This window comes from Onychostruthus taczanowskii, unplaced genomic scaffold, assembly GCF_017590055.1.
Source record: "Onychostruthus taczanowskii isolate IOZ18803 unplaced genomic scaffold, ASM1759005v1 scaffold35, whole genome shotgun sequence".
In the NCBI taxonomy this organism is placed as follows: Eukaryota; Metazoa; Chordata; class Aves; order Passeriformes; family Passeridae; genus Onychostruthus; species Onychostruthus taczanowskii.
The window spans coordinates 7,090,229-7,162,317 of record NW_024500905.1 but is presented as its reverse complement, the minus strand read 5'-3'; positions in this window follow the sequence as shown (position 1 = coordinate 7,162,317).

Here is a 72,089-nt window from a genome sequence, read left to right as displayed (position 1 = left end):
GTAGCTAGGCTGAGAATTCAAAACCAAGTGTGAAGATTACCAGTCTACCAGCTCCATATTTTAATGGTTAAATGTACACATAATGTTCCAGGATAATGAAGACCATAAGCTTCCAATACCAAAAAAAAACCCAAAAAAACCAAAACCAACCAAAAAAAACCCAAAAAAAACCAAACCAAAACAAAAAAAAACCCCAAAAAACCAAAAAAAACCCAAAAAAACAAAAACACCCAAGAAAACCAACCAAACAAACAAAACCAAAAAACAAACCCCAAAAAACCCCACCTAAACCAAGATATATTCTAGATTTTGTTCTTCAAAAATCTGATAGATTTACATAGAAAAAGACAATAAATCACATAAAATCACACCTCTTTAGTTCTCTTTTCTCTTGTCTGTACCCTTAAGTCTGGCTGGGATTTACAGTTGTATTGTATTCTTAGATACAATTTCAGGTTTTTTGCATCAGCTGTGTTAAGGTTGTCACAGCAACCCAAGGCAAGAATTGACTTGCTTTTGCAGATTCTAGCTTCTAACCAAGAGTTACTGCCAATAAGGAGAGGCTAAACTTTCTGGAACTTTACACCAGCCACATGCCTGTTAATTCTTCCTTTGTTTTTTATTGACCTTCCCACTATAAGTGCTCCAAATCAGCAATTTCACTGTAGCTAATGTAATGGCTTACTCAGTTGGCTGCAAATAATATTTACTCAGCTGGCTGAAATGCACAGCTCAAAGACCAAACTAGTTTGTGAAATGTTATCCAAAGATACTTTCCTGTTCCCTAGATGTTTTATACAAAAGCAGAGACTAATGATTCCCAAAGGCCCCAATCCCAGTCTCTTATTCTTCTCTCCTAGCTCAATTAATGACTTTTTCTTCCAGTTTATTTTTAGGGCCTGTAAAATTCAGAAATGCATGTGTTTATTCAAATTCCACACCGACCATACAGAAGAATAAATATTATAGCTCTGTGTATTTCTTTTCCAATAAAATAAAGCAACTAAAAATATTTATCTTGTAGTTTTCCATTCAGTAATCACACAGTAAAAATTTGGGCTTAGCTTTCCTGCTCTTAGCTAACTTTCCTTTAACCTGCATGTCTGGGTTTCCCTCATATAGCTCTGTTCTCTATGTGTGCAAGAAGCTGATACTGATCTTGTTTCAGCTAAATTTGTTTCCTCCTCTAAGGCAGCAACAGAAAGATCTCAGGGTGAATGGCAAAGGTTCTCCTCGCAGTGTAAAGATGCTTAGTTGTAAATGAGAACCTTATCCTCTGTTCTGGTACAGATGACTTTATTTCACAAGGATAATCCATATAAAGGAATTCAAAATGGTACAGCTGGCAAATTCTTCAAATGAAATCTAATTTCCTCACAGGAAGAGGTCATGGTCTTTGTAGCCCTCATAGCTTAAAAGCAGAAGCTGACTTCACCACGTTTCTTTTCAAAAAAAGCCCCACTGGAATTACTTTTTAAACTCGCTTTGCTTTTTGATGGTTTGATTTTGGGGTTTTTTTTGAGGGGTTGTACACTGGAAGTGATTGAGTCACTAAGACATATGCAAGAGAAAAATGTTCTATCTATACTTATGCATATACATGTACCTTGCTTTCCCTTAAAGATGGCACATTGACATTTATTTTCATTTTAGGTTGGCTTATTGCCTGTATTCATCTCTTCCATCTGTGATATGATCCAAAGATTTCAGCATGTCCTGCACCATTCCACTGTCTAGAGCAAGTCATGTGCTGATCTGAAAGATCTTAAAGCCCTTCATCTTATAGATACTGCAGCAGAAAAGAGCTATTAGATGACAGATGGTGAGGTTTTACTTAAAAACTATATTTTTTTAATTCTAGAATTTCTTTCCACAGTTTAATTGTGCAGAACAAGAAATTTATTTTTCTTCCAAAAGTATTATTATTTTTATGTTAAAAAAAAAGATTGCCCATAAGGTCTGTCTTCTGTACAAATGTGTTCTGCAGCTGTTTTCCCACATTAAGACCGATTTGACAGTTTTCTGTCTCTTGATCAATGACACTCATGCTACAATAAGGTCACAGTGATATCTGGAGAGACACTGAGCAAGGATCCTAATGAGATATCAGAATTTGCAGTAAATAAGAAGGAATTATTCTGTTTTCTTTGCTTTAGAACAACAGAATATTTTAAAAATAAAATGTTCATGCACAGATTGGATGGGAATGAATACAAATTTGCAGTCTTTAGTCCTCTGAATCTAAGTGAACAATGGAATTCTAATTGTTGAATATTTTCATTTGAACAATGTAATTTACAAATTTTTAAAGAGAAAATGGATTATTGTACAGGCACCCAAAATCTTGATTATGAGAATTCATCAATTGGAGATAATGAAAGCCCCACACCAGCAATGAGGTTTTGTGTTCATCTCACCCTTGATGTAAAAAAGAGAGAAACATAAAGTAAGTACTGTGCACTAATAGAAACTATGTGTGTTTCAGTCATAACAGTATTTGAAACTTTGTTGACAGCAGTTTAGCCCAAGTTGAACTATGTATTTTTGCTGTTGGACTGTTGACAGTACACAAGCTTGCTGGCTTAAAGCTGGTATTTCCACACAGCACTCTGACTGCATCATATTCTCTGACTGAGGTTTAGAGGTCACCTCCTCCCAAAACCAGCTATGTGTCTTTGAGTACCTGAATAGCCCATTCCTTGAAACCAGTCCAGTCTGGATGAGGGTTTCTTGAACATAAGTGTGTGGAATGTCAAAAAACATTCTTGAGAAGTACAGCTATGGTGCTCTTAATATATTCCCACTTTCACTGAAGGTGCTTCTACTGTAATAACATCTACATTTTCATGGCTGCCTCCTTATAAGGCTTTATATTACTTTGCTCTTTTCCGGTATCAACATATTGTTTAAAGAAAAAATCCTTAACAAAATATTAATGAGTTTTTATCCTTGTGTTAATGAGTTTGATGATTCTTCTTGTGTTGCTATCCTTGAGGTTGTTCTGATCTTTCTTATTTGTTAGTCCATTCTTATTCTGCACTGGCATACAGCTGTGTTTTACTGCCAGATTTCATTAGCACTTTTCCAAACTTCATGTTGCAGTCAGCAATGAAAAAATTAAGCAGTTTTAAGAACAAAATAAATACTTACTGAGCCAGACTAGAGATCTAGCCCAGTGTTGTCTTGGGCAATGGCAGTAGGAGACACAATTTAAGGAATGCATGTGCACTTTAAGGCTGCCTGTGGTCCATGACAGGACTAAAACTAATTACTCAAGGTCCTCTCCCTATTCTTGTCTAATAAAACAAGTCTTTCAGCTTTCACCTTAACTCTACCTCATCTGAAAGTAGAACAGTACTGACCACCTTTTCCACATAATTTATGTCATATTGGATCCCACACTTTCCAATATACCTTTTTTGTCTTTTGATATATGTGCACAGATATCATTCCTCTAGTCTATGGATCATCCCTACAAAGCCCATGGAATTCCTTTAGTTGATGACTTTGCACTCCATATGTAATACCACTCTTTCAGGTCAGAAAAGATGGCATGAGGTGTTGGATTGTGGCATACTATAGGCAGTTCTAATTCTATCAGAGTGGAATCTGATGTGGTTGCCTGGTTTCATCAAGGTTTCAGTAATTTTTTTCATTAAATACATCTTGTGAGTTTACACCCAGATTTTTGGGTGCTTAAGATGGAAATGAAGCTTGCTTTCTTGCATCACTCTTTCTTCTAGTGTGTTCTTTCCTATCGTGGAATACTTTAATCAATTTCAATTTATAGAAAATTTACTGAGGATCTGATGTGTTTTTAAAAATCACAGCTAGGCCTTAGAGAGATGACAAAACAACCTAGCCCCTCTGGAGAAGACATCCTCTGTCACTCGGGAAATCTGTGATTGTATAAGAGTCACAATGGTCACTAAAATTAATGAAGTTCAGTTCTGCTTGCTTCATGTTCTGCTCTAATTTACTTCTCTTTAACTAAAAAAACCTTAGAAAATTGTAGGACACCATCACATGTAATAGAAATTATTTTCTACTTTATCCACAATATTTTGTTATAAAAATGGAATAGAAATTTTATATAGGGTTGAGTTCTTCAGCTTCTGCAAGACCAGGCCAAATACCCACATGTCATGAATGGGGCTGGTCAGCAGACAGAGCAGTAGAAGACATTCCTGCTTGTATAGCTAGACTTCAGTAACACAGTAATTTACTCTCATCATTTTTTTCCCAGCAACTTCACTATCATGAACAATCCTCCTACTCTAGAATATATTAAAAAAAATCAGTAAACTCCATCCATTTATGGTACATTTGATCTAGACTGTTACACAAATTTCTAGTTCCAAAGCATTTTTGATTTACCAAGAATTGCTCTGCTAACTTCTATCAAAGCTAAACATTGCTTTGGCTTTCTCAGCTTGGCTGCAATTCAAACTGTTGGACAGGTGGACTCAATTCAAACTGGTTTGTAGCAAGTAGTTGTCTAATTCCCTCAGTTAAGTGCCATTATGCAGCAGATAACATTCTTTTTAATTTTTAAAATTGTAGAGAGTTTGTTGAAAATTGATTGCTAATATTCAATTTCCATCAGCCCCTAACATGTGATCAGCAAGTATCTTCACATCTTCACACAGCTCTGAAAAAAACAAGAGGGACGTTAATTCTCCCCTGCTGTGGGCATGACTGTCACTGGATTCAAAACCTCCTGAGGAACTTCAACATATACAAGTTCATGGGACCCAAAGGGATGCATCTTAGGGGCCTGAGGGAACTGGCTGATGTAGTTACCCAGCTAGTTTCCATCATATTTGAAAAGCTGTGACTCTGAAGCAAATTCTCCAGTGCCTAGGAGTAAGTGAAACACCACAGCTATTTTAAAAAAGGGTAAAGATGGCTGAGTGGAACTTTTTGCAACGGCCTATGGAGTGATGGAACAAGGGGGAATGGCCTTAATCATAAAATTGTAACATGTTTTGGGTGGGAAGGGAACTAAAAGATCCTCTAGTTCCAAACCCACTTCCTTGGGCAGGGACACCCTGCCTAGACCAGGCTGCTCAAAGCCTTATCCAACCTGGCTTTGAACACTTCCAGGGATGGGGCATCTGCATCATCCCTGAGCAACCTGTTCCTGTGCCTCACCACCCTCACAGTAAAAAAATTTCTTCTGTACATCTAACCTAAATTTCTCTCTTTCAATTTGTACCCATTACTCCTTTTCCTATCACTACAGTTCCTGATGAAGGGTCTCTCTCTGGCTTCCCTGTAGATCTCCTTCAGATTCTGGAAGGTTGCTATGGAGTCTCCACACGACTTTCTCTTCTCCAGCCTAAACAGCCCCAGCTTTCTCAGCTTTTCTTCATAGGAGAGGTGCTCCGTTTTCATATTCTCTACATATATGTTATTGGTATTTGCCTGATAATTTTATATATATATATACATATATACACATATATATATATAGAGAGAGAGAGAGATTCATGTGGGTAGAAATTCATATATATTAATATGCAGTCCACTGGCTCAGTGTTCCAGAAGGGAGATTACTTATTAATTGACACATTTCCTTGTGGGGGAAAATTCTTGCAGCTGGATGAATCTTTCTGAGGTTTGGTTTATACCATAACTTGTATTTTTCAGAATACAACTTCTTCAATATACCCACAGGAAAAAAAAAAAAAAAAACGTATCTCTTTTTATTCTACTCTATCACTACAAATTTCAGAATTTGATGTGTCCAGATGTGTCGTAGTCAGATAAACTGATCTGTAATTGTTTCTTTAAATCTTTATTACTTATTCTACTCCTCCATGATGTGATTTCACTTAGCTCAGATTGTCCATCAGTTTCATAACATTTTTATTAACAATCTTTTGGAAAATAAGAGTTCAAAGTAACATTTGATTCACTTACCTGATCTGCTTGGAAAGAGACAACATTTAGCAGTTCATATTACTGTTAGTTATTGTCTTTCTACAGTACAGTGGCATTTTGTGGTAGTTGCTAGACCTGTCTTTACGAAAGCAACTTTCTTTTTTTTCTTGTGGAGGCTTTTTTCCTTAATTAGTCTTCATTAATTTTAAAAAAGAGCTTAATGCAGTGTATGTGAGGCCTCAGCTGTGGTTATAGGAGACAGTTAGAAAAGGATTGGTAATTGCCTGCTTTTTTCATTTCACTGCTGCTGAAAGTGAAAAGCTATAACTTCTAATATCTGATCATAGGAAATTCTTGATGCATACCTTTGATTTTGCTGCATGAATCTTCATTAATCTAGTATCTGTTGACATACTGTGAGTCTGGCACAGAAAAATTTGAACATACTTCTTTATCAGGCATCTTCAGCAGTGCTCAAAATCCGTCTTGAGACAGACTAGATCTTTCCTACCTTTGTTAGCTTCCATTTGTATTCAGATTGCTAGAGGAAACTACACAGGCAAGGCATTTGAAAGACATGAAGTGTGGGGCTAGGGGTATATAAGTGTAGATTTAGAGTAAATTGAAATAGGCTCTAAGAAGTAACTCATGAACTAACAACATTAGAATGAATGCTGTAGTTCCAGCAGGAACACTCAATGTTTATCATCTTGATTATGTCTATGTGAGGTTTGACAAATACGTCTCTTCATCACTACATAGTTTCTTCTTATGTCATGGGAGGTTATCTATCTCCATTGCACCTAAATACTGGAATGCATAACTAGGAACACCCAATACCACTTCATAAATTAATTAACTGTCAGCTGAAATGTGAAATGTGCAATAAAAATGATTGAATTGCAAATTTTGGTGCATTCTCTCTCTACTTTCCACACCACAATCTTTGTTAGGGACTTCTAATTCTCTTTAATTTTCCTCTGGAAGGGGGAGGGAAGTGGGAGGTTGCGCTTCAGCTTCTGTTTTGCCATGGGGCTCATCATACTAAAATCAAGTGGGTGATTTCAGTAGAAAACTCTTTGATTATGCAACATGAAATAATGTAACAGTACAATTGCTTCAAGTTCATGGAATTATTTTAATTAACCCATGGTAATGCTAGCCTTCAATGTGTTCAAAAAACCACAATGATTTTATGCAAATTAGAAAAATCACATTGAAAAGGTTCTTACATATAATCTGATTTCTCTTCCTAGGGATTCTAGAGTCCATTGTTGCCTGAAATGCTGTGACTACAGGACTAGCAGAATGAGGTTCAGGTTATTCATAAGGATCAGCCAAAGAGTGCAAAAGAGATGGCATTGTGATTAAAATCAAGTCAAAAAGTGTGAAAAAGGTTATATGGAAACCAGTAGCAATTTTTAGAGGTTTACAGATAATTTCTCTGATATTTGCTAACTATAGTGAGGTTGGAGATATAGCCACTCTATGTAAAGCTGAAATTTCAAGATGAAACCATAATATCCATTTTTTTTTTTTCTGGGAAAATAATAAAGAAGACAAGGACATGCCAGTAGATTAAGTAAAGCAACTGTGATACATATCCTGTGGCAAGAGAGAGCCAATTCAGCATGAAGACTCTTGCATTTCTTACATTTCTCTCAAGGAGATCTGTTCCTTTCTGGAAAGAGTGTGGTGCTACTGCTGGAGCATGCAGTGCCATGGCATTGGAGTTTTTTTAGAGACCCTTGGTATAGCTGCAGAAAAATTATGCGTATAGGTAATGCTGCTTCTGTGCCAGTAGTTCTATATTGCACAGCTAAACATCCTGACATGTAATATAAGAGAGCACAAAAAGGTACAGAGTGGAACTACCAGCCATTTCTAATTTGTGTTATTATCATAAAGACAGAATATTTGACAGGAAATAAGCCAACTGAAACTACTCAGTACCCATGAGCATCACTATTTATTAAGCTAACACTTTTCTCATTCACTGCTATGTGTAAAAAACCCGCATACATTAATGTCAAAAAAACATTCCATCTGTTATCAGGGATTTTTTTCCAAGTATTTGAATGCCTGTGGCATTGCAAAAATGTATTATGTTTTATAAATACTATTACTGTTTCATGCGGAGGACTGTGGAAAGGCTACTGTTTTGCTAGAGGCTAACAAATATTGCTTTCTGTGTTATAATTCACAGTAATTTGAAGTAATGATGACATTTAGCTTTGGAATGTACTTTGCTTTAGGTGACCAGAATTTTTATGATATATTTGGCAGATGCTACTATAAGAAAAGCAAAAGCAATGATCACCATGTGATTTATTTTTGCTACAGGTGAACCCTGCAATTTAGCTCTTGCAAGCATGCAAATTAATGTTGTCTTATGCTATTTACCTCGGTTTGATAGCACTAATGTGATTGCTTATGCACCTTCTGTTTCATGGGCTTGAAGTGCTCATTTGAGGCTCATCAGCAATAAGCTATCTTTGGTGACAGCTACTGTAAATGTACTCTGGGGAAACTGATTTAAGAAACTAAAGCTTTTCAAGGTAAAGGTTTTGTGGTGTGTCATTCCAATCCTCCATGAATTCATCAGAATCCTATTTAAAGACCACTCTGTGCAAAGTTTGTGGGCTGCTACCTCTCAATTCTCATATTGCTGCAAACAAATACGGCCTTGGGAAGAGTGAAACAAAACATTTGCCAGAGATTCAACATCTAGCAAAAAAAGCCCCAAGCCTGTGCTAGAGAAGGTCATTTAGAGAGCAACAGAAATATCCATAATTTTGCATTATGAAATCTGTTACATTTAAAATTGTATTTAAAAATTCAATTTTGCACATTGTTAGGGTTTTCTTACTGAAAGATAATGAGCTTCTCTCAAGCTTCAGACACTCACCCTTCTAATCAAATGAATTTTTTTTTTCATTAGGATAGTTCTATCTCTCTTTGTCCCTTTTCTTATAGTTGTAATTTTAGGTCCAAAGTTATGGATGGCCAGGATATCTGTTGGCTTAGCCCTGGTCTCTAGGAGGGATGGTGTTCCATTTCCTCTTCTACATGTTGCTGATGGAATGAGTGGTGCTGAACAGCTTTGTATTTGATCCAATGTTTGTCAATATTCAGAAGATCCTGTTCATCACAAAATTCTAAAATTTGGAGTATTTCCTAACTTTTCAGGAAAAATAAAGTGTATATTGAAGTATTTTTGGGGTTTTTTGGGTGTTTTTTTTCTTTAATTAATTTAATATTTAACTACAATCTTTGAAAGGAAATATCAAATTTTTGAGCTTGCTGTGTGGAATTCCAAGGTCAGTTAGGACAGCCTGCTGGTGTTGTCTGGAGCTGGGAGTCCTGACGCCATGAGCAACAACAAATGAGTGAGGGGTTTGCAACCCTGGCTTAACACCAAAGATATTCAGCCTTACACTGCTTCATCAAAATGGCGGGGGGAAGCTAGCTTGGTCTGGGTTTTGTGAGTCTCCCAGACACCTTGCTAAACAGCTCTTCTAATATCAGGCTTCCAAATCCTGTGGCAGTTGGGGTTTTGGCACAAACGCAGCAGAAACTTGTAATTTCCCACAGGAGGGCATGGCACATTGTGGGACTGCTCTGGAAGCAGGGAAAGCCATGCCAGCCAGCATCTGTGAGGCAATGCTCTGGAAGAAGCTGTGACAGATTTCCAGCCAAACTTTTCATATAGTTCAGTGAGAGCTTTTGGGAATCATTGTTTTGAACAAACTAGCCTCTTCCACGCATCACAGAAACAGTGAGGAAATTCTCCACCAGATAGATCAGAGACCTCTCTGGGGTCCCACAGGTTTGGACTTGTCATCACTTTTGCTTGAGGTTCACCCAGGCTACATGGCTGTGGGAAAAACATTCAGTAGTGCAATATCATCAGTCAGTGGTGAAAAGAAGTGTTTTTATAGGAAAAAGATCAACTTCACTGAAGTGAGACTGGAGAAGATACAAGTGACTGAGCGCTTTGGAAGGCTGGGACTCTGGCATTTTGAAAATTCTGCTTTCTGCCTCATTTGTATTGGACCCAGATGGTGTGGCTGATGTTTTCCAGTTTCTAGCCAATTCAGGGACTTAGCAGAAATCTGCCGGTTGTTTAAACTGTAAGGAGAGCAAATGATACATCATGTGGAGGGAGCAGCACGCTGAACTCTTGGCAGGTTACTCCTCTGTCTCTTTTATTCTGGAATTTACCCACATTGTTTTCTAAGAAAATTGTATTTTGAGGTGAAGTCAGTCCTTCCCGTTCCTGGAACTTCAGAAGCCCAAGAATCAAAAGCGCCGCTTAGCTGAGGCGCACGGCCAAGTACATGCTTGACCTCTCCTCTGGATGCACCCAAAACCAGAGCGATGCTTATTTTGGATGTTCCACTGTCTTATGGCAGCAGACAAGCATGTTTGCAAAATATCTGGAAACTGGCTATTTCATTTATCTACATTTCTTAAAGGAGCATATATCATATTTATTTCCTCCCTCATATAGATAAAAAATTCATATGACAGCATTTTCACATCCAAGTTTTTCCTGATGGTAGAGCCTAACTCATTCCTTATTCATCACAAGGTCAAAGGCAGTGCATAAGATAGGTCGCATCAACAAATTAGTAAATCACTAGATTTGGGACACATAAAATCCACAGATACTACTAAACTACAGTGATAGGATGAAATTTATGGTGTTAAATGACCAAAAAATGTCTTTCCTGCACGACTGGAGACATTTCTTACAAACTGTAGATCTTGTTAGCTTGGCTTCAACAGTCAATGACAGCTTTACACCTTTGTGGAAGCTATGGGACAGAAGGCAATATTCCATCTGAAATAATTTGTATATAGTTTATAGAAAAGAAAAATGTGCTTCTTTGACTCCATCTAATCCAATCCATGTTTATTTTTCTAAATGTGTTTGTAGCAGACAAAACCCATATAAAAGACTATGGAATATTGGCTTCAGTTTGGGTAGTAAGGAAACCTGGATGCTTAAATTTAGCCAGTCTAGTAATGTTTCAGACATTTCTTATTTTTGCAGTGAGCAATCCTAATCAAAATCTTGCAGCTTTTATTCAATTGAACAATCATTTTCTATGTGGTTAAATTCAGATTAGCCACTTTGATACATCCCAACATAAAGGTCTCCAAATTAACCCTGACTGTTTCAACTGTGAATGCAGTAAAACCTTATGTAAATGGCATCCAGAGTAATTTTGCAGGTTTTTTTTTTTTTTTTTTTTTTTTTTTTTTTTTTAATAAGAGGCTGTGAAGACCATCCAACCACTTAATTAATAAAATAGTTTCTTAAATTTTAGCACTGAAAACATACAAGATATTAATGGAGCAATTTAAAGTCAGAAATACAGGCAATGTGAAGTGACCCTTTCTACATGTGTTCAAGACTCTTCAATAGCACTTCAGATTTAATTTACCTTCAGTATTAAATTTTGAGTTAAAGTTAATTAAAAACTGCCGAAAATAATACTAAACAAAGTACTTCTACGTGCTCCTTTCCTATGGCTGTATGCATTTGAAGAATCAGTGAAAAATCTAAATTTAAAAAAAACCAAGTCTACTATTGTTCAAGGACCCAAACCAAGAAGATTTCCTTTTGGCATGTGCTTTTTGGTTTTTGGGGTTTTTCAGGAGGAGCTGTACTTGAAGAGACTTAAAAAACCCTTAAGGTTGCTCTGAGTGTCTGAGAGTGTTAAAACACTGACCTGTATTGGCAGTGAATATGATGTTGATTCACTCCCTGAAGGCTGGCACTCTGCTGAGAGCCCAGCAGATGTGACTTGTGAGGAGGAGTCCCTTCTTTCTGACCACAGAAGGGGTGCAGGGAGGTTACAACACACCACTTATGCCATTCCTGTTCATGTCAGCCTAGTGGGAAAACAGATGATAACCATCAAGATGTATGGATTTAAAAATGTATTTCAAACAAATTTAGGCTGAAAATAAGCAGCAACCCTGCCTAAGATTTGTGGAGTCTGAAGTACATGTGGTTCTGAAGCAAAGGGTCACCCTGTAACAGCTGTAACTCCTCAATAATATAAAAGTAAACTGGCTTGTCAGACATAGTCAACACAAACTGAAAAGACGTGAAACCTCAATAGGCAGAATCTTTTGTCCTTTCTGTTGTAAACATCTGATTATAGCCATGCCACTTGAGCACTCACATTTGGGGGCCTGTAAGTGTATAGAAGGCTGTGAGAGAGTGAGCCTGAATAGATAAAATTAACCTGCCTAGAAATTCCAGGAAATGTAATCACCCCTCACTTCCCTGATCTTGTCCACGAGTTTTGTTACATTAATTTCCTCCAGACCAGTTTTGCAGCTAAGCTGTATGACGCTAATAAAGAATGAAGCCATTACAGGCACTGCGTGCTCGGCCTCTCTCAGCAGCAGCTTCTCTGCTCTGAGGTGACAGATGCGGATGCCCTTGGAAGGCACCCTCTGAAACCCTTTGGTTGCACAGTGGCTGTGGAGTAGAGGTTAATGCAGTCAGAAAGATTGATGGCTTTCACTGAAGAGACTCTTTAAAGCACCTTCCCACGCACATTCCTGGTTATATCACAGTGAATTTAACTTGTGACTCTCTATAAGTAACGAAGAATAATAGAGTCTGATTTACTGCTGTTTCACTCTCACTCTGGACTCAATTGAGTTACACAAGAATAAAATTCAATAGTGAAGAAATCCGTAATATCTGCCTACCCATATAAGTAATTTCCCAAGAAAACAAAAGCATTCCCAATATGATCTTCTCCGTAAACAAAACAAAACAAAACAAAACAAAACAAAACAAAACAAAACAAAACAAAACAAACTAAACAAACAAACTCCCAAAAGCCAAAACAAACAACCCCACCAAAACAAACAGAAAAATGAATTTTCCTTTGACGATTGTTATACATGCAGAGATACATTTTAAACTGTTTCTCCTCTGCTGTATAGATCCTACTGTACACAAGCCATGAAGTAACTCCTGTACATGGATAATGTATCAGAAAGAGAGATTGCAGACCTATTTCCAATACTTATCTGTTTAAAGATTTCCAGTCAGGACAAAGCAAACATAACTGAGCTCCTTCTCCTGGCAGTACCCATCATACTGACTTTAAGCAGATTATGGTAATTAAGATAGAAAATGCAGGAACTTGTCTTCTAATTAAAATGGAAATGGAATTTACAAAACAAATATCTAAAAAACCTCTGCTTTCTCCTATACTAAACAAAAAAAAAAGCAACAATAAAATCTGCACAGTGTTGCCAGATGCTATTTTGTGCTGACATCATGAGCAAGGAGGGTGAGCCCCTTCATGCACTTTATCAGCAATGGACAGGCTGAAGAGCAACAAGCAGCTCTCCACCTGGAAGAGAGCTTAGCCAGGGACTAATAGCTTCTGCCTTTCTTTGAAATTGCAGCATTTCTACTGGAAAGGTATTAAATGCTGCCTCATTCATAGGAACTGAAAGGAGACAAAGCAACTGGCATTAATCTGAAAGAGTATTTTAAGCAACTGAACCAGTATGGAAGAAACAAGAAGACTGGAAGAAAGGGACACTGGAACAGTGGGAAAGCACAGAAAAGAAATCCAGTAATGAGCTGAAACAAAGCTGTGTCCTAGGAGGGATACTGTGTGTCCTGATAAAATATGTGTGACACTGCAGATGCTATACTTTGTCCTTGGATGCTTGAAGATGCCGATATTATAGGGATTTGAACAAGCTGCATCTTTGCTTTGTGTTTCCTTCTACAAGAGGAGCAGAAATCTGGCTCTTACCGACCCACAATCACTGCTGTTTGACAAATGTAGAGAGGACATAGGGTTATGTCTTTGGGGATGCAGGAAGAGCAAGGAAAATTGAAAAGCAAGGTCTGCACATGCTAACAGCTGAGCACACCCCTGCCTCTGGGTGTACTATCAGGCATTATATTGATTTGAACTGCCACCTATCAGGGATCCTGAGCCATGACACCAACATTTTCTTTATATTTGGAATTAAATTGCGGAGCCCATACCTTGGATTCAGAGATTTTTGGATCACACTGTAAGAGCCTGGTGCATCTAATCACAGATTTATTTGCCAGCCTTTGCCTCAGACAAATCTTCTGTACCACTGTGAACTCCCTCCTAAAGTATTATGTAAAATAGATGGCAAAGCAGTGTTGGTTTTGTTTGAGCTACTTAAAATGTGAACTCACTGGAAATTTTTTTGAGAAAATAATTTTTCTTCATGAACTTCAGATGCCTCTGAAGTCACCCTGATGTAGCTGACACTTGTCTCCTGCACTGTGTCCCAACTTTGATAGAAATAAGGGTATTGGGCTGGATTATACTCCTTCTGGTCAGAAAGATTAGAGAGAAGTCTGAATTTGCTCAGTAGAGAGAGTAGAGAGCTTTTTCAGAAGTACCCTAACCTGAAGGCAGATATACAGAAACATGGAGCACACTGATGCATCCAGAAAAGACCTGCATTTTTTGTAAAGAGTCACAATTTGAGCTCCAAATACATCCAAAGAACTGATTTCTTAGGAAACCATGTGGATATATTGAATTATTCCTTCAAAAAGGGCTATACGGAACACAATCTACCCTATTAATCTGTCAACAGCACTGCCACTTCTATCACCGAAGCCCAGAATTAGTGTTAGGAATTAAAAAAAAAAATGTTTTCTTTCTTGAAAGCAAGCACAATGAAGTACTGAGCACATTCATAGATAGTCTCAGCTTGAAACAAATCAAGAAAACCTTGACTGTGTTAAATTGTGGTCCTTTTGGCTGACTACCACGTATTACAATTTGTCTAATCTCACTGTGACACAAATCAAATAATTTAAATTTTACTTTTGTCAGTATGTATTACTTAGCAAGGCAAAGTCAGATCCATACTGACCCTACCAGCTTCTCACCAGACACAGGTGCTCATTCTAAAGCTTGTAATTTTTAGGACAAACCAGCTTGATGATATTAAATATATGATTCCAAGTTTTTAGATCCAATTATTTTATGTATTATTAAATGTTACATGCATAAAATGCTAGCAAAAATCAGGCTTCATTTAGAAATTCTGTGTTCAAAATGAAAGAACAATGGACCAGTGGACTGTTTTGTTTAGGGTTCTCATGTTAACTGGAAAATTATTTGTTTTATTGGGAAAAGGTGAAAAATCGTGCTACTCTTCATTATGCTAATACAAGTAAGTAGTAGATAGTTAACAGTGGACCAATCAAAGTGCTATCATGCTAAATATTTCTTATATTTAATCTTCTATTTGCTGCAGTAATTTTCACTAATTTTCTCTATTTTTCCTGATATTTTTGTAATTTTCACAATTTTTATATTTGCTGTATGATTTAGTCATGTAATTACTCAGCATAGCAGATGACATCTTTAACTTGCTTCTGTTTGCTTAGATTAGCACCTAATGCCCCTTTAAGAACCATTACTTTACTCTAGCTTACTGAAATATCCACAATTTTCTACTCCATGACTCCATGTAGATATTACTTCTGTCCATCTGTTTCAGTGGAAATACTTCTTAATTCTGATTTTGAAAACTGTATTTCATATTTTATGTACTACTGTAGTGTCCTGCATTAAAGAAAATAAATATGGATGAGAGGTGGTCTTTAAATGACTGACAATGAAAGAAAGGGTAAACTTCCTATGTTAAGAAAGTTTAATAATTGAAACAAAATTTTAAAAGAATAGTAAAACTACGTGTTATTGATTATTTTAATAATAATAATAAGTGAAAAAGAAAGAGAGGGAGAAAGGAATAAACCCCAAAAGAATTATATAAGACACAATCCAATTGTTCACCACCTGCTGAACAATGCCCATCCCATGCCTGAGAAGGAATTGTTCCTCCTGGTTTAGTCCCCTGAGTTATATGCTGAGCATGACATGCTTCTGAGCATCCCTCCTAGTTTCTATACTGGGCATGTGAGATATTCAGTCATTCATGAATATCTCTTTGGCTGGTTCTGTGCTGGCCACGTTCTTTCAATGGCATTTTGTGCACCTCCTCACTGGCAGAGTGCAGAAAATCAGAAAGTCCTTAACTTAGGGTAAGCACCGCTAAGCAACAACTACAACATCAGTGTATTATCAACATTATTCCCATATTAAACCCAAAACACAGAAATGTACCAGTTACTAAGAAGAAAATTAGCTATCTCTGCCAAACACCCAGCTCTCTATGCCTCTATTCATAGAACAGGTGTCCCAAACCTCTGATGATTTTCATGGCTCTCCTCTGGAGCTGGCCCACCAGGTCTGTGTCTTTCTTGAAACGTTGTTCCCAGAGTTGGAGTCAGTCACTCCATTGTTAAAGGCCACTACACAGACACTATGGTCTGCTCAAACCTGACCTTCCAGCTGAATTCAGTCCTGGCTGGTTGAGCTTGGCTGGCTGCCATGTGCTCACCAAACTACTCTGTCACTCCCTGTCCTCAGGACAGGTGGACGAAGTGCATGGAGAGGAAAGCTTTTGCAGAGCAGCTATTAGGTGGTGTCTTTTTTTTTTTTTTTTTTTTTTTTTTTTTTTTTTTTTTTAATATACCCCAGAATTATGTCTGAATCTTTTTGTAGCTAGCTGCCATTGTGTGGCAAATTTCATCAACACCAGGTCACTTTGTATATAATCAGTTTTGAGTGTTGCATGAATTATTTCAAACAGAACTCCAGACTTTGCCTGGATGACCTAATCAAACTCACAGTATTATAATCATTACAATAAGAAATCTACAGATTTTTACTCAATATTTTGAACAATCTATTATTAAAGAGACCTCTTTCCACTGTAATAATGCCTAGAATATTTGTCTGTAGTCCAAAAGTGTATTGTGCATGATACAGTGCTGGATATTAACAGCTTTTAGAAATAGAAAATAAGTAATTTTTATGAACTAATATTTGTAATCAGCAAAAGGATATTGGTAATATCTTTAAATATGAATTACTGACAATTAGAAGAATTGCAATTGTGGGAGAAATAGCAGTTAATTGTCTTTGTGGGAAATCTGGGACAAACGGACAATTCACCAAGGCACAGTCTAATTGAGAAACAAAAGAGCTTCCCAGTGATTTTGCCTGCAAGAGTTTGATGATGCTCCCACTATATCAAATTAATGAAATGTTTAAGTGCTGTACGACTACATGTAGCTGTTCCTGTGCAGGTACCTGACACTAACAAGTCCTCAACTGCGCAGTACTGAGAATTTCTGAGTCTGTCCTGTCAACAGCTGGGAGCCCCAACCCTCTCTTCTGCCAGTTTGGAGTGACCACCCACTGCTTCCTCAGCAGATTTTCTTCTTGAAAATGGTGTCCTTTATCATGCCAGCTTTGCCTCTCCTTGTTATCTGCTTAAATCCAGTTTTCTCCAGCAACAGAGTACACATACATAAAGTCGTAAGTACCAACTCATGGAAAGATACTTTATTTAGTTTCAAAATGTATTTATAATGTAAAAAGTAATTTCATTCTTCTCCGTTTCTACAAGATTTTAATTTCCACAGGCATCACCACAGCTATGAAGAACTGGCTGTAACTGTTGAAGATGTACTGGGGACAATTTGGGTACCACAGCAGAAGTTCTGGCCCACTAAACATGCAGGTGTAAGCATCACTGCCACTGCTCCTACTCTGTGCTCAGGTAGACAGAATACTCTTTCCCACCCTCAGGTGAATAGTTTATACCTGGCTATACTGCCTACGGCTACTTGAGTGGCAACTTGAATTGCAATAGGAAGATATGTGGAATGAAGAAGGTATGGGCAAAACCCTCACTCTGTTAATGATTTTGGGCTTTGTCTGTGAATCTTTTGTGAATTAAGGAATTACTTTGCCTTCAGATTTCCTGTACTGCCATCATATTCTGATCTCACATTGCTAAAATTGGTGAAAGGGATGAGCTGTGGCCTGAATGCCTACCCTTCTTCACATGGGGAAGCACGTGTCCTGTATCTTGTCAGCTTCTTCTGCCATGGTGTTAGAGTCACAGAAGTGTTTTTGTACCTGTGCCAATCCCTCAATGGAAAATAAGGACACTCACAGCATCCTATTCCATAGTACATAGAAAGGAAATGAGAAGAGATGACATGTCGCATGTGCAGCTCCTTAAGTACAAAAGATTGTACCTGCAAGGAATGCTGTCAGGATGTGTCTGTTGAAATGCCACTCTTCTTCATTTTACCTCACTGGCTCAGCCCCCGCCCTGCAGGCACAACCACGCAGCCTTAGGTGGGGTTCCCCAGCACCAGAAATGCAAAGTGATTTCTGTCAGCTTTGCTTCTGAAAATAGATGTTGGGAATCCACCTGGACTCAGAGAAGTTGGTTGGATTTTTTTTTCTTTCCTCTTGGATTTCCTTTACTATAAGGCAGAAATAGCAGCAGATGATGTGGAAAGCCAAGATATGAAAAGTCGGTGGCAAGTCCTGCATCCACAGCAACACTAGGAGCACAGAAAGGTCTCTCAAAATCTCTCCCTAGAAGTGCATTCAGTTAGGCAATTGAAAAACAAAAACTTCACTCTGACAAATAATTTCCTGAAATATCTGTGGTCTTGCCACCTTAAAAAATAGAATAGTTGTGTTTGTGTAGAGCAAACAAAAAGGAGTTTTTTGTTTTTTGGTTTTTTTTAATTTTTATTTTGTAAAAACACTAGAATTTGTTCATGACAAAATCTTAATGAAGTTTTTTGCTTTTTGTGATTTTGGAATGCTGGATGTGCAGCCAATCAGTCTTGTGAATTTGCGTTCCTCCCGCTGCAGTGGTAATACACTCTGAATGTGCTCTTAGCAGATCATTTATTTTTAATCATTCACTCAAGGATAATTTCTGCTTTCATTAGAGTCAAACTGTATAATTGAAATAAATAAAGTCCTTGCAGCATTAGGCCCCCAGTGTAGACTTTAAAAAATAGGTTTTTGTTTTGGTCATTCAAAAAAAACCCAAAAAAAGGTGTTTTAAATAACATTCGAAAATTAAGTGTCTTGTGATATTCCTGAAGAATGATCACAGCAAAATCATGTCCCTTAGCCAAGTAATAGTCATGAGTATGTGAAAATACAGTGTGATACAAATGTGTAAAAAGGTGGGGAGTTCCAGCTTCTTTGCCTGGCCTTTAATTTTAGCTAATGCCCCAACGTTTAAAGGCACAAGTGTTCTAACAAATATAAACTATCTTGGAGCTGGGTCTTCACTCAATTATTTTGCAGCATCCCAGCTCTCTTCTCACTCCCTTCCTGTCTCATTTTCACTGACCCATCTGGCTGACTGGACCTGCTTCCACACATCGTAAAGGTGGTTCTGTAGAAAAGCTCCTCCCTTGCTGCTGCCTTTGTGGAGCAGGGTCAGCCAGAGCTGCCCTCTTTTGTACTTGGCCTAGATGAAGAGCATTTACTTGAATGAAACATTTTCAGAGAAATATATTTCTGCTGGAACATGAGGCTTAGTTAAAGCTTTTCATGAAGACACAATAAATTCACCTTTTCTCTTTTTTGAGACTTCTCAGAGCAGCAGTCTATTATCAATTTTTGTTTGAAAGTAGGAGAGAGAGAAAGAAGTAAAGGCTGGGGGAAAGAAGGAAAATAATAAAAACCCTTTATCTTTTCAATCAAAACATGGATATTTCATGAAAGCACTGGAAAGTATCTGGGTTTTGTTTTGATGTGGAAAACACCCATGAAATGAAATGGTGTTCTCCTGGTTCTCGTGTACTGTAAGGAATACAGCTGATGAAGAAAATATCCAGACTCCTCTCAGGACATTTATTTGGTTACTGTTATTCTCAGAACTGTTTTCACTCAGCTCCTCATCTTTGTGCCTCTGCTTGTGCATCTCTCTGCAGGCCGTTGGTACCGTGTGGCATTTTGCCTTTAGAGTAAGCTAAAATTGGTCATTTAATGAAGCTCACCAATCTCTACCGTGCCAACCAGATGAAGTGTCTGAAGGCTTCATGCTTTCCCATTGCTTGTACTTCCCATTATCCAATTTATCACTCAGTACTGGAAGAATTTTCTCACAGCTGGAGCTTGCTGGCTGTTTATCAGCTGTGTGAGCATGGAGAGCCCACTCACTACTGTGCAGCTGCCCTGTGCTGAGAGCCCCATGATCACTGCCTGCAGACCTCAGAGGATTTTGCTCTTCCATTTTGGGCTACATTTTACTCTGTTTTTCTGATTCTAATAGACTAGGTGCTTCATTTTGATATTTAACTTCTGTGTCTTTTGCTTTATGCTAGTATGTTTTCAGGTCTTGATTTTGCATTTCCTCTAGTGAAAAGATAAGCCTAAATTTATATTTTACATGGATTAGCAGTCAGGAAAAGGATCTGCTTGCACAGGTTTATGACATCTCCCTTTCACTATTAATATTCAGCTTTCTCAGGGCCTTCCCAAATGACCTGCTGGGCAGGCAATACCAGATACTGTGCAAAATGTTCCTGCCAAGTGCTCCATGTGCTCCATAGAGCTAGGAAATTATGTCAAAGAGAGGAATGAAAGTTGTGCTGAATGACTTGTTGGAAGTATTTGCCTTTTATTCAAAAAGGTCAGAAAGGAAAAATCTAAAAATGGTGTGTCTATTGTTAAACTGTCTTATCTCCTGGGATTATATAAAAAACTTAGGTTTTCTGTGGTAGGAGGTGATTAAATGAGCACTGAGGTGGTAAATGAATAATGATGCTTTCTTGGTTGCAGTCAGGTGTTGTGCCCATTGAGCAAATACTGACATGAAAAGAAACTCAAAGGTTTGTGCGCAACTGGATTATATTTGTAGCCTGGTTTCCTTGGAAAATGAGAGTAAGAAAGAATATATTCGTGTATCCAGTCATTCATCTGTACCTCAGTCCTCATAATAGGTTTTGAAACAGTTAATGAAATGTCTGCAGTCTTGTTTGAAAGTAGGATTTGGATATTGAAAGTTTTAGTTGAAAATCAGCACCTGGGTAAGGACTGAGAGAGACATCCCAGCCTGCCTAAAACAAAGGAAGGCAGAAATGCTGCCTTTATGCATGGTGGGTCACTGTGGATGAAGTTCTGTGCCAGCCTCAGCATGGCTGATTCCAGTAGCATCAGTGACATGTCTACATGCCAATATAGGAATGAGCTAAGGTGTTTGTGCTCTGCCATTAGGACACAGGAGAGATACTCATTCAGCTCTGGCACAGTGCTATCTTGTGGACATCCTAAATCAAAATAAGGGTCTTGATTTAAATAGTTGATTTAAAATACGCTTACCCATGTGTTTTCTCACAGAGGTGAAGTCTAAATCATGAGCATTGAACTTCTGCGCTAAGGCTTTCTTTGACTAGCTATTCCCCTCAAACAGATACTGCTCACAGAAGCATAGTGTCATATATTTTGTGTGGAGGGTTTAGTCTTTTTTGTCTTGTAGGCATAGAATTTGCCAGAAAAGGGACCTGTTTAAAATTGACCCATTAAGCAACTTTCTAAAATTAATGATTGCATTTAAAATAATTACACTGTAGTTCAGGTCTCTGCAGCATTTCCACAATACTGCAGTGCTGCCATAATTTTGAAATGGTTATCCTCAAAAAATGTAGCTCTGGGACACCACATTACCAAATACTGGCAGCACTTAGTGGTCTGTTAACTCTTTAATAGTTGATAATTTCAGAAAATACATTGTAGTAACACATTTCTTTGACAACTTGCTGATTCTGAAGTTTCTACATGGTGCCTCTAAGGATGTCAAAATATTCACCCTACCATATACACTCCCTGACAGTATACATGCTTCCCTTACCCTCTTTCAACAATAAAGAGTGCAATGCACCTCTCTGGAAAAAAACTCAGACCCAATCAGAAAATATGTTATACAACAGTAAATTAAGTAACTGGAGCAATATCCTGGATTTTATTTACTAGTTGGATGGCACAGACTCCTGGGTACTTGTCTTGGAGCTTCAGAAATGCCTTCTTGTACGTATGACGGCCCAGAATTGACTGCAGTAGATATTCAACATTTTTTTCCAAGGACAATTGTAAGATATACATGTTTGTGTAAAGGAAATATATTTGGACAAAATACTAAATCTTTATTTTTCAAGTCTTTTTGCTCCAATCCTGAGCTGGCACTTGCAATGTCACAAAGGCACTTACTGAGAGCAGTGGTAAGTAGCAGACTGATATACAAAAATGCTGCTTTTGTGGCACCACACTGCTTTTCTTTATTTTCAGGAGTATGGGAAATGGGTCAGAAAAAGCATGTCAAAAAATAAAGAAATATATTTTTCATCTTTATAATCATCTTGAAATAACCCTGAAAGTATTAATACCACCCTCACTGGGTCCTCTAGCAAACTACAGCTGAACCTCGCTTTCAAAAAAACCACAACCCAAAAACCCCTCCCCTCCAAAAAAACCCCAACCCCAACTCAAAAAAAAAAACCAAAACCAAATAAAACCAACTCACAAAAAAACCCCCAAACCCAACAACAGAAAAAAGAACTCAAAAAACAATATCAAAGCCCCCAAACAAACACAAGAAACAAGAGATAGCACTTAGGGATAAAAACATTTTTCCCATTACAAGACACTTGCAGAAAATACCCAAGCAGTAACAATAAAAATTATTTATTAAAGCTCTCATTTAGTGCCAAAGCTATTGAGAAGAAGAAATTGTCATATTTTGAATGTACAATTGCATTTTAGAAAGAGACCATAAATAAAACAACAGTACTGATCCTTCAGTCAGTGCATGAGCACATGCTCATAATGAGTGAGGAATATCGATCAGTGGAGAAGCTGAGTGTGCTCAGTGCTTTTAAGATCTGTGTTCTCCCAGAAATCCTCTGTGTTCTCCCAGAAAACCTCTGTGTGCCTTCAGGAAGCTCACATATTGTTGTTAGCACAGAAAACTCACAGTTACTGACAAGTACTTATGAAAATCAGTCTATTAATCTTTACCTCAAATCATTATCAGATGTGAAGGGATGCCTTATAACGTATACAAAAGTGTGTGAAGTTGTCAGAAAGGTTAGCTTAACATTTGGAGTATGAATGCAGTTAGCACTGACAGCTAGGATGCCCAGCTAGGATGGAAAAAAACATTTGCCTCAGTGCTGAGTGTGCTGGAGAGACAGTCAGGCTGGTTCTCTGAAGATGCCTAGCTATTCCATAGCCCCTAAATTTTGTGGAATGAGACTTGGGGTGCAGTGTTACCAGATGTAACTCTGTGTGCTGTATTTTCTAGTGATAAACTCTGGCTTTTGTGCTACATTCGAAACAAATAAAAGGTTCTTAGTCACACTCTGGCTCAGAAAACTCAGCAACAATCTTGATCCTCTGCAGATAATGATGCAAAAAGCCAAGAGCCCCAGGGCAGAATCTCTCCCTGCTCACAATAAATTCTTCAGAGTTTATTGAGAGTTGGCTGTGAGCATCAGGTTATTACTGAGGCTTTCTAATCAGTAGCTGTATTTTAGAGTGGAGGTGCTTGAATTTGCTGTTTTGGGAAACTATCAAGAGGAAAACAATGGAAATCATGTTGCAGAGGATGATGGTTTTGCTAATTTAAGCTGTTGCTGTGTCATTACCTCCTACACAGCCTATCATGGGCTGCATTCTCTTGGGAAGGGGCACAACATTTCAGCAGTGTTTTGAGGACCCTGAGCACCCTCGTGTCAGAGGATCCTTCAAGGACAGCTGAGGCTTGCTCAGCTTTCTGAGCAAACTGAAATGTCTTCTGGCAGTTCCCAGGGCTGGCAGACAGAGTCCCTGTCCTGGAGAGGCCGTGTTGAAAGCCAGAAGATAGCTCATAGCGAGCTTGTGTGGAAAGCAAGGGCAGTGAAGTAGATGTTTGAGAGCAAAGCATCGGTTTTGTTTTATGGCTAGCGATTGGAGTCTAATGAATTTCATAACACATGGGGAAAACTGTGGTGACTCACATTAGGATTGTGCATTTGTGCCTAAATTACATAAACACAGTAGAATGTCCATACAGCTGTGTAGAAAGAGCTATTTGTAACTGAATGCACAAACAAGGTACCCCTGATGGCAATCTCCATAGATTATTGTTCTCATCTGATGACTAATGTCTTGACTGGATCTACAATACTGCAGCAACACCAAAAGTGAAACATCATATCCAATCCTTTCTTTTTTATATCTCCAAGATACAGCACAAACAATGTTAACATTTTCTTTAGGAAAAGCATCCTTTTTCAGGACCTTGTCCATTCTCCAGCATATCCCCTGGCCAGTGGATGTGGTTCTCATTTCTCCTAGTGCCTGAGTTTGGGATCAGAAAGCACTCAGAGGGCTGACTTTGGTGGGTGCTGGGCAGTTGTGAAATTTCCAGGTCTTGGGAAAAGTTGTCTAATGAGCTTTGAATCCCTTGCACCCTTCCATTTTCTAGTCTGATCTGTGATGCACGCAAAGCATTACATATTAATGTTTATCAACATAATGAACAAAAGACTAGCAAAAGACTATTGTTAGGACCATTAGGGATGGTGCTTGGGGACATTATGTCCTCAGCCTCTGTCTCCTGCACTGCTGAGTATCAGTGTTTACACAGTTTACTAAGGTATCATATTTATGTTGCACCTGGTTAGTCATTTATTCTAATGATTTGTTTGTTCTTTAGAAATGCTGTTTAAAGTGGATTACCCTTTCATTTTGCTAGTAAAAAATTAATATTAAACTCAATGTAAAAATGTCATGAGAATTTCAAGCTCCAAATAGTTCCCTTTTATTTTTCAAGTGACTCATCTTCATCTGGTGAATGTGCCCATATACTAATGTTAAAAGATGCAAAGGTTGACATTTTTACCTTTGCTTCAGTGTAAGCTTTTTTTTTTAAATAGAAATGTAATTTAATCTCTGGCTGTAATCTTCATTTTCTTAAAAAATACTATTTCTACTGGTTTTTTATCCCCAATGAAGTTGGAATTTACTTTCATTGTGATTATAACTAAGGATTGGGTAGAAAGCTGCTTAAAGGGTTATTTTGGTGTTGATGATCAGAATTCAACCACCACAGTATCCTTTGCACATACCAGCTGTTGGAATATAATGCTGCCCTTTCAATTCATTGAAGGTGTCACTATCAAACCATTCTTTTCTTGTGAAAAAAATTGATGGATTTCTGACGTGAATGGTAGGATTTGTAGGAAAGCACACTCAGAAAAAACTTTGAAAAGTAAAAAATGTATTTGTACTGTTCCTGACTTTCCAACTAAAAACATGCCTTTAAAATAGGATTTTTCTTATTTTACAGATTTCACATAATTTGAACTACTGTGACATTTACCACATCACTTCCTCAGCTCTTCTGAAGTCACTGCAGAAAATGTTCATGCTGAAAAGTGTCCTTGAAAGTAATTTAACAGCTGGAAAAATAGAGGAAGAACCATTCCCTTGTGAGCAATAAGCTCTCAGCAAAGAGAATTCAAAGCAATTTTCCAGTTCTTCAGTGGTTCAGCTATGAGCATGTTCTGGGGAAGTAATGGGATAGTTATATTCATATTATCTAAATGCCAGTCATAATGCTTGAGAGTGCCAGGCCCCCCTGTGGCTGCAGGGAGCTGTGCTGGTCACTTCATGCTGCCAGTCAACTCTCCCTGAGAGGCACAATGCCCACCATCTTCTGGGCTTTCTCCTTAGGGACAGAGCAGCTGTGGGTCACATTTCCCTATGGAAAACTATCTGTTCCCATACCAGCACCAGCTATTTACTACATAAAGTGAAGAGTCTGAAATAATTTTCCCTTTTTATCTGGGTTTCATTTTATTTTTCTTGAAATAGTCCCTTAATTTTTTTTGTTGAAAAACTTTCCTTCTTCAATCTTTTTTGTGGGCTATTTGCAATGTGATTGCTGATGTAGGGATTTCCAACTGGCAAAATGCTTTTTTTGTTGTTGTTGTTTCATTCGTGAACTAGAAGAACTTGCATTTCCTGTTAATAAAGGCTTTGTATTTTTATAAATAATAGGTTTTTCTTTTTGATGTTTGAAAATGAAATTACTTCCATGTAGGTATAACCCTGTGTTTGTATTCTTTATACAAAAAAGAAGGTGTTGAGTTTGGTGGTGCAACACAGAGACAGAAGGAGTTGACAAAATTAGGAGCATGGCAGAATTATAATTTAAAAACATTGTTAGGTAGGGTATTTTGCTGACAAAAGATAAGAGTCACCGAGGAAGTATATTGACTAACCCATCAGTTACTGAAGTCCTTCCGAATTGCCTTGTGTTGATGGGGAAAGCTCTGTACACCCCACACTGCCCTGGTTAATTACTGTCTGTGGCTGAAAGTGCCCACACTACTCCAGAGGGGCTGCATTGCTGGAATGAAGTGCTAAGGCTTTGGGAATCATTCTAGCCATACTTTTCTACATGGAAGTATTTGATTTATGTAATTTATTCTGACATGCAGTGATACAATGTGAATTGTATGTCTGAATGAAGGCACAGGTCTAAAAGAAAGACTCCATGTTCTGCAGCAGACTTTACAATATTTTCTGAATTGACTGAGTTTCAGGCAGGACAGTAAGACCTATGACCAAGGCAAGTGAAGGACCAAAGAGAATGATGTAACAGAAGATCCTTCACTTGGATACTACCCTGAGCTGAAGCTGGGTTTCCTTACCATGTTCTCAAAGGAGGCCCCTTCAGCTGCTCTGTGCAAAACTCTCTTGGTGCAAAAAGCAGTAGGGGTGCTGGGGAGAGTGAGAAATAGCAGGATTGGAGAATGAGAGGATCTACTTCTTGTACTGTGGAATTTTGTGTCATTTATGTCAGACAGCCATTGGGAAATCCACAGAAGCATCAGGGAGGGGAAGAGAAAGTCTTTTGTGAGAGCCCATTTTTCATAATATGAAATTACGCTTCTGCTGAGATGTCCTCTCTGGTTTTCGGTTCCTTTGCATCCTTGTCTCTCAAGTGCTGCAGTTGCAACCAAGAGCATTAGAAAGGTGTCTCACTGTCTATTGTGTCACTGAATAATTAGGAGATTCTCTGGAAACTGACTGGGGAGAGGAGGAACTAACTCCCACTTTATGTCTGATTCCATTAAACATCACCGACCGTTTCACTGAAATGATGATGGGCGGAAATGCTGAATCCTCTGCTTCTGCATCAGAATTCAGTATACACCAAGCAATTCTGGACATTCCAGGGACAAAACTCTAAGAAATGTTTAGTTTGTGAATCACACAATGTTACATAAGAGAAAAGTTTCATCAGCATAAGCAACAGTATGTGCAAAAGCACAGCTTCACAGAAAGAAAGGAGTTTTCACTGAAAAACGCCGATACACATATTGATTCAAGCATCTGAAAGAGTAAAGTAGATATTTTTTTGTTTGTTTCTCTGAATTTAGAAATTCAGCAGTAGATTAGGCACATAAGTTATGTTTTGGATCCTGTAAGGTGTCTTTGGGCTCTTAAAAAAATTTACATTATTTATAAAGGTTATTTACCTGTTGTGAACCACTTTTTCTACTCAGTTCTCAAGCTGCCTGCAAGATGAACAGTTGAGAACTCTCTATTGTGAATAAATAGTCATTCATATTATTTTTGGTGTAAGAAGCAAGTAGAAAGGAAATCATTATTTCAAAACCATCAGGAAACTGAGATGGGTTTGTGGCATCAGCAATCACAGGTTTTAAAATTATATTCAAAGAGGTATGGAAGGAGGAATGGGTTAAAAATGGAAGGCTTCCGAGGAAAAAAAGTTGGGTTTTGAATTGTTTTCTCTCAAGATGACCTTGCAGCTGGAGGGTGCTAAGAATATTCAGTCTGGGAGAATTCACATTGTTTTCTGTCTATGTCAAGAATTCAGCTAAGAGAATGCTGTAAGGGACTTAAAAAGCATTCTTCACAGGTCTAGAAGAAAAAGGACAAGGGATGAGAAGATTGCTGAGTGTAGAACACAGCCTTGTGAAGATTTGTGCCTGCACCAGACCTTTGATATGTAACAGGCAGGATTCAGGCCTCTCTGCTTTTTGCCCCTGCTAAGATGAAATAAACTTTGCAGTGTATGTGTCCTTGTTTTGACAGAAAAATAATGGAATAAATATTTTCTTTGCACTTCAGCTGTGTGTTGTGGCTGTCTTGGTGCTACCTGCACGTATTCAGTTCACTCAAGGTAACAGCTCAGAGAGTAATTCACAGTACAAATTGTATTTTCTGTAGTGTGCCCAGGCCTTTCTGGCTTCTGAGATCTTAACAGTTATAACTAGGTAAGAAATGATGGTGCTATTCATTTAAGGTACTTTTATTAAGGGACAGGCATGAAAAATACAGCATTTTAAACTTCTAGATTAAAAATTGTCTGGGGCATTTTTAATAACATAAATTTTATGACTGCAAGTATAAACTATAATGAGGTGACAGAAATGTCTTGGTTTTGACTAGATAATGGTAGCAAATTTATATTTTATTTGGCATGTACTTTAGGCACCCAAAGCCTTTTTCTGGGAACAAAACATTTTTTTTTATAATCTTGTAGTAATCTTAGGCTTTAAAGGTGAACAAAGTACTTTACAAATAAACACTCATTGTCACTTTGCAGCAGCTGAGAGAAAATAATTGTTATCATAATTCTGTGCTTTGCTTTCGTTAGTGTGATATGACTTGAAAGAAAAGTCATAGATTTTTTTGGAAAGAGACGAATATGAATGGTGAGAAATATTTTAGGCATGGTATTTAAAAATTCACTTAATAAGAAACAACTCTGCGTTCAGGAGATAGTTTAAGGAGACCATATTCTTCCATAAATCCACAAAGTCATATAAAATGCTCACAGAGGAATAGTTATGTTTACATCTGTCACTATTGTTGAAATTTCAGTTGGTATTCTACCATCCCATAATTTCAATTACAAATACAGGGATATCTTTTACAGCTTATGCAAAAGGTCATTACTAAATAGGAAGAACATGGTGGTATAAATCTGGAGAATGAATTCAGAAAGTCTTACATTTCACTAAGATTTATGAGGTTGTGGCTTATAAAAGTATAAAGGAGATAAAAAACATGAAAAAGTCTTTGTATGTGAGATGACACTAAGCCTTGGATTTTAGACCACCAGGCTATCTTCCTTTCATGGATACTTTAGAGATTTGGAAATTTTTTCCATGACTGTTAAGAAGTGAAAAATTAGGGTTATATAAAATTAAGACACTTTTGGTAATATCATAAAATAGTATTTTTGGAAACACTCATGAATCTTATGTCAGAGAAGAGAGGTGCTCTTATTTCTCACACAGTCTTAGTATGCAGAAAAAAAAAGTCACCAAAATAGAATAAAAGAACATATGCACAGGAAAAATCCCACAAAAGGAAAATGTTTGCATGCCCTTTGAACATTGGGATATATATTACATACATAGATTAAAAATAAACCATTAATAATACATAAGCAAAGAAAACATCTCTTAAAATATACATCTAAAGAATAAACCAGAATAAAGTAAAATGTTAGTGAGGAGAAAAAGAGAAAATAGGAAAATATTCTTTCTTCTTTTTTTGTTTTTCTCCTTCTCCTTTGGGTATATACTGTAGATCCTTTATGCTTGTTTCAGTTTCTCAGCTGCTTGAGAGTCATAGTTGAATCTGGAACTGGAACAAGAAATTTGTACTCAGTTTTCCATCAATAACCTGACAGAACCTATGTTTTCCATTTAAATATCTCCAATACATGTTGACAGTGGAAAGAAATTAATCTTTTGGATAGCATTGTGTAGTTCAACTAGGCACTGGTGGGAGAGGAAAGTACCTCCCTTATAAAAAAATTATTATTTATATAGTACCACAGGTGCACATGATCTTATGCATTAAATCAGCAGCTCTGGCCCATCGTGTCTTGCCTCAGAGTGCTGCTAAATCCATGGGTCTCCACACAGAGACTGATTCAGGGAGGGAGAAATTCATCAGTGCCTGGAGGTTTCAGAAAATTTCATCCCTGACTGGGGTGGCAGAGGAGGCAAGAGGGGGAGCACAGGAGGTGCTGGTTAGTGAAATATGTGCAAACACAGCTCCTGTTTCTGTGTTCAAGGTACAGGACCACACATTTCTTCTGAAATCTGGAGAAAGCTCAAGAAGAGGACATCTACTGGAATTTCCCTCCTGTAGCTATTGCCAGCTTTGTAGCTATTCACTTAATCCATGACAACAACCTGGCTTGAAATGTAGGTTACAAATGTTCATCTACAGCATAGTAAGGAGCAGCTAAGAACTAAATAATGAACTGATCATGCTGTGGCCTTCTGAATAGGGAGGGTAAAGACAGTGGGGCTGTGCTCAAGGGAGTGTAGTTGGACTATCCATATACTTCTAGCAGGTTCCCAGCCTCTGTGGGTGGTGATACTTTCATGACCCTTCATCCTTTGCACAGGTCCTTGTTAAGATCCGAATAGCGAGGGATGCTTCTGCCCAAATTAAGGTGTAAACAAGATCATATGCTGAAGTCAATAATATGGAATGTGAAGTCAACAAGGTATGTGAGGCAGAGATAAAAAGAAATAGAAAAGGTTGGGGGAAGTGGGGTGTAGGGACAGAGAGAATGATCAAGCAGAAAATAGTCACCACCCATGGATCCAGTGACATTCTGCTGGTCCTTTTTCACCCTGGGCTTCTTGGTGGGAGTCCCTATGTCATTCAAAACTTTCCACAGTTTATAGATCTTAGCAAACAAAGGAATTAATGCTCATTGTCTACACAGTTCTCTTGTTCTATTGGTTGAATTATTCCCTCACTTCTAATGTTAATTGATCTACATGCTCCGTCTTTCTCTTGAGTTGGTGGGTCTCTTAAGTTGGTGGGCTGTGAGTCAGTGTTCAGGATCTTCCTCCTGCTGGAATTACCTTTTACCCAGTTGGAGCTGATTTCTGCACAGATGCCACAGATGCATAGTACCACTTTTATCTTATCTCAAGCTCCTGCTCTGGTGGTTTATCTTACAGTCCAACTTCCAGGTATCCATGGAGGCATATTTGTGGGGCCTTCAGTAGTTGTTGATGGTCACAGATGCCATCTGATCCATAGCTCAGGGTGATCTTTTTTTGGTTGATGATATGTGTATGAGCAGTAACTTCTTTACAGTATTTGCCATAGTGGGAATTTTTTGTCATATTAACTAGGATGTGTTAACCAGATCTCCCCTCCACCAGGCCTGGGGATAGTGCTATCCTGTTGCTCCATTGTGTTCTTATCTCTTGCAAAGTCCTTCTGTGGCCTTGTTTGAGACAGGCAACTGTGCTCTTTAGGTCCTTACGCTTGTCATTTAGCAGAGGTTGATCAACCATGGATTTGGCTTCTTGTAGTGTATTTGGAGAATATGCCCTCCACCTGCAAATTTTCCCTAGGCAGGTGATACAAAGTGGTGATGGGTGTAAATAGATAGACCCAGCTGGTGCAGACTGAGTGGTAAAGGTTCCCATATTAAGATGAACTGCGCAGATATTCTTCCTAGTTCGCAGTAGTCCATCCATACTCATTCCAGTTAATCTTTCAACTGAGTCATTTAGAAACGTAAATAACCTGTCTAGCCAGGAATACCTGACCTTTTAACCTGGTTTAGTGGCTGATTTTTTGAAAGATACCTGTAAAATCCCTAAACACTTCCTTTTTAGAGTCATTGAGCAGACTACAATTCCCAAAATACTGACTGCATAGTATTGAGTTTGTCAAAACAGTCACTTTCTTCCAAATACTGTTTCCTGTACACAGTGTCTGAAATAGGTTGATGTGTAGCAAGATATTGTACAGATGTTTTTCAGACCATGGTAGAAAAACAGATGATTTCCCCAGGACGAACTACAAGTTCTTTATATTTCATCCATCCTCTGAAGTCAGAAGTACAAATCTTTGCATCTGTTTCAGAAGGGCTGGTGACCAATACCTCCACTGAATTCAGGAAGGACTACAGATGCTTGTATCTTTTGAAAAAGTCTTGAGATATTGTATGTCAGGAAAGAAAACTCAGCTCTGAAAACACATTTATACAGATTTTTTCTTCTTCATAAATATTGTCTCACAATCACACATGAGCTGCAGTGATTAGTAATCCACAGCACAGAAACCTCTTTGAAAACCTCCAATAAAAGCCCTTTGAAACACCAATATTGCAACTGTTACTATACAGTAAATGAATGGATAACTTAATTAGCTATAAATATCTTTAATCTGTGATATTTTAGCAGGATGATAATAACCCTCTCCATTATTTACCATCCTGAACACCACTTGATGCTTCAGGTATGCTTAGTAGTTCTGGCAGATTCCATCCATACTAATCACATTTGTTACAATATATTCTTGTGTGCTGAATTTTTCATGATTCACAATGTATTTTGGTTTTTTTTTGTTTGTTTGTTTTTTTGGTTTTTTCTTTTTTTTTTTTTCTGCTAGTGTAACTGTTTTGTTTTCAAGTTTCATAAAGTAAAGTGTTTGGAAATTATTTAAAGACTCTTAAATTATCGATCACTGTATGAAGCCCAATTTTTATTTCCTTTGCATGACAAAAATAGTAGAAAATATGTAATTATTTTCCTCCAGATATACCTTTGGAAATTCTAGCAGCTTGAGATCTCAGTGGTATTGTACCAAATGAGCAAGCATCTAGTTTGTGTCCCAATGAAGAAAGCATTTTTGTAACAGTCAGCTTTCACAGCTGAAATGTAATTAGAGTCTTGATATCCATTGTATAATGCAGAAAACTCTTATCACTTGTGTATTTACAATTCTGTAAATCATTGCAAAAATCTGCTGGAAAACAAAATATAGTAAAGGTTTTATCTTGTTTTGAGTGTTTAAGAGGAAAATTATCTTGATTCCATAGGGGGTCCTTAATACGGCAGGATTTTGTTCAAAGGCAGAAGCAAATGGAGGGCAGCTAGAAGCAGTAATGTGTGGGTTGGCACCTCACCCTGGCACTGTGTGCTGGGGCTTCACCTTTCCAATACAATCAACTGTACTCCACATGTTTAAGTCCCTGCCAACTCTTGAGGCTCAGTTATTTCCTGTTGTCCAAAACAGCATTATGGCTATACTCTATTGTGTTTTCTTGATGGTTTTGCAGCTCTCTGGTAGAGTATGGAATATTACGTAGTACATTATTACGTAGGCTAGGAACATCAAGATTTGCAAGTAACCTGTACTTCAATAATACTTTTAAATTTACCAATAGCTAGGTAAATATCATACACACTTTGTGTTCAGAGGGAATTTGAAGCCTGAGTCACATCTGTTGTTTAAAGCAGAAGGGACACACAGTGATGGCTCCTAACACCTCTTCCATATTCTATTTCACTGCTGGTATTGGAGATACCTACTGCCCAAATAGAGAGAATGTACAGCCATCAGCTTGTTCTCTGAGCTCCTAGGAGTTTGCCATTGTGTAGGAGAATAGTCCACTTTGAATTGCCTTAGTAGTGGTAATTTGGACATCAACCTTCATATGCTTCCCCTTCACCAGAGGCTGAACTGATCAGATGGAAGGACTCCTGAACACTTGCCAACAAGGCAAGCATACCCTTTAAGAGATCTGTTAATTTGTTTGACCATGGTAGGAGGATTTCACCATGCACTTGCATCTAGAAGTAATGAAGTTAAGAAAGGAAAATTCTACATCTGGGATTTTGATAAAGGGAAGAAGGCATCTGTAAGACTCAAGAGAGGATTTATTACGTGGGGGTACTACTACTGCATGTGGAAGTGGCCATTAGAGATTGCAGCCTACAGTTAAGGAAACAGTGCATGGAGGGCAGGAAATCAACATCTATCCCATGATTAGTTCAGTATTGCTTGAAGAGAGGTGATAGTAGAAAAGAGCACTGGCGCTATCTGTATTCCAACTGTCAAGAGCACATTTACTCTTCTGCGATGAAATTTCCAAGCTGCACAAATAAACTCATCAAAGACTGGGGCACATTTGTTTGCCATTCCCATCAATCTGAAATCAGTTAGATGTGTTTTTGTAAAGTGAAGCTGCTCATTATAATTTCCACAGGTGAAAACTGACAGTGTGTGACAGTTTGTTGTGATTAAGAGATACAGTTTGGAGAGAAACCAAGGCTGTAAAATATTTCAAGTCAGTACTAGAACTGTGGAAAAGCCTTTAAATTTTTTTCAAGAAATAATATTGGGGTGTCTCGGACTTTCTTCTGGATTTCAGCACCTGAAGAACTTATCACTTAGGGGAAATTCAAATTTGGGCTTACATTTTGTAGTATCACAGGTTGTGTTGCTCATTTGTCTTTGCTTTCCTTAAAGCTGTCATTTGAAGAAAAATATTAGCATGATCTAATGCTTTCTGCTGTAAAAGGACACAATCTCCAAGACTCCCAGGTTCTGCCAAATATGCTATAGGAAGGACTGAGGAAATGTGTGTAAACTCTGTAAGACCATGTGTCAGGGTCATACCAATTTACAAAACCTAATTATGCTATTACAAAATGATGCTATAGTAATCTCACATTAAAAATAATGTTGGTTGCTTCTTTGGAATCAAGCACATAGGTTTTCCTGGTCATTGTTATACAATATCTACTATTTTACTGAAATTTTTATTTATGCATTGATATTTTCATTTTCTTTCAGGTTGTTGTCTTTCACTTACCTGTTTCTTCAGCTGAAAGGCTGAAAAAGTCCCCTTTATGTTTTCCTGAAGGTAAAGGACTGTTCAAGTCTTTGATTATGTCTTCAGAATCCTCCATTGTCCTGATGCTGTGCTATCTGACCTTCCCCTTCAAAGGAATAATGCCAGTCTTCTGTGTCTTTGACTTAATGAATTTGTCATATAGGCCTGGAAGAGCTCAGGATGCCATCATACATCAGAGACCACAGTTGGCTGCATTGATGAAAGAAGATACAAAGATGGGTGCAGTCCCAAGATTCAATTTTAAGTAAGTTAGAGTTCATTTTTTAGGTGATGTACTCTTAAATTTCCCCTAATTTCCTGCTGTGTTTCTGGGAAGTTATGCCAGGCTTCTTTAGAAAGGTTTCCAGTTGGTTTTGTCTGTTGATGCTGGCCATGTGTCATCGTTGCTGTGTGAACAGTCTACTTGGGGCAGTCAGTGTTTTCAAGGAAAACCTGGTTTCATCCACACTGGCATAAAAGTATATTTAAATGAATGGCAAAGCAAACAAACCTGAAGAATATTCTCCTTGACATTCAGCTATTTGCTTCAAACTGGGCCCTGAATTAACTCCTGAATGTAGTAAGTGAAATAGGGTTTATCCACAAAACTACTGTTGCCGAGGATTCTAATGGTAATCACCTATTCATGATGGTGCTAATAATGGTTATGTCTGCTGAATCAGGATCTGGGAAATTAACTGATAGGCTTTAACCCAGCTCCTGCAGGAGTATTTGCATTCTTTCCCAGACTCTGTGTTCAGCTCTCTGTATTAAACTCTATGAAACTGAGAGATGGTGTGAAGAAAAGCATATAGAAGCACTTTGGATATAAACTTTAGTATTTTAGAAAATATATAACATTAGGAATAAACTATTTAGAACCCTGCAGCTGAATCAAGTTCCCTGTGGAGTTACAGAGATAGCTGATGTCTTCAGTCCCCAGTTTATCACTAATTATTCCCACTTCATTTAACTCAGGTGGGAGTTTAGTCATCTTATGTTTGTTTTCCAGTCATTTGTTTTCTGCAAAGTCAATGGAGGGTGACAGGTTTCTGAAAGTGATTCAGCCTTTCTAAACAAAACTTTGCACATTTTGGGACAAGGTAGGAGTTTCTAACAATAATATATGATTATTATATCATTAAAATATAATTCGCAACAATCATGATTTGATAATAGAGGTCACCTCAGTATTCTGTTAATACACGTGGGTTTATATTTTCAAATCAACCAATGGGAGTTCTACTTGTGAATTAAAGACATAATCCCACACTAATTTAAGACCAGATGTTTAAAGGTGTTTAAATGTCTCACTGCTGTTGGAACCAATAACTTCTGAAGTTCTGGACCCTTATGGTAAAGAAGTTCTGTAAAAGTCAACCTTTATTTGATGGCCTATTGCACCTTATCATCATACAGGTTACTGTAAAAGTCTCAGTTGTATAATTTGTATCCTTCCTCTAGGTCTATAAATCAAATACAATCAGCACAACCATGTTTCTTACCCTTCCATATTCTATTAGAGACAGGGTTATTGCTCTGAATTATGCCAGCTGAGCAGTCCAGTTATCATAGAATATATTTCACCTTGACAAGTTTCTTTTGAAAGCCTCATCAGGTCATTTGGATGCAGGCAAACACAATTTGCAGAGAATAATTTAGGCTGGAAAAGACCTCCAAGGTCATTAAGTCTATCTGTTAACTCAACACAGCCAAATCTGCCACTAAACCATGTCCCCAGATGCCACAACTACATGTCTTTTAAATTCTTCCTGGGCTGCTAACTCAACACTTCCCTGGGCAGCCTGCTCCAGTGTTTGACAACTGGTTTGGAGAATAATTTTTTTTCTAATAGCCAATCTAAGCCTCCTTTGGTCCAACCTGAGGCCGTTTCCTCTTGTCCTATTGCTTGTTACTTGAGAGAAGAGACTGACACCCAGCTCACTACTGAGCTCCATTTAGGCAGCATGTATGGCATCTCATTGGGTTTTGGGTTGCCCTATACAGCATCAGTTTAACTTGTTTATTTTTCTGACAAATCTCCCCACTTTTTTGGTTGAAGGGATCACCAGCAAATCTTGTGTTTGTCAGCTGCAGAAAAAAGTGACACTGGGAATTTACCCAGTATATAGAGCTTTTCTGTTATAAAATCTTAGTGGGAATAGAGAAAGAACAATGGCTTTTTTTTCTGTAGACAAAAATCCTTGATGTGTATTTCCTTACAAGGCAAAAGTAGTTCTCATCAGGCTTAGTTAAGACACAAACAACAAGAAAATGAAAAAAAAACCCAAAAAACAAACAAACAAACAAAAAAAAAAAAAAAAGAAAAATAATCTAATAACTATTTATCTCTTATGCCTTTCCTGTACAAGGTCAGTAATGCTCTTCCATAAGAAAATCACTCTAGAAAACCAGTGTTTTACTGGAACAGTGAAATGCTTTATTTTTAAGCTCCCCAACTCTCTGACTCATATCATTCCTTGATGTTACCTTACACATATCTTCATTGTTTTACCTCAAAGCCAACATAATAAAACTGATGAGCCTGCAGCTGGGAGAGATGTAAGGAAGAACAGACAAGAACTTATTTTTTAAATTTTTAAAAATTTTACCAATTATCAGTCCAGGAATTTGCCTGAATATGGAGGTTGTTCTTTTGGTTTTTGTTCAAAAGTTAAAAGTGCCTTTAGATTTACACTTATGCTGCAAAATGAGGAGCAGAGAACCAGCAGCATCAGTTTTCTGGGTTATTTTTTCTGTATGACATCTATTCCAGCTCCTCTTACTTTTCTCTACCATAAATCTGCAAAATTATTAGAAAATAAGGCATTCCAACCGCTCAGAATCATTCACATATCTACTAAAAGCTCAGTATCCCTTTCAATCATTTATGCAAATCAAACTTAGTGTCTCTCACATATTCACTATGTTTATTGTGGTCATAGTGGTCAGTTTTTGTGTCTCTTCCTGAAAGGTGTTAAGAACTGATTTTATCCTACCAATTCTGTACTCAGCAAAATAATGCCTATATACTGTATTTTCTTCACATGCTCGGTTCCTATCCATTAAATATAGCTATTCAAGAAATAACCCTAAGAAGAAATAATTTATTTTTTTTGTGTGTGTGTATGTCTTTCCACAAGATTAATTTCCTATTATGTTCTGAGCTGCTGTGTGTTATTCAGGCTCTGAGAGCTATCAGTAAATCTACACTTCTCAATGACTCTGTGCTTCATTTTGTCTTGGCTGAGCTGTTAACACACAGTCCTGTCATATATATTCTGCAGCTTTGCCAGCTTAATCAAAGGCAGATTGACTACTCAGTAGGATCTGTTCTAGATGTGTCTCATCTGGAAATTGCTTGCTCTGAAAAGAGCAAATGTCTGAGGTGTAATATAAAAATTTAGTAAAGATTAATAATTTAGTTTGCATTTAGTTTGATTGCAAAATCTGTTCTTGCTATTCAGAAGTTTTCTGTAAAGAAGCTTTATATTTTGTAGAATCATAACCTAAATACATTCTCAAAATGTGAAAAATGTATGTCACACAGACATGCTGGGATTTTTTTTGTTTTTACATTGTAGTTTTTCCAGTCATATTGTAAAAAGTATTCAAAAGTGACTTATGTAAAAGGAGTGAATGAAATTAGCAACTCAAATCCCCAGCGTGTTACCCAAACAGTAGAAAATGGCTTAGAATATTTAAGATTCAAACTCAATATTTTTAATGACAACTGATGCTGGTTTTATTTATTCTTTTAGCTTTCATATAAAGCTGTATTTCAGCAGTTGATCATATTTGGAGTGATTATTATTCTAAATAGAAGCAGCTAATTTTTCTGTTGAAATAATTTCTTGTTGGGATATGACTGCATAGATGAGGCAGTAGGATGTAAGATTCATCTGTTTTATTTTGTTCACATTTTAATTTAATTCCCAAGACACACACAGAACATAAACATGGTGAAGCCAAAAACTGCAACCATTTTAAAGTCTTATGTTTCAAAATAGAAAGAAAAGTTAATTTTCAAAACTTCTCATTATAAGAATTCTGATATATTTACAAAATCTGTTTCACAGCTGAAACATTTTTCTCCTCCTGAATGATATTCACAAAAGCTTAACCTGCTTCTGCCTGAATATAATGTTTAACTAAGACTCACAGGGAATGAAAATCATGCTCTACTTGAAAAGAAGAACATTGAAGACTGAAGTGAGTTCAAGTAAAAGCAGAAGTTCTTAAGGGAAGTTGAAACTACTGTCAGGAACAGCATCTGATTTGTAGTTATAATTTCTTTTTTTTTTTTTTTTTTTTTTTTTGAGACTTACTGCATTGATTGAAGATCAACAAAGTGCTTGGTTTCTGATAAAATAAAATGGCTTATCTCCAAGCACACTAGCACAGCTGACATGAATCTAAACTGCCATCTTCAGAAGCAATTTGTTCAGCCAATTGGATCTCCTTATTTCACCCCCAGAAGTGCCTGTAATATGTGCATACAGGACCATGGATGGAAAAAATATACATTTTAGGTTAACAGAGACTGGAGGTACAGCCATCTGAGTTAGGCCATGGCCCCCATGGTCCCATCTCCCTCTTCAGGCAATTCTTGTTGAACTGAAGTTTGGCCACATATGTCCAGCAGTACATCCATGCCATCATTAGTTATATTCACATTACCCTCATGTCAAATGGCCAAACATTCCCAAGACAATGGGAAGAAAATCATGTGGAGGAAATAAACAAATTAATATAGTATTATTTATTTTTTTTTCTTTTTTCAGAAAGTCTCAACAGAAACCTGAAGATATTCTTAGTCTGCATTTTGTTATTGGAGGCTATTTCCTAGACTGAGAGATTTAATCTCATCTCAGTTGTGTGCTGAAGTACCCAGGATCTGAAGTACTCTGCATAGCATTAATAGGATCCTTATAGGTGAGGGGTTTTCCATGAACTCCTTATCAAGAAATGTATGTCTGCAACCCCAGATTTCATACATACCTAGAGGACACTCAAGTGAATCCAGATGGACTCTTTGTCTCACAAATATAGCCCAAAAAGGAAAAACTGCTTTAAGATATATCTAAATACACAGACATTTGCACGTTTCAACCGGTCAATATAGAACATTAATGTTAAGTAAGGACAAAATGTGAACCCAAGCAAGGTAAGTGTTGTGTCTGTATGAATGAACCACTTAGTGCTTGAGGAGAAGAGATTCTGGGACACAGCTGGGGGACACCTCTGGGACACCTCCTGCAAGCTGGACCCACTCTGGCCCCATAACCTGTGCCCCCATCAGCACAGGAAGCACAGGGGTGGTCACTCCTGGTGCATGTCCCTGGTCTCATCCCAGTGGAATCTCACTCCTGTGCTCTCCCTCAGAGCACTCCCCACAATGAATTGGAGCATGGTAAGTGTGTTCCCTGAAAATCAATTTCTTACACTGCTATAGGTTCTCCCAAACTCTACCAAAGCATTAGATGGGGTTTGCTAATCAAAGTAGCACATTGAAACATCACATGAAAAATGTGACACTTTTACTACAAGACTTTTTGCACCAAACAGTGACTGCAATGCTTTCCAAAATACTTTTCAAAGCCACAATTAATTTCAAAAGAGATCTGTCTTTTCACTCAGGCTGTAAACAGCTTTGACTTGACAACACTGCTTTAGGTTGCTGTATATGCTTGGACCAATGCCTTGAGTACATTGTATTAACTTCCTGACATTTTGTCATGGGAGAGGAGGCTCTCAGTGATTCTATCTGCCTAACTGCAAGGAGAATAAATATTTCCTCATACTGAGCTTAAAAAATAAAATCTAAACTACGGTTGTATGAAGTTACAGGAATCCAATTAAATCATTATTCCCAAATTCTACAGCCTTTCCAGAGTGTTTTCATGTCTTCTCTTGGAGTTCTTCCTTCCTTTAAAATGTAAAGCATTACGATCTGGTCAATGCTGTCTCTGCTAGGGATAGGTAACAGGAAAGAAAATTAATTTATTTCTAAAAGGCAGAATCTTTAAAATTGATTTTATCTTCTCTTTGGTTTGTTGAAATACTTTCTGGTGTGTGCCAATGTGAGTTGAATCAGATTACCAAAGATGATTGATTTCAGTGGGAACAGTTTCAGTTTTGATTTTGACTATTAAGGAAATAAATGAATATATATAAAAATAAATAAAATTTCCCTTCTTACTATAAATTCTTAGGAATTCTGTTCCTGCTCCCTTCCTTTCTGTCTTCATGAACTAGGCAGATTTCCAGTCCATATCTTGGCTTTGAACACCCAGTGCCTCATAACTAATGAGTGAAGAGACTATTTTTTACAGAATAGAATTCTGTATTTGTAGGGTTCTAGTTATAAGTTTTGTGGATTCCTTCTAAATTACAGAGTTTAATCTTTTTTCTTATTACCATTATAAACATTCTTTCAACTACAATACACGTTACAGTGACTGCAAGATGCCTGAAAAAGATTGTGACTTCTAAGAAATGTTTAATGACAGCCAAACACAGAGAACAACACAGTATGTAGATACAGAAGGAATTTCTGAAATTAAAAAATAGGTTTTTCATTTTACAGCAGCTTTTACTTTTTTAGGAAAAATAGATTTTTCAGTCAGTCCTTGATAATCAAATTCTTTTATGAGAACCTGAAAGAAAAAATAGCTTCTACTGAAATTTGAGCTGATTTTTTAAAGATTTTCCCTATTGCAGAAATTATTTTCTTTAGGCTTTGATAATACACTCACTGTATATGACCTATAAAAACTTACTTTTACTGATAGCTTTTGTTTTAAATGACATAAATATTTTCTAAATTATTTTCCTAAACATCCATAATTCTTTCTTATGCTATTTCTTCTCATCCTAATTTAGGAAGATTTTCCTTTAATTGAATGTCCATGATCTTTCTGGATCTAGATTTCTAATATCTTATTTCTTGTTTTAAGTCTTCTTTCCCCCTTTAGTAAGCTTGACCCTTTTAAGCCTTTGTGTTTTCTCAGTCTTCAATACAGTTTTGCTGTTCTTTCTTTCCTTCTATGTATGTACTCATGTTTCCTGTTTTAAAAGCTTTCTTTTAGTCCAAAACACAGCTGGATGAATTCACCACTAGGTCAATCTCTGTATATAGGTTAAAATGACTCACAACAAATCTTGACCAGCAAAGAATGATACTGACTTCTTTGGGCAAAATAGTATTTATTATTCAGTCATGTTCTATTGCTTCAGTGTTTAGCAAGCACACCCAAACTAGATGTAAACTGTCCAGTCTGAGCATGAATAACAGATTTTTTTTATCAGTAGATCCCAATACTTCCTGTATTTAGAATCTCTTTTGAGGTGCTGGCCCCCTTGAAGCTCATTTAGCCTACTGACAACATGCTCCTTTTTTCAGATGCCTTTTACTGAACAGCTGCTGTTTTTCCGTTGTTCATGGATTACAATTTGTGTGTCACTGACTGTTACAGTACTTTTCACATATTTAAATAGTAAACTCTGCACATATTCATGGTTTCATTTTTTCTACAATTACAACAGCACTGCTTTAGAAATAAATTTTGATAAACTTCTATTGTTGCAAATCTCACAAAGACTTCCATATTGCACAGACTTACAAAAAGAACAGCATCATGAGTGACCTGAAGAACAATAGATGCAGAAATGGTTAGGGTATTGTTATTCTACCTTGCTATATTCTTTTAAGGAATTTTTGTTACATTCTTTTGCACCAAACAAAAATAAATTGCAAAATTAAGTGTTAAGTACTTAACAGATCAATGTTGTTTTTCTTCTGGCCTGGAAAAAAAAAAGTTAATAAAACTATTCATGGACTTATTACCTATATGCATATACATATAAATTTAATGTGCTTACATATATCTACCTATATGCACATATAGGTTCATGTATATATACACATCTGTGTGTATGTGAGTATGGATATTTTGGATGTGTAAATTGTTTCATTTCGGGAAGGAGCACCTGAAGTGTCATTGCCCAGAGGGCATACTGGTAATAGCACAGATAAGAGACTGCACGGCCTGGAGCAGATAAAACCACGTGACGGGCAAGACGAGTATTGCAGATCAGAAAGAATGTCCTTGAGCCACTATTTATGCTTGATTCTGAGCTAAATGCAACCCACCAGGTAAAAAAGCCTTAAAACCATTCTGAAAATCTCTACTGACAAATGCAAAATTCTTCATTGTTCTGTTGTAGCAGATACAAAAGATCTTTTTTTATTCTTTTTGAGCAGTACCAACATGTCCAGTGTTTGAAGCAAAGCTTTGAAATTTTGCTGAAAGGAAAAAAAAAAAAAATCTTTCTTCCAGGAAATTCTCTTTCAGTTCCATGGAGCTATCACCTGTTAAACAAACCACTGGCCCCTGCAGAACAGGCTGTACTAAGAACTTCTTAGCAGTGTGAGATCAGCAAAGGAAAAGAGTCAGCCTTGTTAGTAATGGTACATCTTTAGCCCATGCAGTGAGCCACAGTTTTCCTCCTTATTCCTGCCCTCACTGTGCCTACATATTATGGTACAGACTTCAGCTGCAGGATTGCCTTTTTTGGTTTTTTTTTTTTTTTTTTTTTTTCAAGTGAATTGCCATTCACAAAGCAAGATATGCAGAAGTTGGAATTAAATTAGTGTTGCTCCTACATGTTGCATAAAACTTTGGCTTACTGTAATTCTGAATGTCTGACTTTACAATATACACAACTTGTATTTGTTTCCTTGTAGACATAGGTAAACAGGAGGATGCAAGAAAATATGAAATGAAATCTTCTGGTGTCTTTATAGACTTTGCTGCAGTGATTGTGTAAGGTACCAAAGATGTTCAGTTCTCATTATTCTGTTTCAGAAACAACAAAAAGACTGCAGGAACAGAAGTTCTGAAAGGCAGCTTGTTAAAGTCTGCTATTTTTCTTTCAGCTATCAAGTCTCTGAACTAGCAGTATGTTATTTTATATTTATATGCCCTGGAAATTCTTTTGACTTTTTTCAAATTATGAGCAGTTTTTGAGGATGGTCTCAGGGCTGGAGTGACAATTGCATTTTGTAGGTTTAACAAGTCATTTATTATCCAACTAGATTTAAAACATGCAGACATGGCTGATTATAAAGATACAGTTTAATAGGATAATTTTCAGTAATATAACTAAAACTTTTATGATAGTTAATCACATAAATCTGATGTAAATTTTAATCAGTTTAGACTTTCTGCTGTAAGCTGATTCAGAGGTCCCTGGCCATCTGCACAGTTCACTGTAATACAGTAGGTTACACATTTGCATACACAGGCTGCAGTATCCATGGATTTACACTCATTACTTTGCCCCTAGATATTTGAGTACTTGGGTAATACTTCCTGTGAAAAAGGGTTCAGAGGTTTTCCTTCAGAGAAGAGATGCATGAAACTTTGAGCTATAGAGAGCTTCAGAGGAGCAGGATTATACCCCAGAGGATGATAAAATCCTGCAAAGAAATCTCTACTAATTGTGGCAAAGTAATGATATCCAGAGTGAAAACTGACATGTCTCCTTCATTGCCTATGCATTCTGTAGCCTAAAAGACTTGAGACAGGCATTCGAAGGACTTGTGCATAACAATGATCCTTATAATCCATCCTTTTAATGATGACTTTTTAATGACACACATTGTTTTATGATTCATGAGACGACTTTGGTGTGTAAAGCAAGATGTAGGTAAACTATAGGCACCTGAATCCTAAACTGGCAGTCAAACACACTCCAGTGTTCCTTCCAGCTGCACTCTTATGAGGGAAACTTCCGGCACTCTATGTCCTGAGCATCCCACTCCTCACATGCTGTCCCAGCCTGAACGCCCCAGGGATTCCTCTCAAGTGTCATTTGATATACTCAGTCTCAAGGAGTGAAACAGATATTTCCTTACTGAGAGGTCAAATTCCCTAAGAATTAGATCCCACAGAAAGGGATTTATAACATCAGTTGAATGATGGGGAACACCATGTGCCCATCACTAGATAAAGCTTGTCTATTTTCTAGGTTTAAACATTAATCCACAAATATATTCTGGACTTAAGTACCAAGTATTCCAGTAAAAGCAGAGCTGGTGCAGAAAACCTAAATTATCCATCCTTGACTTTCATGCGTGAGCAAGTAATCGTGCTTGCACTAGTAAAGATTTTAAATTCCTCTTACTCACTCAAATTCAACTTGAGAAGACCCAGATCTGACAGATTATTTGCAACAAATCAGGAACCCATTTTGTGTTTGGCAGTGCTGGCTTTGAGAAGATGATGTCTAACAATGTCTCTAGGGCTTATACCAGTCTACACCATAGCTCTCCAAAGATTTATAGCATAAACAAAAGGAAAACCTGAGGTTTAGGAGACAGGATTTCCAATCTGACTTTAACATCTTTGGTGTTCTTTCTTATGAGTTTACGGTGAGTATATGTAGGTTTCATCATATGCTTGATCTCACTGGTTTTGATAGGAATAAACACTGGCAAATTTTATTTATCACCTTCTAAAATTGGGGTTGCAGTCAGGAGCATTTCTATTGATGTCCACTGTCTTCCTTATATCCAGTGTAAAAGAAGTACATAGGTTTTCTTAACAAAGACTTGCCCTGCCTTGCCTACCTCCTGCTGAAGCAAATGACCTCAATTCCTTTTTTGTCCTAATCCTGATATAAGGGAGGGGAGAAATGATCTTTGCAAGAGCTCTGAGATCCATTGGTTTGGATCTCTGGAAAACAAATTGCTACTGCAGATTCCCTGCAAGAGGATTATTCTTTAGAAATGCTTTTCAACCAGCTGCAAAAGCATTCACTTTTGGTTTCCTTAGATAAGAAAGAGGTTGTCTGAGGTTAAAAATAACAGTGCAATAAAATAAACCCTATATGGCACATAAATTCCTGTTGGAGAAAGAGGGAGATTGCAGAATGTGTGCAACCAAATTTCAGCACATATTAACTCTCTAGATCCATCTGGAACTTTCCTTTTTGTTTACAATACATTTACAAACCTTCATCAGTTACAATAGAAAGTTTTAAAACTGATTTTTTCAAAATTATGATAATTTGGAAGTACAGGCAATGTCAGTGGAAAGTGATTAGTTCACAACAAACTTCTTCAGTCCTGCAATGAACAAATTCTTTATTGCTATTTTTTCCTGTTAGCAATGTTTTCTTATGAGGCTTTGTGAATGTGAATGGGATCGTGGGCCTACTTTCTCATTTATGTCAATCTCACAGTAATGTAAATCCCTTGATTTTCACTGAGTTGCTCTTGACTTATATCAGTGCAATGGAACATTATATTTAACAATAGGCCTGTTACCTGCACAAGGCCTTCAAAAGGTGTGATGTTTGCCTCTTCTGCTATTTTAGTTGATATGCAGGAAGCAAAGGAAAAAAATATTGATATTATCAATTATTCCATGGCAATTGTCGTTGAACTTGATCAGAATTATATTCGTGTTAAATAGGGAAAACCAGCTTTGACAATAATCTGTAAAATTATGTGTCTGTGTTAAATTGACAAGGAGCAAAGTCAATAGAAGTCATAAATTAATATAGATCTGATTGTTTAGATGCCTTTTACAATGATTTAAATTAAGTACAGAGTGCACAGAAGCATCTCCTTGATAGGCAAATAATACATACATTTTCCACCTAGCTACATTTATTATTGATACAAAAAATAATATGGAGTTTCATGCTTTATCTTTTCTTTCACTTGATAGTCAAAGTACACCTACACCATGCTCATTTTATTTATTTCCAAGAGGCTGACAAAAGTTAACACTGGCATTGTAATTTAAGTGCTTTTTGCACTTAGGCCTAATGGATACAGTATTGCAATCACATGGAAGAAAACTAACATATCCCAAAAGCTCTTGACCATGGAACTAATTGAAACTTAGATTCTTGCAGTGAGAAAGAATAAAAGATGGAATTCTTGTGGAAATCAAAAGATCAGGCAGCCTTCTGAGAAAACTTCAAATCATGTGAAGAAAAATATGCTTATTAACACTGAATGCTGAGCCAGAATAAACCTGCTCGTAGTGCTCTCACTCAGCAGTGCACAAGCGCTTCCCCTGGTTGACCTTAAGAGAGTTGCTGGGACATAAAACATTTCATTATCTTTAAGCTCCAGTTATTTGCAATGAAACTCAGGGAAGGTTGATATCACAATCATCTGTCACAAAGATTTATATTCCAAATTAGAGTTAAGTACAATAAATGTATGATTTAACAGATTGTCTTTACTATATTATGATGTCAATGCTGGACATTCCATGCTTCATTTGTCTCTAGCTGGAAGACTTAAGGAGTAATAGTGGCTGTAGAGGTCTATGAATCATGCATTTTTTTAATTGGCATTTTTCCTCATCCTGAGGTAAAACAGAGCGGGCAAATGTACTTTGGCTGACCTGGCCTGACTTCATTCCCCTGTTAAAGGGCATATACTCATCTTCCCATACTATGGTCTGTATCAAGTGAAAAATGCAGATGTACATTATGAATCAAATATATTTAAATAACCATGGAACGAAAATCTTCTATTGGTGATTTCCCTCATTTTTTAATGTTATTTATAAGGAGAGTACATAAATCACTGTTATTGATGGTTATTAAAAAATACATCAATAACCCAAGTGATCATTCTCTTCTGGTAAATATGATCTTGCTTGAAAGGTGTTCAGAAACTGTATAATGTCTGGCACAAAATAAGCTGTTCTACTACGGAACTTTAAACTATATCTCACTTCTGTATGACACACCAATCCCATCAGTCTTGCTGAAAATTTTTTATCTGGCAAAGAAGTACATAGTGTCTGTAAAGAATGCAAAATCTGCACCATGTCTGCAGAAGAAAAATCTTCACTGAAAAATTAATTTGAGCAGGTTTTGGTAGAAACACTGATTTCCAGCAAAGAAGTCTTTCTTGGCATACAAGTGGCAGGTGAAGATCACCCCTTTCAGGTGTGGAGAGACATAAGAGATTGGGTTATGACAGGATTCATTTAAAATTTTTTAAGTGATCTGGTAGACTCAATTAATTCAGTAATTGCATCAACATTACATGGACCCTCATATCCATAAACTGTATAATGGTGCATGCACAAGGCACTGCCACAAGCCATTGGTGAATTTCCAAGGTTTCAGGAAGAATGGAGCCAGGGAAATGTCCAAAATTTTTGGGACACTGACCAGCTATTTTAGAAAGAACTTTTTCCAAGGGAAATTTTCTTTATCTTTATTGTTCAGGATGCAATTTTTCATACTTATGCCAAAGGCTTTCATCAGTGTGCTGGAGAGAAGAAAATATCCAAGACAAACCACTAGTCTTCTTATATGTGCAAACTAATCTGGGCTATGGGCAGGGAATAAAAAAACCAAAATCTATTTTTCTTGGGGGAAAGTTTTCTCAAAGTATTTATTCTACAGCAGAAGATAATTTGGAAAGGCACTAGGGTAGGCATATTATAATGGTCCAGAATCATTGTTTTCTACAATAAGGTCGTGTCATCCAGAATAGACATATTGTATTGGAATGCCTTTCAGATATTCAAGTTCTTGATTATCCACTCCTTTTCAAGGTGCAGAGTGACATTTAGAAAGACAAGTTGTGCAGTTACTCCAAAACATTAACACTCAGAACAAATCAAAATTACTCAATATCCAGGTGTAATAGCACATATTTCACAGAAAATGAAGTAAAAACATTGAGTTTAGTCTAACCACAAAATGCTTAGTGAAATCCAGTTAGCCAGTGGAAATAAACAGCCTTCGTTAAAATTAAAATTTCCCATTTCTAGTATAGGAAAATATGACTCACTGGATACTTCCTAAGCTTTCACAGTAAAGAACACAGTATTTAACCCCCCCAGTAAATTCAAGTCAATAATCATAAGCCAATAGCATTTTAAGTGCTATCACACTCTTCAAATAGCTAGTATTAAAATCTCTAACCTGCAGCACACAGATAAAGTAGAAAGTAGATTAATAAAAGCCTTCACATGGCAGTAATAGATGATAACTATCTAGGTGAAAGTGCTCATAAATGAAAACTCACTCCAAATTAATTCCCATACCTGTGACTAGGATAGGATAATGACCTGTGTTGTGTTAGGTAAGCTGGTCCTTGGCCAAGGCTGCCAAGGTTTCCCACTGTTATCAGATCTTTCTATTCATTTCCATAAGTTGAGGTTTCTAATTATGATCTGTAATGATAAGAAAATTATCATTGACAGTGTCTCTAGTGAAGTGCTTTGATTTTTATGTTCAAAGAGGTATAATACCAGTCCCCATTTATAAAGAAACAAGACATAGAGAAGTCTAAGAAAAGATGATGTTTTCTGCAGTCTTGCCTGTATTGCTTCAGCAGAGAGCAACTGCAGCATTCAGATGGCAAATAAATAATATTTTGATCTAGAGGATGTGTGACAGATATATTCAAATTTTCAGCTAAATAGCTAGGAATCAGAAAAATGCAATTAAATCTCTAATTCTCTAGAATGAAGGATTCCTTATTATTTTTTGTTTAGTTGAAGTATTGAGCTATGCTGTTTCCAATACTCACTGGTATGTACTTTTTTTTTGTACAGTTGAAGTCTGAGCAGCAAGAGTAACTCTGTTAACACTAAACTCTCAAATGGAGTGATTTCCTCACGTGAAACAAAATTCTACTGGTTTTGTTACAAATTAAATGATGACTCTAGACAGATATCCTAAACCAGGTGCATTTTCTTTGTGTCTTTGTTTTTTCTCTCAAGATCCTGTTTTTCATTTTGAAGATACTTACGAAATAGAAATTGCACTAGAATATGCTAGCAGCTGCTCCCTCAAAACTGCAGCTGAGGCTTGGAGACAGGGAGAGCCCATGTGGTGATGAGGAGCAGGCACCTGTCTGCCTTAGATCTGATAGATGCACCCCTATGGAATCTACTCTGTTTAGGTTTTTTTTAAAAATACCTCAACGCACTGACTCCCCAAATGGATGCTTTCCTGTGCTCACAAGAGACTGTGCCTGTTCTCTGCAGTCCCCTGTCTCTCCATTCAGGATTTGCCAAAGTAAATTCACTTCTCTGAAAAAGCCTGAGAGATTTCTGTGGTCAGTGAAGGCTGGGTGGCAGCTGGGAAGTGATGCCACAGCATGGGTTTTGATGCTTAAAATAAGACTAGATGCATATCAGCATATGTAAATGAATCTGGGAAATAACTCTGATCTTATTAAAAGGATTCAGCCTGAGCCTTATCAATGAGGTAGTGGTACCTATTTTCCAGACAGCCACTTCAGGGGTCCTTTCTCCATCAGTTCTAAGAGATTTCTCTGTGAGATCCTATTCCCCATCTTCCCTTGCTGGAAATTGGTGCAGTGCCCAAAGCACACAACTGCAGAAAGGAATGGCATCATCTGGAGTGCCATCTGGAGCCCAGGTTTGCCTGAATATTAGTAATGGGATGAGAAATTAACACAGTAGTTTTCACTTCTTCAGAACTCCCATTAAGCGCACTTCTGAGGGCAGGTACCATTAGTTTTGATAGCAAATAAGACAAGTGAATAACACAAGTCTTTAGTATTATTGGTGTAGAACTCCTTGCAGCATCTAAAATTCTTATTTTTCTTTCCATAGAAAAATGCTGATATTTTATTTCTAAAATATGCAGCATTGACTTCAGCTCTTCAACAATTTACGATGCAAATTTCTTATTTTGCATATCAGATGCTTAAGTAGGCCAGTGGAAGCACGTTGGGTATAGTTTTGGTCCACAACGATGTCACTCAACTTTCTTTCAAATTAGGTTGTGTAATAAAGCAATGTTTTAACGCATAGGTCAGAACTTGAGTCTGTATAACTGGCTATTGCTGGTTAGTCAAGAATTGGTGGAGACAGAAGCAAAGAGTCACTGGTCTTTTTTGACAAAATTATTTACTGGCTGCTTCCACACTGCTAGTGTCTTTTCTGCTATTTTGGGTCTTTGGGCACATTGGACTGCTCAGACACTAAGTATGGCCTCAAATTCATTTTTACGTCTGTACTGTGTAAACACAGTGAAAACATTTTTTATCCAAAGTAGTGAGAGACAGAAAGTCTCTGAAAAAGTAATTCTATCTACTGTGCCTTAAACTATACTTTACGACCATACAGAGTACTTAGCAATGGAATATTTAGTTTATTTCCAGAAACAATTCAAGATTTCAATTTCAGCTGATAAATTTTTACATCCAGCTGCTAACTTTTGAGAGGTCACTGTTTGCTTTTGCGTCATGCCAGAACCCGAGTTGGTGATCACGTCCTAAGCTTTTTGTTCTACACCTTACTTTCACTTTGGTTACACACACATGTTCATTGATGTGAAAGTAAATCCCAAGTCTTATTTTTTTCAAGGAGATATTTTTTCAGAGGAATATCAGCAATATAGTAACATTTTGGAATGGGCCAAGAGATATTTAGGAATGAAACCCCCACTGGCTTTTAAATGCACTCTTGAAAATAAGAGTGAAGATTCGAGTTAAATTTAGTGATTTGGTAAATCTTACCATGGGTTCTGGGTTTATGCATATCTCTTATCACCTCTGACAGACCTAACAGACTGTTCACGGCACTGGCACTTGCTTCTATTTGCATGAGGCAGTTTTATGAGGCTCCTCTTCCCTGTGAATAAAGAAGAAATACCTGCAGAGAGTGATTCAGAGCAGCAGCCTAACTGTACAAGCTGTGATTCATCTGCTGGAGCAGTGCAGCTCTCTTGGGTGACTCCAGATGGAATTCATGGGCTTGCCTCCCCAGTCTAAAGTTAGCCTGCATGGATCTTACCTGCTTACTTTTCTGGTGACTTCAGTTCTTCTGGTTCATAAAGTATTTAAAACTTTTTTTCTGAGTATTTCTGGTAAATTAACTAATGTTAATTAGTTAATTTACCAGAAATACTCTCCTTTTATTGCAGAAAACACAGTTGTCACCTTCCAGACTTGAGCATGCAAATGAAAAAATGAAGATTATTTCGTGAAGGCAATGAAACTGTCATATCCAGCTCTACAAGAAACTAAAATATTATACAGACTTGATAAGAAAACATACATTTATTTTCAAATAAGTTAAAATTTTGAAGGAAGATGATAAAATAGTATTAGAGAAAGAAGGGGAAAACAACCTTACAAATTAACAAAATAGGATTTAGCTCTTCAGATTCCTTAATTAGCATGCCTTGCTGGTTTTGTTTTCAGTTCTCTTGTTTCTTCTTCTATGATATATCTTCCCTACTGGTAGCAAGGAAATTAATTGCTCCTGAAGCTTATACAGAGAAGTTAGAGACAACCCATTAAAATTTAATGAATCTGTCACTCAGTTGCTTCCTGTTTTTCACTTATAGTTTTTAATGAATATTTACTCTCACCATGGTTTATCTGAGCTTTTCTGATATGCAGTCTTCCCTGAAATAATGAACTTTTCAAAATAAAATTTTAGTCTAAAATATTCGGCTTCCTAATTGGTATCTTTTACTGTGTTTTGTCTAAACAACTTTATTGTTCTCAGCAAACCACTCTGAACAGTTTTGAAGGGTACACTGTGAAGAACAAGCTTCATTTAGGAAAAAAATCCAAACAGTATGTGAGAATGATTGTGGCTTATCTAAAAGGATCTTTCTAATTGCATGTTCTCAAGATAAATGGAAGTTCTAGGGAATTATGGTACAAAAAAAAATAAAGGTCAGAACAACAGGTGAAGCTGTCACATTCCATCACCTGCAGTACTAATATATTAACTATGCCTGCCAGGGTACTTCTCATGTGTTAATAAATCATTATGTTTAACTCCAGTTAAGTATTCCTGTATAACAAAACAGACCATGTCCTCAGAGGATAACATAATTCTCATTCAGATCAGTGTGCAGTCACAATTCCTTAGTTTGTCTTAAACATATTTCATACAGAACACTTTGCTATTGTCAGGTATTGGATGGAAATTAATTACTCTGACAGTTCAGTGACAGAAGCCTCCGAGACTGTTATACTGAATTCAATTGACTTTCCACAAGATAAGTTGTTTTCTGCATTGTTCTTCTTAGCACCACATGTCCCAAAGATCAAATTGCCATCTAAAATTGCCAGTTTACTAATTTGGTTTCTTTTCCTTTTGCTGCTAAGATAATTGATCTCTTCATTGTTAGATCATTTCCTTCCTGAGCTCAAATTGATGATAATTAGATACAAGAGCTATAGAGAAAAGACCAGCTTTAGAGGAAAATCAATTGCAAGTGTATGGGTGGATGATAATTTTAGTTACATTATCTCTATAATATGTATCTATTCAAAAGCTCTTTCTAGATGCAGAAAAAAAAAATTGAAAAAAGGACATTCCAGAGAAAACTGAGGTAGTGGGGTTTTGTGGGGTATCTTCTAGAAGAAAACAATCAGAATAGAGAGCAACATTTTTCAGAACTCCATTTCAAGGTAGATAGAAATGGGATTTTTAGCATCTATAAGACCATTTCCATATGGTCAGTTCCATATGACCATTAAAATTTTGACATCTGTCCCTAATTCCTCAGAGTTGCTGGGCTTGTGCCCCATTTTAGAAAGCACTTCTGTCAGCAGATTCCCAGCTTCCATTGTCATGTCTTGCATGCCTAATGTGAGACTCAATATGACTGACCCCTTTTCACACTCCTCAGTGCATAGATCAAGCATGTTTTCCATGCAGGTTCCTGGTATATGCCCCTACTCAGGACCTCACAGATCACACAGGAATATTCAGCACGTCCCTGTCTGCCAGACCCTGATGCCCAGAGTGATGGAACAGGGCTGTGCTATAACCAGGACAAAGTACTGGTAGACAGCTCCTACCCACAAGAAGTCAGGTGCTGCAAAACCACTCCCTGCCCTGTGCCTCAAGCCCTTCCCATGTTTAGTACCCATTCAACAACTGATGAGATATTCTTTCCATGGTCTTGTGGCAAGTGAGTTTCCTGCATCAGGATCTTTTTCCGCAGAGAAGTCTGAATTCACAGTGTTTATCTGCTTGAAACCTCTTTTACTTGTATGAGCTGACTAGAAGGGGCCAGGTCTAAACTGAGTTTGAGAAGAAAATCAACATTTTTTCCTATTTCATGTTATGGAGCAGGTGAAATAATATCTTCAGGTCATTGTAATGTGATATTTTTGAGAGCTAGAAATAATTTTAATCATATTTCTGAAAGATAGTGCCATTTTAGGACATTAAAATAGGCCAAGTTAGCTTCAGATTAAGTGCCTATATCTAAGAACTTTAAGGACAGAGGGAAAAACCCTCTTTTCTTATTGCCTTTTCTGAAGTATCTGTCCTAGCTTATCTCAGAAGGATGTGGGCCTAGGTGGTCTTTTATGGGTCTGTCACAGTATAGCAGTTCTTCTGCAACCAAGATGGGATTGGATTCACTGTACTTAGTGAAAATTTTCTCTACTCCTTCCCACATTCCCTGATTAAACTTCTAGAAATGACATTGTGCCCAAAATCTTCAAATAGATGAACGTTAGCCCTAAGGAAGGTGCAACAGAGAGCCAGATACTTTCATATACACAACGAAATACTTCCTTTCTTCTAAGAACTAGGAATTGGAATGACTCAAGGAGTTATACAAATGTCACATTCTGTCTTTCTGCAGGTAATGTTAAATTCAGCCAATTGCCTTATTTCACTTGCTTTTCCAAATAATTTTAGTTATAATTATAGGTCCTCAAAGGAAGAACAGCTGCTTAATAATGTCCAGAACTGCACCAGTTTCAATGAAACCATAGAAAACTAGCAGCACAGTATATTTAGAAGGAGATTCCAAAATGTTGGATTTTGGTACCTCACATTGTTAGTGATAACAAATTCAAAAGTCAGAGTAAAAATTACCTCCTTGCTGCATTAATCCTTTTCTCCCTCTGGTAAATGACAAGGTTTCTCCTCTTCTTTGTGAACAAAAAATTCTAATATGGATCTAATTTGGAGGTATCTCCTTTGGCTCAATTTATTACCAGTGTCCTCAACATTGTCAGCACAACACTACACATCAGGAATGATAAAATACATTCCCTCTTCTGGCTGGCATACTGCATCCTAAAAATGCAACCAAATAGATCACAAATAACTAGGGACTATCTTTTTGCAACAAAATTCATTATAATGCATACATATATGACTAAGAATATGTGATTTAGGCTAGTTCTGAGTATTCTTCTTGTGTTTTTTGTCTTTGAAAGATATCTGAATATGATATTTTGATACGAAGTACTTCCTTCTCCTTCTTTCAGGCAGGGAATATTGTGTTAAATAGTTGACAGGTCCTTGTCACAGCAGCACTACCATGATTCCCTGTAATTTCAGCTTTGATGTGTTTTTTAATTAGGAAAACACCTTTGTTTTTGAAGAAGATCCTCAAGTCTTCAAGAAAACTGTTACATATTAAAACACAAATTATGTATAAAGATATCAATTCTCATGTGGAAACATCTTTTTGTGGATGAGATGGGGGGAATTAGAAACTACTTGTTTGGTTTTAAAAGAAGATTGTAAAAGGAAAAAAGGATAGGAAAGGATATGAGGATTTAAGGGAGTTTTAAGTAGCAAGCTGGAATCTCAACATAATTGTGTTTGGCACTTTACCAATGAGGATTGGGAGTTTATGTTTTAGGAAGAATCAGAGTGAACAGCTGTCAGCAGGTCCTTACATGAAAAGATAAGCCAAAACTATACACCTTCTAGGTAGTTCTCAAACCCTCCCTTGAAATTACACGGTCACCATAGTAACCTTATAGTGGTTAAATAATGCCTGAGTTCTCCACATTACCTGAGCATCTTCTTGATCCCAAAATCTTGGCTTTCTCAGTTATTGAGTTTCATGTCTTAGGGGGATTTTGATTATTCTCTGAACATATATGAGTAAACGTTAGAAAACAGAAAGAAACAATCAAGCTAAAATAAAAGATTTACATAACTTATTAAAATAAAATGTCCAAAAAAGGCACAGATATGGAGAGGTCTATAAAATTCATCCACAATTTACCAGAACAATTTCTAGTAAGTACTGTGAATCCAAAGAGTCTTATGGTGAAGTACTTGATGTGGTTACCTGCCAAAATGGTAATTTCCCTTCTCCTTGTCCAAGGTTACCAAGCACAGTCTACGTGCTGCCAAATGAAGACTGCCAGGAGAAAAACCAAATTAAATCAATTCTGCATATTATTTCTCAGAAACCTCTTGAGACATTCAGAGTATAAGTCCTATAAACCTGTAAATTTCTCATGCCAGTTTTTCCTAAGGACTTCACAGCTGCTGCTGCTGCCTTGCTGGAAATGGCTGGACAGTGCTCCACCAAAATGCAAGCCCTGTGTAACTGGATGCATGAGCCTGGTCTGGCACACATACAAACACACGTGTGCCAGCACATGCACACAAGGAGTCAGGCGAGGGGACATCACAGCCAAAGCTCCAGCACGTGCACCTGGATGCAGCTTCAGGTGGGAATCACAGCCTTACACACAGGCACAGCTCCCTGAGGGACTGGATGCATTTTTTAGGTCATGTGCCTGTGCTCATCTCATATCAAAGCAAAGACGACTCCAACAACAGGAGAGACAATGATGCATCTGACTCCATCATCTGAAGGCTAATTAATTACTTTATTACACTGTATTATATACATTGCATCTAAACTGAATCTGCCACACACTCACTCTTGCTCACAACTGCACAGACCACTCATCTCCGATTCTCTCATGTTGGTCTCGTGACAGTCCAACACACACACACTCTCTCTTGGCCCTAACAGGCCAAGGGAATAAAACATCCTCACTTTGGGTAAACAATCTCCATAAATATATTGCATTCTACTTTGGCACAACACAGGTACAGCAAGTGATAAGAATTGTGTTTTCCTTTCCTCTGAGGTTCAGAGAATGTGAATCTCAGAAATATCCTTAGGAAGAATTGTGCCTCTCTATGAAGAGAAGGTGGCAACAAACTCATGCTGCTCATGTAGCTGTTTCATGTTTAGTGAAGGGACAAGGAGGTAGCCAATACACTGAATGTCTCTTTCATATGCCATATCTGCAACATATCTTACTTTAGTACTTCTGTCTTACTGAGCTCCAGCAAATAAACACTCAAAAGGAAAGTGAATCTTTCCTCCTTCCCCTTCAATCAGAATAAAGAAATATTTCACTACAGTTTTGAGAGTTTCATCAAGCCTTTGAACAAAATTGAGCCTAGACTTGATGATACTTAAAAATCCAAAATGCAGAAGAAAGCCCTTTGAAATTTTGCTGATCAAAAACATTTAAAGGCCACAAAACCTTGTAAAATTTTTATTTACAGTTCACATTTAATTTAGATTGTTAGGGGAAGTCATAGATTAGTATACCCCACTGTTATAAAATAAATATTTATAAGGTTTAGATTAATAATTTACAGAATTAATGTACTGCTCTGCTCCTGAAAAAATATTTGCAATCAGACCATGTTTTGGAGGATTTCTTTGTTCCTCAAGATTACTCAAACCATGTATTGGTGATTATAATTTTTATTTTGTGGCTTGCCTGTGACTGGTTCTCAGACTATTTGATATTTTGGTTATAGTGATAGGTCAGGTAAGTCCTGTGCTGCTATTTCCTTTCTCTGATTGGACCGATAAAAGAACTTTTCTGAAATAAATTGCCATTGAGGAGGACAGACTATTCAGCTTCTTTGAATGCTTGTGCATGTGATTTTGAAAAACATTTCTACTGGTGTAATTTGATAGCATAAATATTTGAACAAAAGAAATATAAGCAATACTAAACATGGCAAAGCAAAATATGAACAAATATTTTTTATAATTTTTTTCCTCTATATTTTCTCAAATTGAAATCATTAGGATGGAACTAGAGAATTTTTTGCATACTTTTCTATTTAATGAGACTAGAAGCCAGCTTCTATTCTGCTCTGACAGACCTATCTACTAGTTTTTATTTCTTTGGAAAGGTAAATGAAGTGTTTGCACCTGTATGTACCTCACTTCAGAAAAATTAGCACTTTTTTTTTTGCTGTACTTAGGATGGGTCCAAGAGTATGACTTACCCCAGTCATTTCACAAGGAGGAAAAGGACCATTAACAACACCTCTTCCAAATGAATAGTTAAGCCAGGACTGCAAATAATTTTTTTGCATCTCATTGCTGAAACTTAGGGAACAAACTTCTATTGATGATAATTGGCAATTAACAATATTTCCTCAATTTTAGTGCCCAAAGGATGATAGAACATGGAGCAAACTGAAGAATTATTTTCTGAGTTTGAAAGTGTTGTTCTGCAGGTCATGTTCTGTCTTTTCTGTTTGTGCAGGATTTTTCCCCCTGGTTGTGAACTCTGGCAACTGGTTAGAGACCACTGGAAGATGGTATGTTCAGCTTTCCAAAGAGTGGAGCATCATTATGAGATGGAGAATGGATGTCCAGCAGATAAGAGACTGAGTCAGGGTTCAGCTTCTCTGATTTCTGTCCATAGCTCTACCTCAAATCTCTATGTTAATTTAGGAATATCACTTTCTCTACTTTTGTTTGTCTGTAGGGCAATTAAAAAAATGCTTCCCTATTTTTTGCAAGAACAACATCATGCTAATATATTGGTTTTCTAAGTGATACAAAAGGGACTGTAGGATGGATCCAGATGATAAAGACAAATAAAACCTTCTGAGCAGATGTCAATGTCTGACTCGGAGAATCAGTCATACTATCAATCTCTAAATGTCAAACTGTCAGTATTGCATGAAAAAGAATTTCAGGGTGTTGTTGAGTGCAATACATTTTTCTATCACATAAAAATATTTTTATGAATTCTTATTTATACTAGCTGACATTCTAATGAAAGCCACTTAAACATGAAGGGCTGTGCTCTCGTCATGTAACAAAGACAGGCGTAGAAAGAGCCATTTCTCTCTTTTGTGACTCTTCTTTACAAACTGTTCTTCTGTCTTTCAATGGTAAACATCCATTGTGGACTTCCTCAGGTGACCTAGGCTTGAAGAACTGCAGAGAACTTTCTCTACATGTGGGAAGACACACTGAAAACATTTGCCAAGGGCACCAGAGTGGTTGTCCTTCCCAAGACACTGCAAATTGCTGTGGGAAGGATGAGAGAGAGTCTCTTTGTGACACCCCCGCTGTACAATACCCTTCTCTGTGACAGTCACCTAGCTAAAAAAATTAGATGAAACATCATGAGCTAGATCTGTTGTGAAGTTGCATAAAGTACTAGGCTATTTTCATGAAAATTTGCTTCAGCTGCTGCAAGTGTCTGTCTGAAATGTCCCTCATTTTTTGCCTCCCAATCATCATGAAAGGACAGAAATCAGGACCACTAGGGAAAAGAAAGGTCCTGTTCTGAAATCCTGGTCCAACTGGTCCACCAAGACAAACTATTGTCTACAAGTGTGTTTGCACACGCCATGGAACACTGCACCCGAGAAGGGGCACTGTGCTCTCCTTCGCTTGCATCACTTCGCACCACTGGTCCTGGAATTTTCCCCACCTCCCAGCTTGGCTGGACTTTCTCTCTGGAATGACCTTTTAGTAATCCCCATGAAAAAGACCCTTCATTTACTGTGCATCAACCATCGTGACAGATGGACTGAGATGGGAGAAGGCTCCCTCTCAAGGACTGAGACATGAGACCTCCATAAGATCCCCCTTCCAAGGACTGAGACTGAAATCCCTATCGCAGGTGGGGGGGACGGTGTGTGTGTGTATGCCAGCTGATGTTTGCTGACCCCTGGACTAAGAAGACAATTGTCTTGCTTACTGCTAATGGACTTTTTGTACCCTTTTTTCAATAAACTATTTTAAACCTGTCCCTTTCCCCCAACCAAAAAAAGACTATAGCAGAGGTTAGAGCTGACCAGTATCTTTGAGATCCCCCCCGACGTGAAGATGACAGGCTTTGTTGACTGGACTTCGAAGGACTTCATCATCCCATGTCTGGTAGCTATACACCTCCTTTCTTTTCCTCCCCTCTTTTGCCTTACTCTTTCCCTTTTCTTCACTCCCCTTCTGCCTAACACATTTTGCTGTGGTTATTCAACAAAGGTACATTTGTTTTTGATTATCACTGCAAAATGCCCTTGTTGTGTTGTTTTTTTTGCACCCTGAGATCAATAAAACAGACCATCACGAATCTCATCCACGAGGACAGATCGTGACAGCTGCTTACCTGAAAGAAATTGACAGAACATTAAAAATGGGTGTTTTTTTAGAAGAGATAATGATAATAAGAGCCTTATATTTTATATTGGACTATGAAGGTGGCAATAACATTAACTGATAGCAGGTAGCATTTTTCATAACAGGGTCATGAGATCGTTTGTTACTGGAAATCACTACTATATTAAAAATCAAAAGTGTGCCTGTCTTTACCCATATGACTTTGACCACTTTAGAGAAATACATTGATGTGCACATACACACACATTTGCACACACAAACACACACATACACACACACACACACACACACACATATATATATGCATGTATATGTCTATATGTGTGAAGATGACATGCATATTTGGTGAACAAACAGCGAATAAAACAGAAATGTAGAAACCCTGATGTGTGCTGATTTTCATCAATTTCCTCTTTGGAAAAGCGCCAGTATATACCTGGGAGGTAAATATAGAGAGTAGTGGTCTATTTTTGCATGTGTGCATGCATGTGTATGTGGAATACATCAAAATAATCATCCTCAGACTCGTTCCTATATATGTGTGGGAACACACCCCAGATGTTCACCTCTTAAGCTTTTAGGATGACTGTTCCCACTATGTGGGAGAAAGGATGATGGAATATGTATGAGCTTTTTCCTCCATTATGTTTGTTACAATGTCAAAGTACTGGCAGCTGTCCTAGTAGAGATAGGAGTAAATCTGGCAAACCGTAGTCTAAAATTAGTTCTCCCTACACATAATTGTCCTATTTTAAATTTTTTTAAAAATATTTTTTACATTCATCCCAGCCACATCGAGCTTGTACATGAGTCATGTAACCACCACTGCTTTGCAGGCTGCTGAACTTATTTTCTTTGGTGAAGTGGACAACTAGAAGTCCACAGTTTGAGTTTTGTAATTTAATAAATATTCCTAGGCAAGTACTTCTATTTTTGAATAAGTTTAAGGTAACTTACCACATTAGCACAAAAAATGTGTTGCCTTCAATGAACTCTGAAATTTTGCCTCTGTATTTACTGACTTAAAACAGAATGAAGGCTGTGAGGGATGTTGGCTCTCAGTCCATCAGTGATACAACAGTTTGATTCTGGTCAGACTCTTGCATTATACTTATAAATCATACTTGTCCTTCTGTACTTCTGGGTTTCTGCTTGTTATCTCTCTACCTGAAAAAGATATCTTCAAGTTAAAATTTTTGTTTTTCCAGTAACTGTAAACCTTGGTGTTTTCAGAAAGTTTGGAACCTAAAAAAATGTCTGCTTCTTTTTCTGTATATTCTCTATTACTCTGCAGAGACTGCCTGCCAAAAATCATGGATCAGACTTCAAAATAATTGCATTTCAGAGGGGAAAAGGAAAGATCACATTGGTTTTCTTTTGCCATGACTTTATATGATTTCTCAGGGTAAACTTCCTCTTTGTAAGAACATCCAGGCCATCATTAGCTGCATGTGTACACACTCACACCTACACATATCACAAGCCTACCTCTTTCGTAGCTGGTGGAGGTTGCAGTGAGACAGCAGTAAGACTGCCTACAGTCTTGCACATTTATGATCTGAAACTACTTAATTAAATTTGGTCTGTAAGTGAATCTTACAGAAAAAGAAAAATAGGAGGAACTGAATAAGTAGCTTTTCTAGTGCCTGTACAATGAGAAGTTAGTACCTCCCATTTAGTAGTTATGCTTGCAGTCCCTAAAAGAGCACCTGAGACTCTCCACTTCTGTAGAATGCCACTTGCCAGAGAAATGGCCATAGCTGTTGTGCTTCTGTGCACAATATCTAGGGAACCTCCAGACAGGTCACATATCTAGTAGGTAGTTGTCTGCTGAACTTCAAGAGAAGCTTGGTTTGTCTTTGCTCATCTGTTACAGTTTATATGGAACTTCAAGTGGCATGTTCACTCTCAGAGCTTTCAAACAATGAAGTATCCTGAAGTCCTGTAAAGTTGATGGACTAATCAAAGGTAAAACAAGGCAAATAATTCTCTTCCCCAGCCAGATTTGCAGAACAAAAACCATTAAAATATAGTAAATGTTGTTTATATAGTATTACAATAATGAAAGAATAATATAGGAACACAAGCTGTTTTCATTAATGATAAATCTTAGAGTTAATTCAAAACTCAGATCACTTGGATTTATGATCAGCTAGTTTTAACAAGTAACATGAAACCAAATTAAGAAGGAAATGTGTAGCTAAGAAAATTGGTGGGTCATATTTGCACTTGCATTTTTTCCACGTGTTTTCAAACTGAAATTTATTTACAGAGAACCTGTGAGCTCTGTTCCATTTACTCATTTATCCTTTTGCTCAGTGTAAACTTTATTACAAGCAGCTGCACCAATATATCCTTATTCTCCAAACACCTTAGTGTGTGCTAGTTTAGTGAGGTTCAGAATGTACTTAATTTCTTTAGGTTATAGCAAGCATTGTACCACATGTTAATGTTTAAAACCATGCAAAATTTTAATTGCATTAAGGAATTTTGTACCAAAAGGTCATTTGGGATTGTGGTGCTTCTTTAATACCAAATTTCTGTTGTTACTTATTTGTTCATTATGTAAAATAAATCATGACTGTGAGAAAGTAAGCAGCTTCATTTTTCTACAGTTAGAAACGAGTAGCTGTGTAGGCTGGCTTAATTTGCAGGCAGGTGAATTAATAATAGAATGATACTCAGATTTTTGCCTTTTTGCTTTCCATACTCAGAAACCGAATGTCTCTAGTCTGTTTATTTCTACTTCTGAGCAACTCTCATTCTAGTATTTCACACAAGACCTTCCCACACTCTAACACATTCTGTGTTAGGATTTAAGGTCCAAAATATTGCAGAATGTCAGAAAATAAGATCATTATCTGTCTGTTTGATATATATGCAACAAATTGCACAAGGAAGAGTTGCCACTGTCTAGCCAGGTAAAAGTTTTGAGCTCTGTTTCATTTTATCTGGATTAATTTTATCTGAACTTATTCATTCAGAAGATAAGCTCTGCACAAGAATTCAGATTTTTTTATCTGTATGATAATGTAACAATACAGGTTGAGGTTTTCTCATGTTTAAGTAGAGATGCCTTAAGGTTCTGCTTCTCCTAAACCTAGAGGTACAAAAGGATCACAAAGTTATTTTAAGTGCCAAACATTTAAAGGTGATCTTATTATTATTACCTCTGTCAGGTCTCTGTCCAGATGGCTTTTGAGTTCAAAAGGCACAAACAGCTGCATAATTTTATTTTTTTTTTCCCTCAGAGGTGGTGACCATCCTGTTGTTAATGACTCTTGGTTTTTGTTTTGTTTTGGTTGTTTTTTTTTTTAATTTTCCCTTTTTTTTTTTTTTGTTTAATTTATTCTGTGAACTATTAAATATATACCGCTGTGCACAGCCTGCTTGGCTCAGCACTCAGTCCAGTTGCTGATGGATGCTTGGGTGGTTTGCATACAGCAAAAACAGAAATAAGGATTTATTACAAGCTGAGCAAAACTAACCTGCCTGCCTCACACCGTGCAGCCCATTCCAGCCCCTCGCTGTGTAAATTGCTTGGCACTGAGGAGGGGCTTGAGCGGGGACTCTGGTTTTGGGGCGCGCTGCAGCCGGGGTGGATCGGCGGTCGCGGGTGCCGCAGGGATGATGTTCAGCACCACGGACAGCGCCTCGAGCCTCTGCTCCGCCCCCGCGCCGCAGCTGGCCACATGTGACAGGCGGCGTCTGAACAAGAGGAGTGTCTTTTCCCTCATCATCAGCTCTGACCATCACTATCCGCTCTGGTTCATGGCTTCCATCAATAAAACACATTTGGAGGGCTGGGAAGAGACTCCTGTCTCTCTGAGTCTCTTTGATAAAGGTTTTATGGGTTTTTTTTTCAAAATTAGAAGGTTGGAAATTTGAGGTTGAGGGACACTGGACTTCCTGACCATAAAGTTTACCTGAAAATTCAATTATTCAAAGAAATATTAGGCTTTTATAAGTCTGATGGCACTGTCAGCAAGGACCATTCCTTCTTGTGATAGTAGGACAATAATTAGGCTTTACAATGGATTATAAACTTGCATCTCAAAATAACATGGAGAAATTTGACCTTACAGTGTTTTTTCCTGACGTATTGCCAGTGTTGAGTGCATAGCTTAATGGAATTAGCCTATGGTCTCACATTGTTTTAAAAATTAGATCTGAGTACGTCTTATGTATAATGGAAACCTGTAAGACTGCACAATACATACAGTACAGGCTATCTAGCCTTTTTGTCTGTTGGGGAGTTTGCTTTTGGGTTTTTTGGGTGTTTCTTTTGTGGTTTTTTTTTTTTTTTTGGTTGTGGTTTCTTTTGTGTTTGTTGTTATTCTTTTCTCTGTCCTTTTTTTTTTAATCCCCCCATTCCATTAAACCCATCTAGTAACTATAGATGTGCATCAAACTGGATGCAATACCATTTGAAGAAGATAAACATATTTCTTAAGTAAGAAAGCTCTCCTTTGATAGCTCTAGAATCTAAATTTCACTTTTGCATCCTCTGCTTCCACCCCTTCAGGCTTTCATGCTGCCAATAGCAGACTCTCTTCCTGGCCACTTCTAGCAGGAGAAGGTGGAAGAGAAGGAATGCTTCCAGCACACTCTTTCCCCTCATGGCAGCAGAAGCTTCTCATTGATTTAACTGTTAAACAATTCAGAGGCAACAACCATCTGTTTAAGTGAATGTCCTGTTTCATGTCTACCCAGGGAAAAGGCAGCAATCTGGAAAGAAACATCAAATGTAGCTTGCTGACTTTCTTACGTAAAGACTAACAATTAAAACATTTTCTTTCCCATGAGCTGGAACTTGCTAAAGCAGACTTTGTTACACCAGAGACTAATTATAATTGGGAGACAGTGGTCTTTCCAGGAACCAACTTCTAGGAAAAACAACTGTAGAGATCAAAAAGGTTCAGTTCCATAAACATTCTTGAGAATTTAAAGGAAAAAAGCAGATGTGGGAGATTTCATTTTAGGGACTTTCATATGTACTTTGGATTTTTCACATCTACTGGTTTTGTGCTTCTGTATCTGTGTCAAATTTAAACCACTTGGACATCCGATTCACTCTCATTATTAGAAAGCAGCTTTTTAAAGCTAATTAATTATTAATGATCCAAAATTTCATAGAATAATAGCAATCTGAGTACACACTCAGATTAATTACTCAGTTTAGTAATTCTGCATCCTGTAAAACAGAGGAGAATGTGAAGGAATGAGTTAGTGTGTTTTTTAGGGCTGATAATAGACATCTGTATAATCTGATAAGCAAACTTATAAAATGTGTCTGCGCCTCCGATATTCAAGTTGCTTTCTATTTGGTTTTGGCAGGACTGTTGCTTAATTAAGAGATGGATGCATGTCAGGGCTGTCCTCTCTTTCTGCCACTCCAAAATTGGAATAGATACTTCAGATAATTTTTCCCATGCTAGTGTAGGGAGTTTCTCCATGTCAAAACAATTTTGAAAGAGTAGGAGGCAGAAGAATTTTGCCTGTGCTCAAATACATTTTTCAATAATGAGAAGAGAGAGACAAGGAGAAGCATGTGTGAGAAATATAATTGGAAGACAAATAAGAAAACATTACCACCATTATGATAACATTTTATACTTTATAGTGTATGCAATGTACTAATGTACTCTTTCCTCATTGGACTCTTAGTAAGAAGACTATGGGTCACACATGGGGAACTGCTGGTTTTTCAAGTTCTCCAAGCATCAGCAATCCCAAAATACTGCATTTCAGTCTAGGATTCACCTCACCTAAACAAATTTGTTTAATTGGAAGGTATTAAACCTTACCTAGTTGTTTTCCATCAGTAGTTATTGAGGAGAGAAAGACACTTTCAGTAGGCAACCCATCACATCCTACAGCCAAGGGCTCAATGTACAAGAGATAAGTTTTATTCAAGAGTTGCCTGTTTCTCCAAACTGGAGACTTTGCAGAATATGCATGACTGTCTTAACCTAGACCAATCAATTTTAGAACTATAGCATTATATAGGGTCCATGTTTGGCATGCAAGTCAGCAGAATGAAAAGGGTGGCACTGGAATTATTCAGGCATTAAACTTCAAACAGATACCTTCAATTTTCCTCATATCTTGAACTCAGATTTTCTTGGATCTTCAGTGTTATGGGTTGTACACGGTTAAACAGATACAAGCAAATTCACATGTCAGCACCTACTGATTTCTTTATAGAACTGCTCCTTCAGGCATGTGCTAGTGTCCATTCATGTTTCTAAACCATTTATTTGGAGTTATTCCCTCATGGCGACTACTTTGAAAGCTGAACTGTTACCACCCTACTTTTCAGTCAGCTTGTCTTAACCTTGTCACATGTTCCAACAGAATATCTCTATTTTGAAAAGTTTTCAGATTTGTTTCCCACTTCTGTCTGGGATTGTCTCCATGCGCTGCATTTTCCTTTAGGTTGTATCTGCCTGCTGCAGTGCAGGGTCCTCCACAGGCTGCAGTGGGGATATCAGCTACACTGTTGGGCTGCAGGAGGACAGCCTGTATCATCCATAGTCTTCTCCATGGGCTGCAGGGGAATCTCTGCTCTGGCACTTGAAGCACCTCCTTCTTCACTGAGCTTGATGCCTGCAGGGCTGCTTCCCTTGCATTTTCTCACTCCTCTCTCTCACAACTGCTGCATAGCAATTTTAGTCTTTTTAAATATGTTATCCCAGAAGTGTCACCAATATTATTGAGGGACAGCTTTGGCCAGCAGTGGGCCCATCTTGGAGATGCCTGGAATTTGCTCTGTCTGACATGAGGAAAGCCACTTGTCTCCACCAAATCCACTTCTGCTGTTCTCCTCCACCCTCTTCCCCTTCTAACACCAGGACAAGTAAACTCAATATAACTTCTAGTATTATAAGTCTCTTGCGCTGGAAGATAACAGCAGCAGAGTATCTCTATGTTAGATGGGAGTACTTTTCTGTATTAGAATGATATAAAGACTGATTGTACCAGTTCTCACACTGTGTGCTGAAGAATATAGATGGGTGTTTGGTGTCTGCTTTGAGAAACTTCAATATCAGCATTGCCCACTGATTATTTTGCATACAAAAAATTGTTTTCAACAGGTCTGAATAGGTATTGTAAAATGATTTACTGCCTTCTCTCTGCACAAAAACCAAATTATCTCTCTTCTCTGGAAATTATTGCAGTCTTCTTCATAAACTTTGAGAAAGTGATAAGTGTTATTCCTTAGCAGGTAATGCTCTGGACTGTCACACCGTGGTACTGGTAGATATGAGCTGATGTCCATGTGTAACCTTATACTTACCATCCCTCAATGATAAGAAATTTCAGTTCAGTTGTAACAAATCTTAAACAGTTCAAAGTAGATGTCAGCAGCTTATTCTATACTATATCTAAGCATGAGCTTGAACAAAAGTGTAATTTGGGTCAAACTGATATTAAGATTTTTTTACAAAAAAAAGCTTTCTTACAAAAGGCAAATTTTTCTTTTACATTTTTTGACTGATCTATAAAAATACTAATTTTAAATGCATTCTGGATTATAACATAGCTAATGAGCATCATAGCTAATGAGCATAAAGTGCTCTGTAAACTCATTGAAAAGAAGTGTATTTGAGGTTAGCACAGAATTTTGTTTATCTTCTTTCTGCAACATGTTGCATGATTCCCACACTTGCAAGTAATTTAATTGGTAATAAAATAATCAGATTTTTTTGACACAGTCCATTCATTTTAATTCCACTCTTTTTTTTTTCTCATCTCAAACTTGCATTACAATTGACAGCTAAATCTAAGTATATAAAATTATCTTTATTCCCTCTCTTCCCTGCTGTGTGAGATTTGATGTATTACATAGCTTAATCTCCTTCTGGGAAGGTTTTGTTTACTGTGGGCATGTCAGAGGTAGAAAGATCCATGAGTCAATGCAAGACACCTACATAGAGAAAAGGAGTGTTCAGTATAAGAAAGGGTAGCAAACTTGACTTACTATTAGCAAAAGCTAGGAAAAACCACAAATAACTTTAAGTTTTATTCTGCAAGAATAAAAAGAGGCTTCTCAGCTTTCATGGAATCAAAATAAGGCTCTATTAGAAATTATTCTGAAACACAAGTACTACTCATGGAGAAAACATTTTCTTTGCGTGGCATTTATAACCATTTTAGAGAATGGTGCAATAGGAACTTACTGTGATTTGTTATAATTCACTAGGTCCAAACCAGCTCTGGTATCAACATGATTTTAATAGAAAGAGGATATAGTGGATGAATGGAAGTTTGCATTTGCTGTCCAGAATAATAAAATCAAAATACCGGGAGAAAGGAGATGCCAAACACCTCTTGTAGAGAATATGCACCTTACAGCTTAATGCAAATCAAGGTTAATCTGAAATTTATGTAGTTTAGTTTCTAATGTCTATAGAGTTTGATGAATATTATTGGAAAATACAGCCTGCTAGAGTTACATTTAAGGCTACTGTGTATGAAGACAAAAGGTACATTATTTGAAAAGGCCTCTCAGAAGATTTTGCATGACTACAAATGATGTATTGAAAGTTTAAAAGAGGACTCAAGAAGAAAAAAACAACTTTAGGAAGAAGAAAAGAATTGCATAAGAGCTAAAGAAATGCACCATCAATTTCATTCTTTCTGTCTCTTAAATCTAAAATTGAAGGTACACTATTACCCTATCAATCCTGCAGAGCATCTGCTTTCATATTCTTCACAGGAATTTTTCTAATCAGAACTGAATTATTTCAGCTGCACCTGAATTTTCAGTTCCCAAACAATTTTTCTGGGGGAGAGCTGAAGTTTCGTTTCTAGATTTGTCCTTTTCCCACAAGATTTGTCAGTCTGTGTTAAGGAAACAGAATCATTCCCCATGTACACTTCTCTCTTTTTAATTAATGTAGGAAGATCTGAAAGACCTTTCAGAATGTCTCTGGTTGACCATGGCATGACATTTTCTATGCCACAGCTATTTTCTCTGACTGAAAGCGACCAGTATATAATTATTGGTACTGGTTCTAGATAAGGTTGTGGAACTAGATGGACAAATTAATCCAATTTAATCTAATGCAGTTTGTAAAACTATAGTTGATGTACATTAAAATTGCTTTAAAATTAATTACAAAGATAAATTGTATATTAATATGTAAATAATTTAAAATTAATTACAAAGATATAGGATATTAATTACAAAGATATGGGATATTTTACTTCCTTATGGAATTTCAGAGAAAGACTTAATTTTTAGTGAATTCAAATGTATAACTAAAAAATTATTTCCTAATGTAAACCTGTATAGGATGTTTTCATAATCTTCTGTGACAAATGAAATACATTTTCCAGGTCAATCAGACATAATACTGTGTAAAAGCCAGAATACATTATCCTTTATTATTGCTTGTCTGGCTAAGTTGTGTAGTCAAAGATGCTGAATATATACTTAGACTGAGCTCCTCTATCACTTCAATATAATGAAAGTCATGCATGCAGTTTTGTTTTGTCATGTTCTGTCATTGTAATTACTAAAAAAGTAGTGTTTATTTGTTTAGATTTGAATGAATAAACACATATTCAGGTTTCTGTATTTCACTGATATGCCACTAAAATGCATAAAGCATATACAGCATGAATTATCATCTGTATTTGAGTGGGAGATGTTTTATGATATTAATCTACTTTCTTTGAATAAGAAGCCTTGCAATGTATACTATGCATATCAGACAAGTGTTTACCCTGCTTTGCATATCATCAGCAGTTTTAGGAGTTGCCAGTCAAGAGGGTTTTCATTTGCCTCAAATATTTCATCTGTCTATGTAGCCAGGAAACAAAAGGAAAGAAATGTTTTGAGCATCTCCCTGTGTTTCCCTGCTCTTCTCACCCCACTTTTCAGCAGACAGATGGAACAGAGATATTCTTTGTCTAGTTATATTGCAGAAAAAGGCAGGACAGACTTGGGACTGGGCTGAGGGAGCTACGACCTTGCTAGCACTGCACTTGTGAATGGATTATAGTGGCAGGGAGTAGAAGAATGTTAGCATTCCCACACTTCACATTTTACTGACAGAGGGATGGTTCACAGCTCCCAAAACTGTTCGCAATGTGCTGAGGCTTGCAGCTCCAGACTGAAAATATTAGGGTTTTTTTTACATCTAGATGGTTCCATGAATCTTGTCGGGATGTCATTTGCATGAAAATCCTAAAGAACAATCTAAGTGATTTGTTATCAAATATTTTCTGTTTCACTCTGCCAATGTGAATTTTGTGCTGTCAGTCCAAGGTGAAGTCACCAGCCCCAGCATCCCTGCAGCCAAGCATTCTTGCAAAGATCACCAGCTACTGTTTTCTGCCAGGAAGCCAAGAGAGCACACGGACACAGAACTCCGCTGAGGCACTGACTCTGGTGATGAACCCGTGTGACAGAGCAGTTGTACCAGAAGACAACAGCAGTTTGTGCTTCAAAGTTCAGATCAGCTCATGGCTGGATGACTTTTCTGTCCTGGATATCAGAATACTTATTTTGTATGTAAGAATTTCAGTATTTTTGTTTCGTTTCCACTTAGTGCATACTTGTCATCCTTAAAAACACTGTGAATAAGTGATTTGTCTTTAATAGAAATGAATGTTGGAGTTGAGGCATTTCTGCCAGGAGTGTCACTGCATGAATAACACCTATTCTAGCCTGTATATTTGTGATAATTATGGCTATGTACCTGCAATCTTATATCATGTAATTCTCCATGGAAAGTTCTTGATGAAATATTGTCAGTTTTAATTTTACTCATTTTTCTAAAAAGAAAAAAAATCCCTGTGAGAAAATTTTGATTTTCTGCAGATGTGAAAAAAATGCCAAACTCTTTATAACAGTAAGCCTTTATTTTACATTCCTCAAGAGCATCAACACTTTCTGGCACCTTTTAAATTTAATGTTTAAAATGGTATTGAATTTTCTTTTATTTGGATGGTTTTTTTCATCTTGAATGTAGATAAACAACAGGTTTTATATCTTCTTTATCAATACCTACATATCCTGGTAGATTTGACCCTTCTGCCAAGTGTGTTCCCTGGTGCAGAAAATTCTGTTTATTTGTACCATTACAATAGCCGGGAAATTAGTGGAATTCAGATCTCCTATGTTCATCTCCTAAGCCTACAATACTAACTGTACTATACTCAACAATAATACAAAAAAGACAACCTATTTATAATCCTCTGAGATTTCTTGTTAGCAACCAAGTTCCTATATTAATAAATACAGCAAAACTCATTTGTTTCATGCCAGTGCTTCCATAATACAATTGTTTTTCTGAGCACATAGTGCAGTTTGCATGCTGACTGGGCCTTGTCTGTTTTGATTGCTATCCAGTGCTGAGCTCTATAGACAAACATGCTGTTTCCTCCAAAGCAAAAAAGCTCTAAGGACTGAAATGGTAAGCCAAATTTTGCTGTCAAATTATATCTTTGTATTCCATCTCTATTTTAGATGTACATAGTGAAGATTCAGTCTTAGCTCTGATTGCCCCTGGAGTCCCAGTGTAGCTCCAAGTGCCTGTTCAGGGAGCAGGCCACTCTGATCAGGTCATTTACCAGTGGAGCCAAGCATGCACAGACTTATCCTGGAGCACCCATCCTGTCCTGGGGTTCTCCTAAGCCAAATACACTGAAAATCAATTTCAGCAAACAGAGATGGAAAATGACTGGGAGATAGTGTTACACTTTCGTGACTGTTTTTAATTTTGTGCAGACAAGGCCAACTTATGAGTTCAGTCAGTACTTCAAAACATGACTGAATATAAAGGTATTGATATTCAGCACTCCTCCCTCTATCATGACAAGACAAAATAAGGGAATTTTGCACATCAAGGTCTTAGATCAGAGAATGATTTTCATTCTTTTTAAAGAACTCCAGAATCATCTGCTTGGAAAGCTCTCATGATAATTTTAGGCACGCTACTGAAGGTATATAATTCATGAGGACTGTTAAAATTACCTTTCTTATTAAGAAGAGGTATGCTGGGGAGTCCCCACTGATTGCTGAGTAGTGTTATAGTGAGATTCTGTCTGAGAAAGTGAGTACATTTTGGACTGGCTCAGGTTTTTGGAAGGTTAGAATACCCACTCTCAAATTCAAAAAACTTCAGTAATTCAGGTGCCTATCATAGCATTCCAATTTGGCAAAAATTATGCCTGGTCCATTATGGAAACCAAATTTTTTTGAAAGGTGAAAAACTATTCACCATTAATACCCTACAAAATGAACCATTGAAAAGTTGTCATGACAAAAAGCAGCCTGCCCTTTTTCTACCAGCTACTCTAGCAAGGGGTAAAGGCTGTGTTTA